This window comes from Helianthus annuus, chromosome 13 (assembly GCF_002127325.2).
Source record: "Helianthus annuus cultivar XRQ/B chromosome 13, HanXRQr2.0-SUNRISE, whole genome shotgun sequence".
Lineage (NCBI taxonomy): Eukaryota > Viridiplantae > Streptophyta > Magnoliopsida > Asterales > Asteraceae > Helianthus > Helianthus annuus.
Genome location: NC_035445.2, coordinates 142,347,319 through 142,417,399, shown reverse-complemented (window position 1 = coordinate 142,417,399; position 70,081 = coordinate 142,347,319). Strand labels below are relative to the sequence as shown.

At 36.4% G+C, this 70,081-nt stretch overlaps 3 protein-coding genes across 3 annotated transcripts; all 3 read right to left on the bottom strand.

Moving 5' to 3' along the window:
• Positions 1-9,372: 9,372 nt before the first annotated feature.
• Positions 9,373-15,398, bottom strand: LOC110899561 (zinc finger protein CONSTANS-like). Its single transcript, XM_035981604.1, is given in 8 exon segments — positions 9,373-9,850; positions 10,066-10,194; positions 10,300-10,356; positions 10,358-10,474; positions 13,883-14,170; positions 14,500-14,597; positions 15,032-15,128; positions 15,206-15,398. Coding segments are annotated over 5 exon segments (453 nt in total). The 5' UTR covers positions 13,934-14,170; positions 14,500-14,597; positions 15,032-15,128; positions 15,206-15,398; the 3' UTR covers positions 9,373-9,751.
• A 6,758-nt stretch (positions 15,399-22,156) lies between these two features.
• LOC110903313 (E3 ubiquitin-protein ligase RHA1B) lies at positions 22,157-22,894 on the bottom strand. Its single transcript, XM_022149346.2, has one exon. It carries the CDS (start codon positions 22,742-22,744, stop codon positions 22,247-22,249), a length of 498 nt encoding a protein of 165 aa, XP_022005038.1. The 5' UTR covers positions 22,745-22,894; the 3' UTR covers positions 22,157-22,246.
• A 26,253-nt stretch (positions 22,895-49,147) lies between these two features.
• On the bottom strand, positions 49,148-51,589 carry LOC110901856. Its single transcript, XM_022148627.2, has 3 exons — positions 51,462-51,589; positions 49,699-49,805; positions 49,148-49,613 (listed from the first exon to the last, which is right to left on the bottom strand). The coding sequence occupies exons 2-3, from the start codon at positions 49,769-49,771 to the stop codon at positions 49,435-49,437; spliced, it is 252 nt and encodes an 83-aa protein (XP_022004319.2). The 5' UTR covers positions 49,772-49,805; positions 51,462-51,589; the 3' UTR covers positions 49,148-49,434.
• Between the last annotated feature and the right edge of the window lie 18,492 nt (positions 51,590-70,081).

The following is a 70,081-nucleotide window of genomic DNA, read 5'->3' as shown; positions in this document are numbered from 1 at the left end:
AGAGAGGATTGTGGAATTATAAGTCAAGAACCGAGATCGAGACTAGTTGTTGTTTTTTTATGTTTTTTATTCCATTCTGAACGTCCGATTCTCTACCGCTCCGACTGCGGGGGAGTATTGGACTATATTGTGTGACCCTACGGGCTCACTTTAGGTAGCTAGGATTTCGTGCATCTCTATATATTGTAATTGTTAATGAATGAATGAGTCAATCAAGTCTTTTACCATATCTTACAATATAGACACCAGGCTCATACTGTTCAATCCATTCAGCCTCGACTTGATCAGGGGCATTATATATATTATTACCACTATTTGATGTCGGATTTCTAGTTTGGAACCCATTATTCTCCCCTAAAGCTGCTCCGTTAAGAGATCTAGCATCTGCATAGCTATGATTCTCATTTGAAATGTGTATAACTACATGTTTTTTCAACATAAACACCTTAAAAAACTGTAGCGTTCAGCAGCAAAAAAAAACAACAAAAAACTGTAGGCCTTTTCAGCAAAAAAAAAAAAAACGCTAAATAGGTGCCGGCGTTTTCAGCAATAAAATGCCAAAAAACTGCATCTTTTTTCAACATAAAAACCTTAAAAAGCTGCAGCGTTCTGCAACGTTTTCAGCACTGCAGACTGCAACGTTTCTGCAGGTTTTGGCTATTTTTTACCGGTTCAAAATAACCGGCTATTAATAACCAGTTATTAAACCGACCTGAACCGGTTTGCATCAGTTTGGGTTTCTAGTTTTAAAAACCGGTTTAAAATAATAACCGGATAGAAAAAAACGATTTAGAACTTTGATGAGAAAACCCGGTTCGAATAAAAATCAGACACTTTTAAAAAAAAAAAAAAAACTTGAATTTGTACACCTCTACTTGCATGCCCTTTCATTAAAACTCATGAACACATAAAAAAACAATTAGGGGTCGTTTGGTTCACAGAAAAACACACTTAGGGGTCGTTTGGTTCACATAACATGGTCAGGACCTCAGCGAGAACCTCCACAGCTTCTTACATATGTGGTTGTTGACCTAGAATAGTTCTTATATCAAAAGTTTGTTTATTTGACCCGTATGACCCGTTTGAAACAAAACTTAACCCAAATCGACCCATTCAAAAGCAAAAGTTTCGAAAATGCCACCTCACCCATATCGTCCCATATGACCGATATACCCACTTGCAGCAAAAAAGATATTAAGGAAAAATTATTTGGATTTTGAACGAAAAAATGTTCCAGTTAACTCATTATTCAGTTTGTTTCACCCTGTACAAAATAATTACCCATTTTGGTAAAAAAATCTGTTTTGACCCAATTCGAGTTCGACCTGACTCTCATTCATTAAAAATTCTAAATCTATGAAATAAAGAGCAAAAAACTAAAAAAGAGGAATATGTAATCCATGATGAAGTTAATAAAAAAGATCAAAATTAAACGCACAGACACACACAAAATAAATTTGTTTTAATTCAAATAGTCCATTCTTCCTCATTTCTTTTCACAGTTATACAATAGGTAACTTTTTCCCTGACATTCTTCCAATGATTCAACACCTTAGTTTCCCTTACATCCTCCGCTGGCCTTTGGTGTACGACAATGGCGTATAGCACTGATGGAATCAGGTCGTATGTTACATATTGAACTTATAATTAATTTTTTATGAGTGGTCTTTTCTATAATATGGTGTTGTAACAAGCAAATGTTTTTTTTTTTATTCTGAACTCAACCGAAGCTTCACGTGAGGATAATGTGTACATGGCCAAGCTGGTAGAGCAGGCCGAACGATACGAAGAAATGATCGAGTTTATGGAAAAGGTCGTGAAGATCGTGGACTCCGAGGAGTTGACCGTGGAGGAAAGGAATCTTCTTTCTGCAGCTTACAAGAACGTGATCGGAGCCAGGAGGGCATCATGGAGGATCATATCTTCTATTGAGCAGAAGAAAGAGAGCCGTGGGAATGAGGATCATGTCAAGCTAATTAAGGACTATAGGGCGACAAACGAGACCGAACTAAGCAAAATTTATGACGGATCATATCTTTAACATTGTTTTATAAAGATATGTAACTAAACACAAAGAATTTAAATAATATATTATAATATGTTTTTTAGTATTTGATTTCGATCGTTATTAAACAAACCCGTGTATTCACACGGGTGTACAACTAGTAGTAGTAAAAAGGGCATGTAGTCAAATACCTGAAGTTCCAGCCTTTAAAGAAGTGTGTTTTCTCTTAAATCACCTGAATAATAGAAAAAATTACCAAGGGTTAGTACAGAACATAGAGACATCAAAATTAGTTTAAGGACTTTCTTCTAACCATTTAAAAAAAAGGAAATCGACGCATAAAAGAACCTGATAACCCTTGTAAATTGTCATCAAATGTGTGATTTTTTACCTCTATTGTTGTCATATTGTGCGTCATCAAATGTAAAATGTCCTACTTGGATGTCACCAGCAGCTACCAGCAAGACGTTAACCCAAAACATGTCCAAAACTATTTTATGGCAAATAAACAACAATATTACACCAAGAGATAAGATTTCCTAGTCTTCATGATCAATAAACAATTATAATAACATGTTATAATGTGATGCCAAATACACAAAAAATATGGTCCTAGCATTGAGATCATTTAATCTATATCAGTAGTTGGTATCTAGTGAAAAATAAAAAAGAACATGCTTCTACATTCTCCTAGCTAAAATCATGAAATAGTTTTGTTTAACATACTTTTGTAAATGAATGAACTATTTATGAGAAAAAAAAAACGTGAAAGGTGAGTAGAGTCTCAAAAATCAAAATTTAGAATATAACATAAAATTTGATTTATCACACTACCATAGAACAACTTTCTATCAACCAATTTAGTAGTGTAGTTTTTAAAAACTTTAATACACTAACTTATTTATAAAATTACAAAAGAAAAAAAAATCATTGATGGTTAAACCTAACCTGGACTAAAAAATGTTTGACCGTGACTGATGCGAAGTCTTCGAATCTATCCCAAACATCAAGTGCAACTACTTTGGTGAGGAGCCTTTTGTTCTTTGCTTATCTAAATGTTTAAAAAAAATGTAAAAAGGATTAGAATAAAAACAATATGTACAAATTAGGTATCAACATAAAAGCCACAAAACTATCTAAGCTAATATATAAATCCCAAACCTCATAAATCGTCACCACCCAATCCCTACTACTAAAATTCTTAACGCAATAATGTAAGGACCTGCACAAAAATGTCTTAAAAAACTCCGTAAGTGAAAACTCGAACCCCTAAAACCCTAATTTTTATGAAAAATCAAGAAAATCAAGTTTTAGTGCTCGCTCGCGGGTCGCGAAGGATTAGGACAAGGTCTTCGTGGGCTGCGACAGACCTATGAGTCTCCAGATAAGCATCAGGGCCACGTATCACACACGTGGCAAGCCTAGGGTATGACACTGCAGCCCTAGCCGTAGCTAGGGTGGCCCTCGCGGGGCGCGTAGGATGGCCTTAAGGCCTTCGTGGGCCGCGAAAAACCGAAAAATCTGCTATATATTGGTCGTGCATGGGCATTCACTTCTGCTCAAAAATTTTCATCAAAATCACTTTCGTACTGCTCAAAATAGTGTGTTTAAGCATCGAGACGTTGCTACGATAACGGGGTAATAACTCGATCACTGCTACGATACAGTGTCTGATCGATTAAAACTGATCTGATGGATGTTTAAGTGCTGCCCGAATATTGGGCTATACTTTGTCATTCGTCGTGAGAGTTTCGTTGCATTATTTAACTAGGTTTACCACCTTAATCAGTAGGCACGCTCTGACTATTTAAACTTGCAATGTGAGTCATTTTATTTTTATTAAAGTTGTTTTACAATACCTCAAATTATTTCCAGTTATGATTTTACAGGGATTAAGTCTTTGCAAATCTTAAACTACTGGCAGTAGGTGGGGTATTGTGCACATTATTGCTATATTATCACTTTTAGGTGGGCGAGCCTAAATAGTGATACACGTCACTTTTGGGTAACAGGACCCAATAGTGATATGACCACAGTCATAGATCCGGTTGAGTGACAACTGGACCAAATAATTATAAGATAGGGACAATTGTAATCGCTCTTAATACTGTGAATTATAACAATGTGTCTTTTGTACAAATTGAATGTGCCAGTATTTCCCGTTGATCAAATCTTTTTAAAACATGTTTCAGGTGATTTACTGTGAACAAGGAAAAAGTGTCGTTTAGCACTCCAGCTTGAATGAAGTGGCTCAGTAAATAAATAAACATGCTTTCTGTAATCCGAGGATTTCCCAGTGAAATTCCTTTATTGTAAAATACGGGTTTGTCCCAAAAATTATAATAAAATAGTTCGGTTTTTTCTGTTAAACGATCCTGTTAAAATTCCGCTGCCAAATTAAAATACCAATACCACGGGTTTCTGTCCCGTGGCCTCTGAACCGGGCAAAACGGGTCGGGGGCCGTGACAAGTAACATAGTCCGATTTTGACCCCTTCATCTTCACATCACTTGGGTTAGAATCTGTGGTGTCGTAGCTGGCGCCGGAGAAACTATTAGATGGGGAGCAAACAACTTGTCAATCTCTCTTGTCTTAAGCTTCTCACCACATATTCTCTCTTGTTCGTTGGGTTCTGCAAGCAAATGCAGTGTGATTGTAGTTAAAACAAAGGAATATGATGATGAATAGTTTTTGTTACTCATATAACTAATTTGCCCTATATTTCATTATAAAGAGCGGAAAGGATATAAGAAACAAAACTTTTTTTTGTGGTTTAGAAGTCGAATTCATCCGGTTCCCAAACAATCATAACCTCCATTCAGAAATCTAATCACAAATATTAGGGCTAATAATACCTACCGTCAATTCGGTTAATTCCTTCAAAGATCTAGGCTATCAATATCATCTTCCAACTGATATAAACTACTGACATATTTTAAATAAATTCCACTGCAATAAACTTAAACATGGTTACTGAACTATGAGACATTTTTATGTTACAAAAGGGAAATTACCATAGCTGATGCTGTCTGGAAGACTGTTTGACTGGAACATATCATTCTTAATTCTACAAAACACCTGTTCGAAAACGACTACCAAACTGCAATTAAACCAAATCAGATGAGAAAAATAGATGAAAATTTGTTATTCCTGATCGATACATCTAATCGCGATTTTTGAAAAAACCATAATCGATGAAGAAAGGAATCTTAGAATCTGAAACGTAAATCACTAAAGATCTTACGTTGATTAGATTTAAGATGGAAGAAGTTGTACCGGAGAATCTTGCGCGGGCGTGATTGGCGAATCAGCGAGGAACTTGATTGGAGAAACCAGATTCATCGCAATAAGATTTAGGGTAGGAGAGAGTTGGAAATTTAGGGCAGTACATATCAGAGAAAAGTAGGCGGAATGAGATAGGGATTATGAAGTTTATATATGATCCGAAATCACGGGTCGGTTATATCATCAATCAAGATCCGCGTCCCATATCTTGACCCGAGAAGTTTCTCGGCAAAACCAATTCTGAGAAGCTCTAAAAACACGCAACATCAGCCCAAATCCTTTCATTTATTATATATAATAGATTAACTAAATAAATAATAAATTAATATTAAATCTTATCATACTTTAATAAAATATTATTCTCAAATCTAAATTGTTAATTTAATATATTTTTAAAACAAAACAAATACCTCTCTTTCCTACTTATCTTATATTAAATATATAAATAATAAATTAATATTAAATGTTATCCTGATTTATTAAAAATATAATTTTTTTATTATTTGGTATACAAAAGTATATTTATTCAACTCATGTAAAACGAGCGGTTTTTAAAATATATATATTTTTTTATTTTACTATACAAAGTTACATTTATATAACCCGTGTAATACACGGAGTTTTTAAAGATATAACTTTTTATCATTTGCTATGTAAAATTAGATTTACTCAACACGGGGTTTTTTAAGGATATAATTTTTTATTATTTGGAAGATTTTTCAACCCGACTATACACATGTTTTTTAAAGATACGACGTTTTTAGTATTTAATATACAAAATTACATTTATTTAATCTGTGTAATACACATAGTTTTTAAAGATATACCTCTTGTTAGATCTATTCAACACGTGTAATATACGATGTTTAAAAAGATGTAATTTTTTATTATTTGGTAGATTTATTCAACCCGATTATATACGTGTTTTTTAAAGATACGACGTTTTAGTATTTAGTATACAAAATTACATTTATTTAATCTGTGTAATACACATGGTTTTTAAAGATATAACTTTTTTATTATTTGATGTATAAAATTACATTTATTTAACCCGTACAATATACGGGGTTCATAAAGATATAACTTTTTATTATTTAATATATAAAGTTACATTTATTCAACTCGTATAATACACGAGGTTCTAACCTAGTATGCATGTATAAAGAAATCAGGGTTTTTTGTGTAGATCAGTAATATTATTTTTCTTGACATAATTTGTGGTTTTATTATCTATAAATTAGAGAATTTTGGGGAAGATAAAAATCAGGAAAAAAAAAAAAAAGAAAGAAAGAAACGGATGAGATTCGGTTTTGTTGATCGTTATATTCTTTTTGGATTTTAAGTGGTATTCTAGGTGTCAGTTTTTGGATTTTAAGTGGTATTCTAGGTGTCAGTTAAATGTTAATTAGTCCTGATCGTGTTATAGAAGGTTCAAAAGACATTTATTAGGTAAGTGTTTAGTGATAACTAAAATTATGTAAAGTCATATTTATTCCTTTAGAAAGGAAATAATTAATTGGTAAGGAATCGAGATAACGAATGAGAAAGTACATAATGATTGTCAAATGCCAATTATCTGTAGGTTAGGAATATAAGCTGTGTATGGTTGATGAGTATTGGGTTGTCGGTTTAGTTAAGTCAGGAATTCCGAACACGACTTATATTTTTATTTGTGTAAAAGCATTAACCCTAACTCGAACACACATAAAATCATGTAATTGTAAACACAACACAACCATACAATATTTTCCCTCCCATATCTTTCAAACATTTGTGATTATTCTTTCATCTTTTACTAGTGTGAGAAATTTTCTTACATTATTTGTAACACCTTAGGTAAATCTTATATCGTCTTGTTATGTCTACATAAGAATTTTTTTGCCATAAAGAATTCTTTGCGTCAAATATCATCGACGTATTTTGGGCGCATTGGTTGTGGAGAAAATGAAAACTCCACAGTTAAACCTACTTAGGTGAAAGTAATACCAGGATGGGTAACATCACGGAAAATTTCAACTTATCCTCGTAAGTAAAGCGGACAATATTAGTGATACGAGCAAGTCTTGGCTCCACCACAATTTTTTATTTTATTTTAATTCATTTCCACTTAACCATAATTTTGGGCCCTATTTTTTTTTTGTTGCCTGAGGCCTAAACTCTGGATACGAAAAGTTGTATGTTACATTATTACTACTATGACTACAACAAGGTCGACAATGATGAGATGAGGATCACCAGCATAACCACTATTGGTAGTTGTGAGTTGGGACTTCTAAAGTGATATATGAACTTGGACCAAAGTTAATGTTTGGTTTTAAAATGAAATCACGAAACATGACAAAATATATATAAATGATTAACAACATTAACTTAAGTCGAAATATCTTACACCAAGTATCAAGTTATGGTATTTTATGGATTCATAGTCTCACCCCTTTAAGGATATATTCAATAACAAGAAACATTACGAATAAAAAACCTCCAAATGTCGAGTTTAATTGGATACACATGTGAATGGAGTCAAAACTTATTTTAATAGGATTGTGTTGGTTTTATTGGTTGTATTTCTTTATTCAAAAGTGTAAGGACCCTCACGATACCAATCTAATCTTTCTCAGATAAAAACCCGTTGACTAACGAGCCTATACACATACATTGGTGGGTTAACCATTATAAGAGAATAAAAGCTTAATTATATGCACTAAAGCATCATAATCATGTGATTTACCATAATCAAGCACTGCCTAGGATGTAGGCTTGGAATTTCTTTGACTCGTGCATTTTGTGTCATTTACAGGAAAAAAATGTGTGCTACTTTTGTTTAATTGGAATACTTTACCTTATTTGGTTTAATTGGAATACTTTACCTTATTTGGATTGGGGGTTCAAAGTGGCCATTCATATGAGAGGGATATGTTCCTTCATGTTTACATGATTGTATTTATGAGAGGTATATGTTCCCTCATGTTGCCAATGATATGATTGGGGAAAGATTTGATATTCCTTGTAACCAAGGTTTGACTCCCACTCTCTTCTCTATTTTCTGCGGCCTTCAAGTGAAGGCCGAATACGGGTGGCGTCGGTTCGTCTTGGATGGGACGCGAGGTTTTACCGATTATTCCACTGTCATGCCTTCGGGCAGGTGGAGGTCGGGTTTCTACGCATCTGGGAGAGCCAATGAGCTGGCGGCGGTCGAGTAGTCGATCTTGACCACAGCGTCTAGTGTCACGGTAGTTGACACATCTTTCATTACTATTAAAAAAAATATGTTCCTTCATGTTTACATGATTGTATTTGATATATCATAAAAGTAAGGTCGAATATTTTAATTTCATATAAATTTTCTATTATAATCCCAAGAATGAATGAAACTATGTGTCATTTTTACAAGACAAGTTACATAAATTCATAATTAATTTTATATAAATATAAAACTATGTGTCAATTTAAACGACAACTAAATCAACGTTGTTTATGTTATTGATTTGTGATACAAGTATATTTAATTGAAGTTTATTTTAAAACTATTGAATATTTACTATATTTTTTCTTAAATAACTTGGTTCTAAACTTCTAATTATCTACTTATTACAAGTTATCTCTTTTATTACTTTGTATTTTTTATGTTACCCACTTGGACTATTCTTCTTAAAGTCTTATGTGTTGCTGATCTTTTATAGCATAGATGTCTTGGTGCATAGACTTGGTTCAAATCTTAGAGGATGTGTTAGAATTTTCAGCGGATAATTAAGACAGACAATAATCTTTTTGAAAGTTCACTCTATTCGTGTGTAGCTCGTTACCCTTTTGGTTTTACAGAGTGCATGTATTCATTTGTTGACATCAAAGTCTATTTGTACATGACGCGAGAACGTATATCTTGAATTTCAATTACGTTAAGTCTTTGACACGTATAGAGTATAAATCCATCTCCAATCTTATTCTCTCCATTGTAACTTCAAGTTCTGACTTTCAAATTTATGAGTCGTGATTTAATTTACAACTAATTGTCATCGGTTTCAAGACTTATTGCTCTTTAGTATTTGAAATTTCGGAAGACAAGGATATATGTAAAATAATTATACAATAAAAAAGCCAAGCATAAAGGAATATTGATGACACAAAAGCAAACATTCCCAAGCTCTTATACTAATAACGTTACCTTTTACATTCATAAATTGTCAAAACAAACTAAAAATGTTTTTATGCCTCTATATTTTTAAACATCAATTCCTAAACTTTCTAAGATAAATACATCACACCTGCAATCTGCGAGATTTAAACTCCCGATCATATCTTTTATGCTTCTATAGACGTCTAAGCTCTTAACCTAACCCCCTCTTAAACACAACTATTCAAAATTTAATAATCTATAAAGCATATTTGTTTTATTTTTATGGCCATGTAGTAACCATCTAATAAACTATCCCCATAGATATTTGAAGGGATGCATTATTATTTTCATTGACGAAAATAGTTAAATTGATTTAATTGGGTGGTGGGCATGTAGGTGTTGGAAAAGCGCCCTCCTTGTAGGAATTCTTCTTGCAACCCATCCATCTACACACAACACAAAAAATAAAAGGTAAAATTGGAATTTTGGAATTTCGTATAAACCTATTTCACTTTAACACACGTACTCATGAGACTAAAGGGTCCCAATATTCAATAACCTCCGGAAAAAAAGTAGTTGTGATTTTATAGGATAAGAAAATTATATACTATAATAAAAATCAAAATATGAATATTAAATTTTGTAACAAAATAATACATACCCATAATTCATCTTCATTCGCGTACCGTCGAAAAGTAAAAGTTTTAGGAGTCTCTCCAGGCTCATCGTTACGCGCAAATCTCCCACGGATTCTTGGCCGGTTATCCGCAAGAGTTTTCCGACAAGCGTACTTTTAATTGAATATATACATGTTAGCCTATGCATCATGCGAGAACCACAAATACACTTGTATATATTGCTTTAAACGCGACAAATAATAGAGATGCTTAATTACCTTAATTGTTTTATTAAAATTTCTTTGTGTCCTCTTTGCTTTGTAGTTTGTACCTCAAGATTTTCTGTTTCCTTTCTTCTGGACTATAACGACCCACCTTGAAGTTTGCTTCCTCCATGAATGATCCTTCTGTTGCTAAAGGACTTGATGACAATGTTTGCTTTGTTTCCAAACTCTAAAATCAAGAAATAACCAATATTTACACATAATTATTTAATATTAAAAGGTCATTTTTTTACTTTGAAAATGGGGGGGGGGGGGGTAACTTTATAAATTCAATTAAACATAAAATTTTCATACCACACCCTAAATTGTTATATCTAATGTTTGTATCATTTAATTTGTGTAGATAAAACACAACTTGTACAAATTTTGAAGTTGAAAATGAACTGGGTTGACCAAGGAAAAGTCAAAATTAGACATGCATAAAGTGAACTAACATGTAAATCACCAGTGCTGCTGACCCTTCTCATATGGCTATGATCAGGTGAGGTGAGTGTCATGGATTGAAGATTTGAGGACTCAATCAAGCTTCTTTGCATCATCTTCATCAAATTGTCACACCCATCATAGCTATGAGGCAAGAAAGAGTTAATGTTGATGTAATAATCATAAAAGGGTAGTTGACTTTCCTCTGATTTGATCTCAGGGGGAGATAAATATGGAGAATTTACTGAATTGCCCATTTGGTAAAATGATAGATTTTGAAGTTGGTGGCATGGTGGGGAGGAAGAGAGGGTGGTGGTGGTGGTAGGGGTAATTTGGTCAATTTCATCAAGTGGGGTGTCAAGAATATCATGGGTCAAAGGGTTCAAGTTGTGATTGTTTTCTTGAAAAGTTTTGAGGATGTCAATGGAGGAAGAGTCACTCAATGGAGATAATGGATGAGTGAAGAAACACTCTTCAAATTCACACATATCATAAGACATTGAATATGATTGAATCGTGAACTTGCATACAATTGTCTCTTGTTTCCCGAAACCGAAACAATTTGTTACTATTGGTCGAAGAGTGGAATTCGAGACTGGTAATCTTCAAAAGAGTATGGAAAAAAGTGAAACTATAATTTCCGACAATCTTCAAAAGTCACTTTTTAATAGAGGAAAAAGGTAAAAACTGAATCTTTGACGATTACAGGACTAGCTTTTCTTCCCTTCTGCCTACTCGTAAGGATGGAACTTAAATGGTTATGATCTTGAAAGGGTGTATATTTAGAAACAAAACTTTTTAAAGCGAAATGCTAACGATCTTGAAAAATGTAGAAATTTAGAATCACAACCATATTAAAGTGGAATGCTAACAATCATGAAAGAGGTGAAAGTTTAGAATCACAACTATTTATAGAACGGAATGCTAACGATCTTGAAAGAGGTGGCAACTTAGAAGTTAGAACCACGACCTTTTGGAACAAAATTACACAACTTGAAGTTACAAACTACAAGAACTCACTTTCTCTTTGTTTTCAATGAAAATGAGTGAAACTTGGAACTATGACTATCTCCTCAATATTTTTGAGGATAGCACCTAAAGCACTTGAAAGCAAAGTAGAGAGAGAGAGATGACACTCTATTTAAAAGAAGAAGACACCATTCTTTTGCCAAGAGAATTTGTCACAATACCAAAAGACAACTAGAAGCTAGTCCACTTATGCTATATTTATATTCTAATATAAAAGGTTTTCTATTGGACCCCTTGAACCTTGCCTTCTTTCAAAAGCTTACCCCTCACAAAAAAGACAAGGATGCGACATTAGAAATTTAGAATCATTGTTTTTTCTTTCTAAAAGTTTACATATAACTGTAGTTTAAAGCTCATAAATTAAATGATTCTTCCTAACCATTTTATGTCACTTATTTGAAGATTGTCAAATAGTTCAATTTTGTAAAAATAATATTACGTTTGTAGGGGATGGTTCAAATGAAAACCACTTTTATTGTGAAAACTCGAAAACTAACTAAAAAAAGCCTAAAAAACACACAATTTTTTTTTTCAATTTTTTTTATAAAAATCGCTAGTTTTTATATATAAAAAAAAACTTTTTTTCAAAAAAAAAAAAAACATTTGTGTAGTGCACATGTGTAATAATACACATGTGTAGTACACATACATATGTGCAGTATTACACATGTGCACTACACAAATTTTTTTTTTTTTTTTGAAAATTTTTTTTTATATTAAAAAACCTGCGAAATTTTGATTGCAAAAAAAAAAAAATTAAAAAAAAAATTTTTTTGTATGTTTTTTTGGCTTTTTTTAATTAGTTTTCGAGTTTTCACAATAACTAGTGGTTTTCATTTGAACCTTCCCCTATAGATGGTTCAAATGAAAACCACTTTTATTGTGAAAACTCGAAAACTAACTAAAAAAAGCCTAAAAAACACATAAAATTTTTTTTTCAATTTTTTTTATAAAAATCGCTAGTTTTTATATATAAAAAAAACTTTTTTTCAAAAAAAAAAAAAAAAAAATTTGTGTAGTGCACATGTGTAATAATACACATGTGTAGTACACATACATATGTGCAGTATTACATATGTGCACTACACAAAATTTTTTTTTTTTTTTTGAAATTTTTTTTATATTAAAAAACCTGCGAAATTTTGATTGCAAAAAAAAAAAAAAAATTAAAAAAAAAATTTTTTGTATGGTTTTTTGGCTTTTTTTAATTAGTTTTCGAGTTTTCACAATAACTAGTGGTTTTCATTTGAACCTTCCCCTATTTAGAACCCCATATGTTATACGGGTTGAATAAACGAAACGTAAAAAAATACACATTTTCATTAGCATCACATTTTTAATTAACTTCTTTTACTAACAAATAGAGTACAAAAAGACGAAATAAGAGAAACGAAATAAAATCATCTTGAGCTTACATAATTGTGACACGTAACGCATCGAATTATCTTTTTATTAGGCAGACATGATCGTAAAAATTAAGTAATTAAATTTAGTGTTACTATCCCAATATTTGTGGAAGCCATCATTTGTTTTGTTGATTAGCATCCACAAATATAGAGTATTAATTTATATGATGGGTTAAGTTCTATTATTTAATAAATACTTATTGACAATGTACTCAACATAGCTAAAAAAATTCCATAAAGAGGTTACATATCATAAATAAGCCAATATGTGAACAATAAAATTGACAATGTACTCTACATATCTAAAAAAATCCATAGAGGTTACAGACCATAAATTAGCCAACATGTGAACAATAAAAATGTTACTTGGAGCAGATACGTAACATAATTATATTAGGAGGGAGCTCCTCACACACAATGGCCAGAACCTATCATAAAAATCACAAAACAAATTCACATGCCGTGCAATTTCATAACCTAGATCTTTCTTTTGATTGTAATGTAAAACAAAAGTGTGAGAAAGCATAAACATATAGTAAATGGGAACCAATGTTCAATCCTTTTACTTCTAAGTCACTCATTATAAAAAATGGCCTACTAACTAATAAACAGAATCTTGTTAATCCTATTTGACACAATTTATAAAAACTGCAACTTTTCAACACGGTGCTTCCGGTGAACCTATCATTTGTACACAAAGATAAAAAAAGAAACATCACCTTCAGTTGAGCATCAATAGAACTTATAGTGGCCAATATTTTTTTAGCCATGGAGTCACCACACTATGTTTGGCCAGTAGATCCAGTTAGTGTCAACATTCTTGCAGCAGCAAGAGTCTTATTGCTTTAAAATAGAGAATAGAAAATTTCAGTGGTGTCAACCTATTGATTTGGTTGTTTTTTAGAAGTAGTATTACTGTTGCACAAAAAAATTGTATGGTAAAAAGAACACCTTCATTACAATATCACATCTTGGAGAATCCTTTTAGTTTTGAGCTTGTGCAGGACCTGAACAAAAATCAACAGTAATTATAAGTTCTTAAGGTCAGTCATCTTCCTTCAATTGAAAACATAATTAATTTGACAAATAAGGTGATCTAAACTAAATTCTTATCATTAATAACAAACCCTACCCATAAAGTTTGTAATTTTGACCCATTTATGTAAAAATAGTTATTTCAAACGGGTCAACGGGTAAAGTTAAGACATTGGCTAAAAATGTAATAGGTTAAATGGTGCAAAACTCGCCCAAGATGTGTTGGGATTTTACTTTCAAATGCTAGCAACTTTTGTGAAATTCCGTTAACCATGTCAAGGCTATTGACTCCTAGCATTACCTCCAAGGTACACCAATCCTATTAGATCCAATTGACAAAGCCACAAACAGTGTGTCGTCGTTTTGTTGAACTTTGCAGTCACCACACGAATTAAAGTACTTTTCATCTCACAATCAATAGACAAACTATCAATTAATCATTTTTTTGTTGAATTCATGATGAAAAACAAAATAAATGAGACATAAGAACATGAAATAGGGTTTCTAAATATGGGTTTTTAGAACAAACACATAAGCCTATAGACCTCAAGTTAAAGAACACAAGATTAGGATTTTCGATCTAGCGTTTGATATCACACAAAGTAGAAATTTTGATATATCTTATCACATTTAAGGTTTTTATGTTGAACAAAACCAAAAACGAAACTAAAAGCAACAATTATTTTTGTTACAACTTGAGGTCATTGCCACTATAACACGAAACTCAAAATCGAACAATCAAACCCAAAACCTAAAGTAAAAACCACATAAAACTCCTATCAGATGACAAAAATAAGGGTTTTTAAACTACAGATCATGAATTGTCCTCGTACCAATATGAAGAAACTGGCTAAGAGAAATTGATTAAAAACACTTTGAGGAGCAGACTACCTTCTTCATCAGTCGCTTGAGTACAAAGAGCTTGCATACCTTTTTCAATAAAAAACGATGAACATGAATATTGCAAAATTGAGTACTGAAAAAGAGAAATCGGATACAAAACTCACCTTTGTTATTCTTCACAGATGATTTTTTTGTCAAGGCAAGAAAAGGCAAGAAGAGAAACCATTAGGGTTTCTTTTGTGATGGCGTTGTTTGGAAAAGAAGATATAACCGGATCTAAAGGTGGTTATCGGATCGGGTTTAGGTCCGCGTGTACAACAAAACGGGGTAAAGGGTTTTGCGGGAAAAAGAACCTAGGGATGGATATTATTATGACACGTGTACCACCAACGATTTACTTTATTATATGTATAGATTTGAAGATTGTCAAATAGTTCAATTTTGTAAAAATAATATTACGTTTGTCGTTTGTTTCATCAAATTCGCCATCGATATCCCTTTTCCATCATGTCAAGAACTCATAAATTTCAATATTATACAAAGAATTAAGGATCTAGAACTCGATTAAGCTCAGAACTAGAACTTTACAACAAAGTCATTCACTAGTGATATAAATCCCAATACTAAATATACATAAAACATGAACCCTAGATTTATAGTGTAAACGAACAAGACCGGTCATTAGAAAACTCAGACGAACAAATGAAAATATACAAACGAGAAGGTAAAACTAAGAGAGCAAGTAAGCATGTGAATGACAAAATGTACATATTAGCATTCCAAATCTTTTCTTCGTTTATATAGTTGAAGCAACTTTTCATGTACTCTACAATTAGTCCTTAAGCTTCCACAACATCCACAACTTTGATCCAGAGCTTCCACAGCTACACAACTTTAATCCCTCAACTTCGTGACAAACACTATATTATACAAAGTTTGCAACATTAAACTGCTACTTTCAACGCATCCTTGTAGTGGTGTGAGTGATGGAACCGATGATAGGTGAAGAGGGTACGCTGATCCCGGTCACCTTGAATCTTTATCTCTAAAATATGAGGTTTTTTTTTCCAGATAAAAACATAGATAAAAACATGAGACAGACCTTATATTTGTAACCGCTAGAGAAGATGCCTATTTATTTACCCCGACTAAAAAAATACTAGTTCCGATATTTAGGGATGAGAACTTCTTTTTCCAAATATCTATACCCGTATTGCTACCCATACATGTTCCAATTTTGACAATATGGTACATGTATCGGTACAAGGTTTCATTAATTTTGGTTCCTGTGCTTTCGGTATCGGTACGAATAAAAAATGGTATCGGTACCGATTTTATATAGAATTTCAAGAGTTTTTTTTGGAATGCATATCTTTTTTCATATTATGTTATTACGGTACTCATATCGATTTTGCCTATTTGGTACCGATATTGTATTACTACTCGTACTTTTTATACCTTATTTGGCACCTTGTATTGGTATTAGTACCGATTTTACCTATTTGGTACCGATACAAGTGCTTAAAAGAAAAAAAAAACGTAGCGATACCTATACCGTATCATCATATTCAGTACCCTGTTTTGTGGAAATTAGATACTGATATTTTTTATACTGATAGGAGTATGACTACTATAGTGATTCCATCCCTATCGTAAGAAATTAGCCTAGAGCTTGTGTGAATTATGATCATCATATCAGAAATGGCATCTCAAGAGCATTTGGAGAAGATGCAGCTCCGTCAAAACTACCAGAATCTATTGTAATCAACTCTCCATTTTATTTTCGATTTTTACGTATACTTGATTATGTTTATTGATTCTGATTATGTGTATGTTTGTAGATTGCTGCTTTGCTTTGCGTTGTTCTTGTAAGAGACTCGTTTTGAGTTTTTTGTTGACACCGTCGATTCGTTATGTAGATTTAATGACTTGTTTTGTATAATTGGTGAATGCGTTCATACAAACAACATATTATGTGTTTAAATTTCATGTTTGATCATTTGTATTGAGTTATGTAATGTTAGGTATTTTCAGTTTTAATCTGTTGCAAGTATGCAGTATGCTCATGGTTTGGATTAGTAATTTGTAACGATTATGTTAGGAAATCTCTCAATTCCTTGTTAAATTGAGGCACCTCACTAGAACATGGCATTGTCAGTGTTGTCAAGTCATTTTGGTTAATAGGGGTTTACTTTAAGACCAAATGGAAATAAGAATAAACATTGATACGAGTTTAGAGGTGTGAAGTACTTGATCGATCATGATGATTCTAATTTCATGCACCAAACTTCCAAGGGGGTTGCGCCCCTTGTTTGGGGTCCAATGGGCAGAGCCCATGGTGGGGGTCTCGTTGAAATGCTACTGGAAGTTGCTTCGGATTTACTTGATGGAAATTGCACGAAAACTAGTCGTCGGTCGTAACTAATTATAGTGATAATCATCAGGATTAAGTTAATGTATATTGATGGCATTTTGGTCCATTAGTGGTATGGTTTTCCAACTTATATAACCATATGCTATCTGACACGTTGTGATGGTTCAACCCTTATTTAAAATATTTCAATCTGAAACAACATGTACACAATTTACACGAGATAGTCATGCCTATACGAACTTCTATAAAACCTACAAGCATTTCGTTCTTTAGACATGAAATCAATTAACTGTTGAGGCTTCAACACGCCCTTATGTAAAATTCTTATCCTAGTGTGTATTAAAAGTTCTATCTAGATATTATAAATTGTAGTTTTTTTCTTACGAAATTATTCTCTTCATATAGCACAACAGAGGCCAGGCGATGGATGTTATGAACCTTTCTTTTATTTATACACATTTTCTTTGGATGTTTGAACATTGTTATAACATTTGGTGTTTGTGTTTCATGGAAGCTCGGATATGGTTATGGTTAAACCTCCACAACCAAACCGAACCAACTTTGCACCCCTAGAAATACTACGTACCAAAGGTATGAGTTTATGTTTTTCTGACTATGACAATCATACAAAAGTAATCAAATATACAATAGATACATGTCATGTACATCATTCTCTCATCACAGAAAAAAGATATATAAGTAGGCATGTAAAGGAACCAAACGAACACGAACGAACACGAACATATAATCAAACACATTTTCTTGTTCGTGTTTGTTTATTAAGAAATCGGGCATGTTTGTGTTCGTTTATGTCCGTTCGTTTAAAGCCTAAACGAACAATTCACGAACATAAACAAACACAAATTAACATGATTGAACAAACATAAAGGAATACAAATGAACATAATTGAACAAATATAAACAAACAAGTCTAATATATTACAACTTATCCGCAAATACATCTAAATTCGGGTTCATAGATGCGAAAATAAGTAGGTTTTTATATAAATAGTAAGTAAGTGATCAGTTATGATCTAAGAAAAAAATTAAATTTCATTTTTTACTAGAAAACTCAATTACTAATTAGTTATATTTATATAAGTAGTTAGAAAACCTAATATATAAATATAACTATTTATGTATTTACTAAAATTTAAATGAACATAAACGAACGTTCACAAACATAAATGAACGAACATAAACGAACGTTCACGAACCTAAATGAATGAACATAAACGAACGTTCACAAACATTAATGAACGAACACAAGGTGTGTTCTTGTTCGTTCATTTAATTAAACGAACAATTTTTTTGTTCGTGTTCGTTCGTTTATTAAATAAAAGAACATAAACGAACTTCCTGCCGAACAAGTTCACAAACAATTCATGAACGTTCGGTTCGTTTACAAATATAAGTCTCCTAAAAAAGTTCAGTATAAAAAATAGAAATAATTTCATTTACAAAAACACTCCAATAGTTTCAAAGATTTACCTTTAGTAACCTGGGGCTGCAACCCTATAAGGATACGGGTCAAAAATCATTTGAAACTATTGGAGTGTTTTTGTGAATGAATTTATTTCTATTTTTGATATTGAACTTCTTGAGGAGACTTATATATCTTTTTTTCTGTGATGAGAGAATGATGTACATGATGGCATGTATCTATTGTATATTTGATTACTTTGGTATGTTTGTCATGGTCAGAAAAACTACCTTCAGTATGCAGTAGTTTCTAGGGGTGTGTAAAGTCGGTTCGGTTTGGTTATGGAGGCTTAACCATAAACCATATCCGAGCTTCGATGATGGAAGATTGCTTAGCCATAACCGATGGTTGGTTAACCATAGGTCGGTATCAGTTAAGTTCAGTTAACTGTCCAGACTTATTTTTTTTAATTTTTTTTAAACTTTGTACACACCATCCCCTAACCCGCTTCAAGGTTCAAACTTTAACCCGGATGGGCTCGTTCTAATGCTTCCCAAGTAGCTTAGATTGATGCTAAGACCACATGGAATGTGCAGGTTCACTTCTTTGCTAAGGGGAGATACTTGTGTGGACCCATGTTTCCCAATTATACTATATAATATGAAATCAAAGTCACAACAGTTAATTATCCACAATCTAAAATAATTTATAATTTTGATTTCATACTTGCAGATCAACATAAGTTTAATGATTTACATTATCAATTGCGCGGTTTGTAACATAAAACCATTTGCCAAAACATAAAAATCAGCATTGGTCTTATTGTTTTTACAGATAACACGTTTCCATTCAGTAATACACTGAAAACTGTGGCATTCACACCTTCCGGTTCCAAGTGTTTCAATCGCTTTGCTGCTACTTAAGAAACAGAGAATGGTCTTATAGTTATTCGTTGTAAAAGTTCGGATCTTTTGAAGACACATGTGTCATATATATATTTATGATTCATCATGGCGTAAGCATGTCTTTATTTTGTAATATGATTAGTTTTCAGTTATGAGACACCTTTAACCATAACCATAATCATAACTGTTGGCGGTTCAGTATTGATCAAGTTTTTTTTGTAAATATCATTTGAATATTGAAATTGGTTGTTTTCCGTATGAAATCATCTATTCATCACCATCCCAGTTAAGTAGTTAGTAGATATAAATTTTCAATGTAACAATAATTTAATAATTAAGATTAGTAAATACTAAATACATAATAGTTTATAATAATTTATTTACTCTTTTGTTTTTTGTTCAACAACTTGTTACACCTAAATATTACTTAATTTGTATTTGTAATAATTTGAATCTAATCATTTGTGTGGACGGCAAACACCATACCATTAGACCACTATGTTATATGTGTTGTAAATAAGTAATTACGTATACAAAAAATATATGTACGGATAGATACATGTGTGTAAAAAAATATTTAATAATACTTGTTTCAATTTATCCCTTTAATATATCATATTATATATGTATGTTTTAATATGAAGCATGGCCGGTCCTGAAGGTGGATTGGGAGGACCACCGGCCAGGGTCCGATATTTCGAAGGGCGTATAATTTTTTAAAAAACTCTGATATGTATATGTAAAAATAAATAAATTAATAGGGTATATCTATACAAACATCAACATACACTTACAAAACTATTTTTATGTTTTAGATTAGTATTAGCCCATTGGCATTAGATTTAGACCTTTAGTGAGCCTAATACCCAATTTCGTTAAACACGTTTTTTGAAACTCGAACATGATACATGAATTCTTAGGACTAGCCCTGATATGAAACTAGCTTGCTTAGATTTTTTTTCGCTTGGTGAAAGGTCTCAGGTCTCAGATTTAATACCTGGACATGAAGTAATTTTAGAATAGTAAAGTAAGAGTGGTACAGATTTAAAGTTCTCTCATCTAAAGTTACTTGTTAAAATATATATATATGTTTGTGTTTAGACTTTAGACTAGTTTAAGATTCCTTGGAAAAAAATATAGAACAGCCCGCACGCCCACCTAGAATTGATCAATTCATATAGAGTTAAATGCCATTTTAGTCCTTGTGGTTTGGGCTATTTTGCCAGTTTAGTCCAAAGGTTTCATTTTTAACTCGTGGGTCCAAAAAGGTTTCACAGTTGCCATTTTAGTCCATTGGGTTAACTTCATCCATTTTTTCTGTTAACGAGAAGGCCAATTCGGTCATTTTATATGGCGGAATTGCCCTTTTAGTTAACAGAATTACATACAAAATGACCAAATTGGCCTTCTCGTTAACAGAAAAAATGGATGAAGTTAACCAAGTGGATTGAAATGGCAACTATGAAACTTTTTTGGACCCACAGGTTAAAAATGAAACTTTTGGACTAAACTGGCAAAATGGCCCAAACCACATGGACTAAAATGGCATTTAACTCATTCATATATTTAAAGGCATAAATAAATTTCAGATATTTGTGTGTAAGCCATTTGTCACTGTATCTTGTACTTTGAGGGTGTAAACAGATGTACACTTCACTCCCACGTTTCTTTCTTACATTCTTTTTTCCTAAAAAAATGGTTTCTTAAAAAACAGTTTTTTATATATTTCAAATAAAAAGTTATGCACAGTTATATATTTAAAAAAGTTTTAACTATTTAACTTTGTCTATCGGAATTTTTGTCTCAGCGAAAACAGTTTTAAAAAAAAAAAGAATTTTAGCTTACTTTTTTTAGTCATGAGTTAATTACTGTTTTCGTCCCTGTGGTTTGTCAAAAATCGCTATTTCAGTCCATTAGTTTAAAAATTGCGATTTCAGTCCCTGTGGTTTCACTTTCGTAACCATTTCAGTCCCTATACTAAGAGAATAAATGGATTGAAATGGTTACGAAAGTGAAACCACAGGGACTAAAATGGTTACGAAAGTGAAACCACGGGGACTGAAATCACAAATTTTAAACTAATAGACTGAAACAGTGATTTTTGACAAACCATAGGGACGAAAACAGTAATTAACTCTTTAGTCATTTTTACCAATATTTCTCAATGATTTATCATTTGGAAAAATATAGGTTTAGTAAGAAAAAAACTTTAAAATATATATTATTCGAAATTTGAATAGTATTTTTCTAAGAAAAATATTTAAAACCGGCCTAACTAGTGAACCAGTTCACCAGTTTAACCATCACTCATAAAAGATTAACCCGTGCAATCTATCTCAACTTAATCGGTTAGGGATGCGGTCGCTATTCTGACTACCCGGTTGTAATGTAACACTAACAACATTAACATGAATATACATATAATATATATGTTAGTCGGAACACATTCTTTTCAGAACCAATACAAACAGATGATGGGTTACAAATACAATAATTGATTGAACTACAAAGAACCAACTAGTGACGAATCGCCATAGTAATCCGCGATACCAGAAGCCGCCCACAACCGTTCATTAAACGAATCCTGCAAATCATCAGGCACAAACAGCATCCGACAAACCGGGCAAGTTTTCTTGTCATAATCCATCCACCGGTCAATACAACCCCGGTGGAACACATGTATGCAGTTCGTCAATCTACGTATCTCATCACCCCCATCAAACTCACACAAACACACCACACAACTCTCCGGAGGGTCCACAATCTCCGAGAATTTAACAGCAGGGAAGAGTTCTCGAAGTAGGACCGCAGAGAACGACTGCGGCTGGATTAACGGCTCTGGTTGGGCCCGGTTAGACGTTAAATTGGACCGGTGGATATGTTGGAGGCCGGTGAAGGTAAAACATGTGGAAATGTGATTACAGATTGAAACTAGATGGGTTAAGATGTGGAGAATGAGTTTTGGGAGGAAGAAATCTGTGTAACCAACTGGGAAACCCATTGTTATTTTGTGAATTTTGTGAAGATTGAGAGGAGTTGTTATTCATGAAATGAGGATTTGGTGAGAATGGTGATGGGTTGGTGATGATGATGATGGATTGATGATGAAGTTGGAGAAAGAATAGTGTGAAACTATGGTTGTATAATATTCTTATCTTTTCAAAATACATTATTGTTTTATTTCTTTTTACAACTTTTCCGGGGATGTGTTTTGAAAATAGCTATAGCTATGTTATCAAACAAGTATTTAAAAAAAAGTGTAACAAACATCTTTAGCTTATACCTTATGGTTTTATCTAGAGAACAAAAGATGGACCAAACCTTTATAGTCTGCTGGTGGTGGACGTTAATGGTGGTGGGTTGTGGACGATGGTGGTATTTAACCTCTGCAGGCTTTAGAAGATCTTAAAAGTGGCTGGGACAAGTCTGAACCAATAAGACCATGTGTAGTGGTTTGAGCAATAATGCCCCCACCCTTGGGCGTTTTGCGACACATGGCAGTCCAGTCAGCATGGGGCATTATTATGGGTTATTGCAAAAGTGGTGTAGTGGGAATAATGCCCAATAACGCCCCTTCCAATCATTAAACAATTATTTTTTTAATTAAAAACTTAAAATACTTCATTAAATTAAAAAAAATACAATACTAGAAATAAAAAAAAATCCGACTAAATAAAAAAAATACACTAGTTTTCGTCTTCGCTTTCTTCACCCACGCCAACTTCGTCTTCCTCGTCCTATGTTTCTTCTTCACCCTCAGGTGGTACATACCGAACCGACCATGCGTGTTGTACCAAATCAACCGTTAACGCGGAATGGTACGGTCCGTAACGCAACTCTCGCGCATTATTCACTCTTTCTTCCATTGACGCCTGTGGATGCTCCTCTTGAACGGCTTCTGGCACATAATTCTGGCATATCGCATTTCCTTCGTCTTCTAAAATCATGTTGTGCATGATTATACAAGCGTACATAGCATCTCTCATTTTTGCTTGCTCCATGCACGGCAAGGATTTTTCAAATATTGCCAGCGTTGTTTAAGAGTTTACCACTCCCTATGCGTCGGTTTCGTTCAATATAACCTCTTTTATTTTTTTCTGGTTGGAGGCGACGACAATGCTTCACATATCTCACCGCTAGTTGACAAGCACTCGTAACCGCCTCTTGCTCGACATCCTCATCGGTGGAATCATCGTCATCCGCAAAAAACTCTTTGTAGTAAAAATTTACCATGGATGAAGAACTAGGGGAATCCATCAACTTTTTTTATAAAATGGTAGTGTTTTTGAGAGAGTTTTGGTTAATTTTGAATGAGTTTATATATATATATATATATATATATATATATAGAGTAAGGTTAACATACAAAAAGCATTATCATACATCACATAGGAGACAATGGTAACCGTTGGATCAGGGGTATAATCACACATGGGACCACATAATCACGCATGGGACTATAATCACGCACGTTCTATGATAATAACGCACGTTATATTTTTTGTCATGTATGTTAATGTAGGTTAAGCCTTGAAGTACATTATACTTTCTCTCTCTCTCTCTATATATATATATATATATAGGTAAAAGGTTTAAAAAAAAGAAAGAAATAACCGTTAAAGAACTAGCCGTTGCTAGTTTATGATTGGTGGTTCAAATGTCTCGCAGCGTTTTTCAAACAACGCGAATCAATTTTTTTCAAAAAAAGAAAAACGCCTAGGTGTAATGGATATGGGGCGTGTTTCGGCGTTTTTTTTTTTTTTTGAAATTAAAAAAAAAAACGCCCCACTACGGGGGGTCTAAGAGCTCGCGCAGACGCTTTTTAATAAAACATTTTTGGAAAAGCAAGCAGTCTGCAGACGACAATGTCTGTACGTGGTCTGCATGGCATAGACGTAAGAGCCTGCCGCAGATTTTTTTAGAAAAACAAACACAACCTTACACATAACTTGTATTTTTGTGCTTAATGATTTCACAAACAAATTTAACTAATAAATAAACAAATAAAACAAAAGAACAATGATGAACCATGATTGATCCAAATATCACACTCTACCTCGTTACGATGTGACTCCCGTCTCTTGAAACGGTGTTTCACGCCCAAAGCCCATGTCACTTTACATGGGCATTATTGCAAAATACATAAGATATCTCTAGCCCTACATGGTATGATCGAGTCAAGCCGTCGAGCTATCCAAGATCGGCTCGTTAAAAGTTTGAATCGAGCCAAACTTCACTTATCAAACTCAAGTTGGCTTACGAACCTAAACATACATAGTATCATATAATCTTTATTTAATATATACTTTTGTGATAATTATTATTTTATTTATATAAGGATATGATAAAAAATAACTAGATAAGTGGTATATAAAATTTTAAATTAGGAATATACATAAAAATAATTAAAAATATATAAATTAATAAATAAATAATATAATAGTGTGGGCTCTGGCTTGGAAAAACTACTCACTAGCCGAACTCGAGTTTTAGAAGTATACCTCGAAAAGAGCTCCGGCTCTCGTAAGTTAGACGAGTTGAACTTGAACTTAGACGAACTCGTGCGTGGCTCAGCTTGACACATTTACAACTAGTTAAAAGTCATACAAAGGTTTGATCTTTGTTATATGTAAATATTGGAAGATTGGTTACTTCTTTTTCAATAAATGCATGTTTTGGTAGTTTCTTTTTGGAAAATTGCATGTTTCGTTCCTCCTTTAACACTGGCTAACATGTTTAGTCTATTTCACTATTTAAAAATTAATTTGTTATCGAATGTATAATGACCATACATACAAACTTTATTAAAAAAACACAAACAATGAGTGACTATTATGTTTTTTAGTGAGCTTCAATGATTTACTTGGCCATGCTAGTGGATGTGGCCAACTAATGTGAGAGGAGGGGTGGGGTGTGTTGTGAAGCCGTGAAGGTACAATCCTGACCACAAATGTTATGTAGCTTTGTAGAGAGGGAGAAAGAGGTGTGGTTTTGATGACAGTGATGATGAAAATAAATCAGTGAAAGAAAATAATGGTTATTTGTGAAATATTATTTATCGGATAATTCATCATCTTCATCATCATCATACTTAGTAAATTCCACCAATAGTAAAGCCAATGTAGGGTCTGAGAAGGGTAAGATGTAGACATTCTTACCTCTACCCAGTAGGAATAGAGATGCTGCTTCCAGTGAGACCTCCAGCTCGAATATTTCGGATAATTATACATCTTAAATATGGTTTGGTGTAAATGACGAACTTCTCAATATTGTATGTATCTTCTTGTTTGTTTTCTCTTTAGGTCTCCCTAGCAAACCATTTGAACGACTATATTTAGCAACTATAAATAAAAAAAAAAGTTGGAGAACTAACAATCGACACATAGGCTTAGTTACTCAAGCCATTGATTCTTTGGCTTTGTCCCGACATTGACACATGTGTCCCTTTCGCCAGTTATTTTCGCTTAACTTTTATAGCCGAAACATCTCATACTTTATCGTTGTGTACAATGTCTTGTGCATGCTAGGAACAAAGACAAATATGTATTTATAGGCTTAACTCTTTTGTAATTTTGTTTGCTAAATTAATGAGTTTTGTACTTTTTTATTGGTTATTTGGTTTATTAATAAAACCTAGCGTACAATGTTTTTGGCTTTTAACTCGATTAGTTTTCCTTATAACTAACGATTGGTTGGAAACTCCCATTTGTATTATATATTATATTATTTACTTTTGAAAATGATGGTGTTACATTGTAGAAAATGATGGAAACTCCCATTGGATTGGCTACTGATGTTTCTTGCAATCATTCATTTCGATGTCTATGAACTCGTAGAATTGTTTTTAGTTGCACGAGTGGCAAACGACTTCCTAAGAGATCACTCATCATAGATTGCTTTCAAAAAATGACTTAAATGTGAAAAAGTTACCCATTATAGATTGCTCCTATTAAAAATAACTTAAATGTGAAGTTCTCATCTTATCCACAAGCAATATGTTATTGATGATATTTCAAGCGAGTCATTTCTTATGACCTAGTATCTTTCTTTTGCATTAAATAAAACGATTTAGGATTTGCATATGCACAATTTCATAAGGCAACTAAAAACAAGGGGCAAGTAACGAGTTAACATCGCAATGCCACAACAAGATGATCATTCATACCCTAAAATCTTGAACAAATTGAAAATCATTGTATTTTGAGTAGGATTTGCCTACGCACAATTTGAGTAGGGTTAGGAGGTTAAGATCGTGTGAGAAGTGCTAGGCTAATTGAGAAACTTAAGAAGCATTCTGGACCACACATTTTCCTTAAGCAAAAATGCAAAAAAAAAAAATAATAATAATAATAAAGCAATTTTTTTTTTTTTTTTGGAAAAATCGGATTTTTTTTCTATCAATTTTTTTTTAATTTTTTTAAAGGATTTATACACATGTGTATATTGTTAATCTTTTAACTATACATATATGTATATACGTGTTTAAAATTGAAAATAAGTAATGTACAACTACGATTGAGGTGAATAATTTAGTTTTAGCTTTTTGGTTTCGGGTTTAACATTAGTATTTAGGGTTTAGCTTTAGTGTTTAGGGTTTAGTTTTTAGGTTTTAACATAGGGTTTAGCCTTATGGTTTAGAAATTTTGGTTATTGTTCAATGAGCTGGTACCAATGCCGCTGGAATGAGCTCAATCGGCATTCGTTTGACCCGATTTCCTACACTTCTTTGCTCAATCATCATTACAAGCCTATGATTGAGTGTAACCACACATGTTAGTCTGAGCAGTGTGGGGCTTGTTCCCGGGCCGACGAGCTCCGTCTCCCCCAGCACAACCACCCCCTGGCCCTTCAGCGTCGCCTCCAGCTTCCCCTTGCCGCCTGCGACGGGGCTGTCACACACGCACACACACACATATATATACATACATACGTACACACACACATATATATATAGGATGGGTTCGGCTACAAAGTCCATTTTTCCTACAAAGTGTACAAAGTCATAAAACACCGCAATTTCAGCCATAAAACACAACTCAAAACCCACAAATAACAGAGTGAATATCACTAAAACACAATATCCAAACCCTAACAATCCATAAAAACTTCAAACACACCATCGTAGAAGTATGAATATAATACACAACATGATAGTCAACATAAAACACGCTAATGTTAGTCATTCAACAATCAAAGCCTTTACAAAATACAACACAAAACCCACAAATATGGAGTTTTAGTAATTTTTACTTTGTTATTTGTGGGTTTTAAGTGTGTTTTATGGTTGGCATTATGGTGTTTTATGACTTTTTACACTTTGTAGGAAAAATGGACTTTGTAGCCAACTCCCACCCTATATACATATATATAAACGGGATCAGGAGAAACGCCCTAAAGTGTGAGAACGGTGAGAACGCATCCGGAAGGAACACGTGGCACGGGATATAATCAGGGTGTGAGGGGCTTTTTTGTCTTTTTAATCTTCTTTTTTCCCAATTTCGTGTCACATGCTGCTTCATTTTTGGCGTCTAAGATTATTTTGGCGTGAATTAGATTCATTAAGTACTTGGCGTTTTACTGTTTTTGGATCTGGCTCGTTGAATTAATTGTTTTGGTGTCACATAGATAATTTTTTTGGCGTTATGGCGTTTTCCGGGTCAGTTTTTTGGCGTTCGTGGCGTTGTTAATAATTCGTTACGATTCATTAATATTTCATAACATTACAATAAGAGGAAATCAAAACAAGCTAATAGCCTTCTGTGTATGGGATTACATCAGAGATGTACCCATCGCTTTGTTCCTCACTTTCTTCAGATTCATCATCATCATATTTTAGATTGGCGTATAACGCCATCATCTCGTCTCTTCTTTGCTGCAGCATATACTTGAATATCATTGCAACTCTGGATCTTGCATCGTTCGAAGGTGCTAAATCACAGAGTTGTTCAAGGAGATATAACCTCTCTGTCCTCAACATTTCCTCCATCTTCAATGAATATTTCACCCCATGTCGATAAGTCACTTCAACCGTTCCTGCTTCTTCATGCACCACCCAACTGCTAACTGTTGATAGAGGAGTATCGTCAATATCATCATCATCTTCTGCTGGAAATTTTCTCTCCAATATTCTTATTACCGTTCGAGTTCTTTCACAGTCGTTGGCCATTGAAACCCCAATGGCCAGAATATCCCTCTGAACCCCTTCATCCATACTAAGTATGGCTTTGATTGTCCTAACCCTCACCCTTCTCCTATCAGAGAACTTTAGGATGAAACGTCTCTCCGACCTTTCAAACCTCCATGCAATAACATTAGTCATTTTTTAGGTTTTTGGCTTTTTGGACAATATGTGGCGTTTTAGACAATGTTTGGCATGTTATGTCACACCCCAACCGATGGCGGAATCATCGGGGAATGGCACTGAGCGAAACAGATTGTCCAGAAGTTTCCACAACAACTGTTAATACAAATTCAGTTTAAAATGATACGTCCCATACCGTATCCCGAATAAATAACAAGTTATTACAGATAACATCCAAACAATTAATCCTGTTCCGACAACTCAGATTCAAATTAAACATAAATATTGTTCAATGCCCCTAAAGACCCAGACTGACAAGATCTACAGACAACTATGCACTAGCAGCTTGTTCTTGACAGACAACTATTTGTTGGGGGCCTCTAGAGACTTATTCTAGCTTCACTTCCCTAGCAAGCAATTATCTTAAACACCTGTCACATACGTTAAAATAGAGTCAATACATAAAATGTAAAGGTGAGCATACAAGTTTGATAATAGCATATAGAGTTCGAATAGTTTACGCATAACCAGCACGTACACAGAGGGAAATGATGCATGTTAATTATCGACATGGACCTATCGATACCAACGACTGCGGGTTGACTATCCGAGACAGTTCGCAATACATGATTACCACCGTAATCCATGCAAGTAATTGTCCTTAACAACCCCCGTGTGAACGGGTGCTGAGTCCAAACTATAGTACTACGTTGCTAAGGCAGGTAGACAACATTCCACGTGTAAACATAACAACAAGCATACATTTAGTCACGTAATACATGCAATCGGTTAGCGTTCAAATAGTTTGCATAGTGTGTTCGATTGTGATTTTGATAGGTAACGTATGTAACACCCAAAAGTGTTAAAAGCAAAAAGGGGTCGAGTATACTCACAGTGATTGATTATGGATTGAAGGGAGCGCTGAGAGTAGGGTTAGCCTGAATATTTCGATAGCACAACAATGAGTAACGCGGAAATGCAAACAAGTGTAAATGGATCGAATAGCCTGAACAGCAGGTTCGATCGAACGGGCTGTTCGTTCGGTTAACAGTCCTGTTCGATCGGCCGGTAGGCTCGATCGGCTGGACCATTCGAGTGGATTGTTTCTTCCTCTGATGTGTTTGTGTATGATGGTTTGAACTTTTGAAGTTTTCGTTGTAGTATTTGCGAATACTGAAGTGTTCTTACCTTTCAGGTCGATCGATCGAACGTGCTGTTCGATCGGCCGGCTTAACCGATCGGTTAGGAACTTCAGGAGTAGCTTTCAGCTGGATGTCACTCGATCGAACAGCCTGTTCGATCGGCTGGCATTCCATACTACGAACGAGTTGCAAAATCGATTAAGTGTTGAAGCATAGTATCTCATGATCCGAAGAGTAATGTTTACTAATCGAGTAGCGTATTTGATCGAACATCACTTCGTCAATAGCATACTTCATGAAATTTGAAAAGTGTGGAACCATGTGCTAGCCGATCGGCTGGCCCGGCCGATCAGCTGGTATGTTCGATCGGCTGGGTTGTTCGTTCGAACAGCCTAGCCGTTCGACCAGCAGTTCTGACCTGGTCGGCCTTTCGTCTAACACTTGGCTGTTTGATTATTTGTCATGATTTTAAGGTATTTCAACAGCGAGTTGAACCCTAGAACGTGGGTTCTTACTTATTGCATCGTTTCGGACAGGAATCACCCTAGTCCGGCCGGTGAACTGTTCGGAACGGTTAGTTTGATGTTTAACCCGAAATCGGTGAACCTCGTAGATAAAATCCGAGTCTTGAACCTCTTGACTGTTAGAATGATTAGTCAGTTGGTTCGAGCTCCGTCTCTACCGGTTTTAAAGTTTCGAGTGTAAAATGTTGAAAGAAAGTTGGAAATCCTTCCATGAAATGTTAAGATTCTTGCAAATCCTAGTTTGTTTATGTGGAAATCGGTCAGATCTAAGCTATTCATGGTTGAATGAGGCCAAAGTATGATGTTCTTCAAGAACACCATGATGACATCACCCAAGAACACTTAGATCTTGGTGATTTCACGGTTAGAAATCAAGTTTTGAAAGATAGAAAGGTGTAGAATCATGTAATGATAAAAAACGTACAAGAATTAGAGTGAAAACTTATCGAGTTGAGAGAAATCTGAGAAAAGGTGAAGAACAAGGCTGGTTCGGTCAGAGCTTTCCAAAAATAGAAAGGGTGATAATGACAGGGCTATTTATAGGCCTCCCAAAGAGGAAAGTGTCAACCGATCGGCCAGGATCTCCGATCGAATGGCCTGCTCGATCGGCCAGGAAGTGCTAGCCGATCGGCTGGCCTGTTCGATCAGGATTCTTCCTGTTCGATCAGCAACCCCTTTTCGAATGTTTCGCGACGGTTTCCGATATTTCGATTTCGATAGACGATGATACGAATACGATAGAGTTCCCTGTCAAATTACTTTCAGTCCCAACTACTATATCTAACATACAATCATCTATAAGTCACGCTTCGATGTCGGTTTCGATTGAGTTTGATTGCTTTTCGAGTTTCGATCGAGTTTCGATTGATTCGATTGAATACCACACAAAACATAAAGTAAACATGCACAAGTAACACATAAGGCACACACACACGTAAGTATTACCACACCAGTTTCGCATAGTTCGAGTCTCGAGTTCGATTGATTGATTTGATTAACTTGCTTATTGATTGATTAACTTTATCGCATTGTTACTTCCTATTATTCACAGTCGTAAATCGGTCGCATTGATTAAACATTCGATCATTTTATTTAGACAACACTTACTCCACATAGTACAAAAAGCAAAAAGAAACATTAACAGTCAAAGAAGTCAAAGTTGACTTGGACTTTGACTTTGACTTTGACATTCGAAAACACGGGGTGTTACATGTTAAGTTATGTTCTCATGTTCTACTTTTATAATGATTTTTTTCCCGCCATGTAGGATGCAGTCCTATAAGTGACAGGCAATTATGGCACTTTGAAAAGATAAATAAATTCAATTTCCCATGTAGTGGCTTTTAATATAATAAATGTTAGTAATAATGTTTCCGTCGCTTCATTTTACTGTTTATAGTTACTGTTTTTTGTTTCAGCTTCATCTGTTTATGGCTGTAACACGTCCCATCCTTATGGCTGTAATTATGGCGTTTGTATTTCCAATGGCGTTTAGATAAAGATGGCATTTTGTTCTATTCTCTTGCACATTGTTGTATATTTTTTTAGATTTATTATAATGGTACTTGTCCAAAGTAATTTTATTATAGTTTGGTAGTTTGTGCGTTTTATGGCATGATGGTGTTTCACAAGCATTTCCCCTTTTGGCGTTTTATTATATTTTTTTAGAGAATTAATGTATTTTTGTTTCTTAGCTGAAAATTACATAACAAACAACAGAAAAAGAAAATTAAAGAAAATAGAAACAATTTATCTTCTAAATCTTCACTGTCATCAGTCTCTTTCTTCTTTTGAAACTACAAGAACTGTCACAAATAAATGGCGTTTTGGTTTTGGTGTGGTTTTTTGTTGTTCGTGTGTTGAAGTGGGTTTGTAAATGTTGGAGACAGTTTTGGTTTTGGTGTGGTTTTTTGTTGTTCGTGTGTTGAAGTGGGTTTGTGAATGTTGGAGACATAGATCGACGATGTGTGGGTGGATGTTATTTGCCCGTCATCTTCATTATCATCATCGAGGCCAAAGTAGCATTTACACTGGGATCGGTCTCTTCTCCTCATCCAAACCTTCTTCAAGAACAAAGAAGACAAAATGACATATCGGTGTCATCAGTTTCTTTTTCTTGGAATTTGTCCATCTCATGCAGCAAAATCTTACTCCCCGCACCTAACAAACCATTCAGTGAAACTTCATGCAGAACATTACTGAGTACCAAAGAAACGATGTTTGCCATCGTTGATTTTTCTAACTTTTTGGCGTTTTACAGTGAGTGGTATTTAGGAACCATTGTGTTTGTGTTTTTTTGGTGTGATCAACGGAAGGTGCTGAAACGTATCTCTTATAGGATGTTTCTGTCGCGTAATTTAGGCGGGATTTTATTATCACAATAAATGCAATTAACAAAGTATCCGATTTTGCTCAGTTTATGGCGTTTTACGTTTTATGGCGTTTTTCTAGGCTAAGACCTTAACTAAAACACATAAAAAACTACGCAGTAACAAAATTCGAGTTTTGTATTTACTTGGCGTTTTATATATTCAATCGCGTTTTATGTATTAAAGGATGTTTACCCTTTTTACCCTTAATGAAGTGCGTCCACGTAATAAAATTGATGTTATTTACGAAAATGCCACCGCGCCAATCTAGTCCATAGGTTGTTTTGATTAGACGATCCATAAGCGTTTTCACTGTTCTCACGCTTTTCACCGTTTTCCCTAAATCCTAACCCTATATATATAGGGAGGGGTTCATGCGAGAACCACCCTTATTGTGAGAACCAATGTGAACACAACCTAAAATAGCTAAAAAACCTAAAAAAAACCTAAAAAAACCTAACCCCCACCCCCCCCCCCCCAAAAAAAACCTAAACCCCCCCACCCCACCCCCCCCCAAAAAAAAAACCTAACCCCCCCCCCCCCAAAAAAAAAACCTAAACCCCCCTCCCCCACCCCCCAAAAACCTAAACCCCCCCACCCCCAAGCTAAAATGCTAAAAACTAAACCCCCAAAAAACCTAAAAAATCTAAAAAAAATCTAAAAAAATCAAAAAAAAAATCTAAATTTTTTTTTGAATTTTTTAATATTTTTTATGTCAAAATCGCTACTTTTAGAAGCCAAATTTTTTTTTTTAAATTTAATTTTTTTTGGCTTCGAAAAGTAGCGATTTTTTTATAAAAAATATTAAAAAATTCAAAAAAATTTTTTTGTGTGATTTGTTAGCTATTTTAGGTTGTGTTACCATTGTTCTCGCATGAACCTTACCCTATATATAGGGTGGGGTTCTAAAGCGAACACTAGTGTATTTGCGAACTGAGTAAACAAATCCTGACCATTGATCTACACACGTGTATCCCCCACACCCTAGGTTCATCCCCTTGAGCCTTATCCTCACACCTGCTTACCTGAACGCCTACATACGAAGCATCCTTTAGGACTACTCTCCTCCACACCACATAGCCTTAGTAACAAGGCAAGGCAAGACTCTATTCAAGACATATGAAAGAAACAAATAATGCATGAAATAAAAGTGCTTGATCATCATACTTCATAGGTTAGGGGGACCCCATGATGAAAATCCAAATTTATCAAAGAACTTGTAGGTTGTACCGCATTTTATGTTGGCAATAGAGTTTATAAAAAAATCTAAAGAAAACTAAAAATATAAAAAGTTAGGAATCTCCATATTTATATATATTTATAGGGGTATTGAATTTTAATAATCCCAAGTTTCACTAATTGGCTGGTAATAATCCCAACTTCAAAAATTGCCTACAACAGTCTCAACTTCTAAGATTTTGGTCACCAATGATCCTTGTCTAACTAGGTTATAACCTTGTTGGGCTGGTGACCTGCAACTTATTCCGGCGACCGTTTTACCCCTGAAACCACCAAACGAGACCACCACCAATCATCTCCGACCTCCTGTAATCTTCTCCGCTTCTCAAAAGTTTAAAATTTCCACCATTTACGCAACTCCGATGACCTGCAACTTATTCTGAAGACCTTCTTTACCCCTGAAACCACCAAAGGAGACCACCACTTGTCATCTCCAACCTATAGTGACCTTCTCCGCTGCTCAAAACTTCAAAAAACTAACTGGGTTATAACCTAGTTAGACATGGATCATTGGTGGCCAAGATCTTACAAGTTGGGACTGTTGTAGGCAATTTTTGTAGTTGGGATTATTACCGGCCAATTAGTGAAACCTGGGATTATTAAAATCTAATACCCCTATATTTATACAAACTACATTTTCTATGGAGAAGAATACTGCAAGGCAGGCACTTTTCCATTGGTCCAATTAAATTACGATTTTGTCCTGTTTAAATTTACAGTTTTGTCATTGGTTTTGTTTTTTCTTCTCCTAGCAAAATTACGATTTTGTCCTCGGTTCAAATTTATAGTTTTGCCATTTTTTTTGTTTTTTTCCCTGTCAAGTTACGATTTTGCCCCAAGTGTAAAATTCATTTGTGTTTTTTTTTGAAAAAAACTATGGTAGTGTATTGTTTTAATTAGTTGGCTCGATGTAATTTTTATTTGTGCCAAGCGATAGTTTTTCCATTGTTTTAGTTTTTTTAGCAAACGTATGGTAGTGTTTTGTTTTAATTGGTTCACTCAATTTAATTTTTTTTTGAGATCCTGTTATGAGTAGTATGTAAAAGTAACCGAAACAGAAATGTATATGTTATGGGAGAGAAATATTGTGCGAGGCAAAATCTAGTTAACCTACAAAAGAGTTGTGGTTATTTTGTTTTTTATAAAGTATTGGGGTATTGGATTTTAATAATCCCAAGTTTCACTAATTGGCCGGTAATAATCTCAACTTAAAAAATTGCCTACAACAGTCCCAACTTGTAAGATTTTGGCCACCAATGATCCTTGTCTAACTGGGTTATAACTGTTAGGGCTGGATTTTTATTATAGGTGATCCTTATACGTGATCCTAACCAGTGATCCTTGTTTCTTTGGCAGACAGTGATCCTCAGCAGGACTTCAGGATCAGGATCATGGGACATTATAGTGATCCTCATACTAACGGCCACTTCCGCTTAATACAACATTGTTTTGCAGGAACATCTAGCAGGATACGCTCTAGGCATCATGATCAAGGGACGCGTCTTCACAATTATGGCAAGAGCTTAATTGAAGATAGACGTTGCACAGGATATGGAAACTTGGCTTGATTTATGGGCGGCTATTTAGGCTAGATTGTATCTCATTTCTAAAGGGGTAATGAGCTGAATATTAGTTTAGCTACCTAAAATAGGTCACCTACACACGTATAAATACCACTCTTCCTCATTCGGAAGAACACACACGACATACACCGCAACTCTCACACACTTAGACACTCGAAACAGTAGTGATCCTTGTACTCAGCTCATTATCATCCAAAGTTGTAATCATATTTTTCTTATATTGAAGTTGGTGATCGGTAGTTGCCATCACCCGAGGTTTTTTATGCCGGAGATCATACATTGATCAAGGGCTTTTTCCTCGTATAAATCATTGTGTCTTTGTATCTTTTATCACAGAAGTGATCCTTTACTTTCATAATTAACCAAGCATCATACCCCTTTACATAAAGTTTGGTTACATTATCCTTGTGTGATTTTTGACCAAAACAGTTTGGCGCCCACCGTGGGGCAATTGGTGCTTCATTCATAAGAAAATCTTTTGTTCGAAATCATTTCAAAGAGTTACATGGCTTCATCATTGAAGAACACGTCCACGGCGATGTCTGCAGTCACCTCATCACAGACCACTTTGCCTCCTCCACCGGCAGGATCTCAGAAAAATACTGAGAAGAGATCAACTCCCACTTTCTCTAAACCTCCATCTTCTTCTGCTATGAATTCTTCTATTCCCAGTACTAGTGATATATTTGCTTTAATTTTGCAGATGAAGGATCGTATGCAGTGGCAGGATGAGACTAATGACAGGATCCTTAGGGAAATTGGAGACCTCAAAAGACAAAAGAAATCGGCAGAGGATCACTCCCCACTGATGCCCAAATCCTTGAGCTTCGATACTCCAATAATCACTTCCCAGCCATCAGGGATCCCGGACGTGCAAATCATAGGGGAGTCAAGAGGATCACATCTCAACTCGGCAGCAATGACTCAGACATCAGGCTCACATTTTCGGCCAGTAGGATCCTATCCTCAGTACATGGGATCCTTCATGAATGCAGGAGCCTATCCGGGGGCACAGCAGGTTCAAGGATCCTCCTTTGTTCTAGGATCATTCCAGGGCCAAGGATCCTCCTTTGTTCCAGGATCATTCCAGGGCCAAGGATCCTCCTTTGTTCCAGGATCATCCCAGGTTCAAGGATCCTCCTCCGTTCCCGGATCATCCCAGACACCAGGATCCTTTCAGATACCAGGATCCCTAAAAAGTTTGCAAACAGGAAGTCTAGATGTCCATCAAGGGGACTTCATTCCAATGCAGACCATTGCTTCCACTGGTCCCTCCGATGTTCCAGAATCCCAGCAATATGGGTTCCCTAACTTGAACCCGATGGGAGGTAACACTTTAAATAATTATCCTACCACTAACCATGGATTCATGCAGGATACAGGTACCAATCATGCTATGGCCAGGGAGTTGCAGAAACTAAAAGATATGATCTCAAGTGTTCCAGGGGTAGTCAAGCCTATCCCAGAGATTGCAGATGGAAGCCACAAGGTATCTCGCTTTGCACCACCAATTTGTGATGCAGAGGTACCCAAAAGGTTCCATATCCCTACCATGAAGTTGTATGATGGCACAACGGATCCAGAGGAGCATATAGCACAATACAGAGAGAGGATGGAGATCAATCCTATCCCAGAAAAGTTAAAGGAAGCATGCCTATGTAAAGGATTTGGATCCACTCTTACTGGATCAGCTCTTAAGTGGCTGCTGAGTCTTCCCCCCTACTCTATTACTTCATTTGCTAATTTAGTTAATTTATTCAATAACCAATTCTCTTGTAGCAGAAAATTTGAAAAATTAACTAGTGATTTGTACAGGATAACTCAAAATCATAATGAATCATTAAGGGATTATATAACTAAATTTAGTAAAGAATCCTTGGACATTCCCAACTTGGATATGGCTACGGCTGTTGAAGCCTTCAAGATGGGACTGCTTAAGGATTCATTATTCTATGATGATCTTGTTATGACACCATGCAGGAATCTAGATGAAGTAAGAACTCGAGCACTCAGGTTCATCCGGCTAGAGGATGACAAGAGGATCCAGGAGAGACAAGTAGGATCCTCAAAACAGGAGAAGCAAGGATCCTCCTTCAAGAACAACAAATTCAAATCCTACCATAGAAATGAGAACAAGAATGTGCATGCTGTTGACCAAGAAGAGGATGATGAAGAATATCCTCCAATCTCAGAATATTGTTTTTCCGTTGATAATCATGAACTAATCCTTGCAATGCAGAATCTAGGTGAAAAAGCTAGGTGGCCCAGGAAGAATGATAAACCATCCGGGACTAAAGACAAGTCAAAATGGTGTGCATACCATGAGGATTTCGGGCATCTAACTGAAGATTGCATAGCCTTAAGAAAAAAAATTGGATACCTGCTAAGCAAGGGGCATCTAAAAGAATTATTGGGGAGAAAAAAGCAAAGGACCCAGGATCCTGAAAGGATCCCCGAAAAAGCTCCAGCACCTCCGGCAAATGCACAAGTGATCAACTTTATATCCGGAGGATCAGACATCTGTGGTACATCCTTCTCGGCGGCCAAAAGACATGCAAAAGAATCAAAAATGGATAATGGTGAAAGGCCTATTAGAACATCAAGTGTCTCAGAAGGGAAGATGATAACATTTGATGAGGATGATCGCATTAACATTCAGGATCCTCACCATGATAGTTTAGTTATCACTCTCTTTATCTCTAACCATTTTGTCCGCAGGATCCTTATCGATGGAGGAAGCTCAGTGAACATTATCCAGCTTGATGTTCTGAAGAAAATGGGTATCCCAGAATCAGACATCACACCGAGATCCTCCGTGCTTGTAGGATTCAGTGGAGAAACGAAGAAAACTCTGGGGGACATCAAACTCCCAATCTACGTGGAAGGATTACATAATTACCAAAAATTTTGTGTTATTGACTGTTTATCTTGTTGCAACGTTATCCTTGGCAGGCCTTGGATACATGATATGAAAGCAGTCCCATCCACCTACCATCAATGTGTGAAGCTCCCTAGCCCATGGGGAATAATCAAGATCGACAGTGATCAGCAGGAGGCTAAGGATTGTTATACCTCATCTATGAAGCCAACCTCGAAGCCAAGGGAGCAATAGCAATTACAGTATCCTCCAAGGGATACCTTGGAGGCAAGGGAACAGGATGTAGACGAAATCCTTTTGGATCCTAGTGATCCTGAGTCAAAAATCTGTATCGGGTCAGGGATCCCTGGCAAGATGAAAGAAGACTTATTATCCTTCCTCAGAAGACGAAAATCCACCTTTGCTTGGAAACATGAAGACATGACAGGTATATCTAAGGATATTATTACTCACAAACTTGGCATTGACAGGTCTATCAATCCAATCCATCAAAAAAGAAGGAAGTTTGCACCAGAAAGAAATGCCATTATCCAAGAAGAAGTAGAGAGACTACTTCGAGCAGGTATGATCAGAGAGGTAAAATATCCAAAATGGTTAGCCAATGTGGTTGTTGTCCAAAAGAAAAATGGAAAGTGGAGGGTATGTGTCGATTTCACTGATTTGAATAAGGCATGTCCCAAGGATCCTTTCCCATTACCCCACATTGACTCCATGGTGGATGCAACGGCGGGGCATGAACTGTTGACCTTTATGGATGCATCATCTGGATTCCAACAAATTCAGATGGAACCATCTGACCAAGAGGATACAGCCTTTATGACCCCAACCGGTTTATATTGTTATATTGCCATGCCTTTTGGACTAAGAAATGCAGGTGCAACATATCAAAGGCTGGTGAATATGATGTTCAAAGATCAAATTGGACAAACTATGGAAGTATACATAGATGATATGGTAGTCAAATCAAAGAAAGCTGAGGATCACCTAAGGGATTTAGAAGAAGCATTTGATATCCTTGATAAATATAACATGAAGCTTAATCCGTCAAAGTGCCACTTTGGTGTTAAGGCAGGTAAATTCCTAGGATATATGGTAACTCAGAGAGGCATTGAAGCAAGCCCGGAACAAATCAAAGCATTAGTAAATATCAAATCTCCTGCCAATGCCAAGGATGTTCAAAGATTGACAGGCAGGATAGCAGCTTTGAACAGGTTCATATCGAAATCCTCAGAAAAATGCAAAGAATTCTACGATATCCTAAGGAAGAATAAGAAGTTTGAATGGACTGAGAAGCATGAGAACGCTTTACAAGCTCTTAAAAAATATATGTCCTCAGCACCAGCATTAGCAAAACCGGAAAAAGGAGATGTGTTATCCTTATACCTGGCGGTATCCTCAACCGCTGTAAGTGCTGTCCTTGTCAAGGATCATGAAGGTACACAATATCCAATCTACTATGTAAGTAAAAGTTTACTTGATGCCGAATCCAGGTACTCACACCTCGAAAAACTTATTCTTGCATTAATCATGGCATCCACTAAGTTAAGGCATTATTTTGAAACCCATACTATTGTTGTTAAAACTAATTTTCCAATCAAGAATGTCCTCAGGAAACCGGAGATGTCAGGGAGAATGGCTAAGTGGGCAGTAAAGCTTAGTGCCCATGATATAAGATATGAACCAAGAACAGCCATTAAATCACAAGCCTTAGCCGACTTTGTGGCTGATTTCAGTAGTGATCTACAAAAAGAAGCAGAATTGGAGGTCCAGCAGCTGGATGAAACCAAGGATCCTTGGATACTACACACTGACGGATCCTCAAATGTCAAGGGCACAGGGCTCGGGATCCTACTAAAATCGCCACAGGGGGACATAATACCCCACTCCATAGCCTGTGAGTTCCAAGCAACTAACAATGAGGCTGAGTATGAAGCCTTGATTGCTGGCTTGCAAATTGCTAAGGATATGGGGGTAAAATATCTTAAAGTATATGTAGACTCATTATTAATCACCAATCACTTTAACGGATCCTATGCTGTTAAAGGTGAAAAACTAACCAAATATTTAGAGATAGTCAAAAAATTGGCACTCTCTTTTGTTTCTTTCAGCTTAACACAGGTACCAAGGGAGGATAACACGGAAGCTGATGCATTGGCCAACTTAGGATCATCCTTAAAAATTCCAGAAGACATAAGTATCCCTATCATCCATATCCTGGCTCCTGCTATTGAAAATCAAGTGGCCATGGAAATAGAAGAGGATACTGCAGTAATCCCTAGTGAAGATGCTCAATCTTATTCAGGATCATGGATCCCACCAATCATGAAATACTTGCAAAACGGAGAGATTCCAATAGGAGAAAATCCTAGAGCTTTCAGGATCAAGGTATCTCAATTTACAATCTTAAATAATGTGCTATATAAACGATCCCTTGCAGGACCATATTTAAGATGTATTGAGGATCCTGAAATTGAAGAAGTGTTGAGAGACTTCCATGAAGGAGATTGTGGAAACCACACTGGGGGCAGGGCATTATTCTCAAGGATCCTTAGAACAGGATACTACTGGCCAACCATGAAAAGGGATGTTGTAGAATATGCTAGGAAATGTGATCCTTGTCAAAGACACAGCAATATCCTTCATCAACCAGCTGAACTGCTACACCCAATACCGTCCTCTTGGCCATTCATGAGATGGGGGATGGATATAGTTGGCAAGCTCCCTAAAGCACCTGGTGGAAAAGTATTTATGCTTGCTATGACTGACTACTTCTCTAAATGGATAGAAGCTGAAGCTTTTGCTCAAGTCAGAGAAAAAGAAGTTATATCCTTTATCAAAAGAAACATTATAACTAGATTTGCCATTCCCTCTGAAATTGTATGTGATAATGGTTCCCAATTCATTGGAAGCAGAACTACTAACTTTTGTGACAGTTGGGGAATCAAGATGATCACATCAACACCAGTTCACCCACAAGCCAATGGTCAAGCAGAATCATCCAACAAGATCATCATCAACAATCTGAAGAAGAAGCTAGGATCCAAGAAGGGGAAATGGGCAGAAGAGTTACCTTATGTGCTATGGGCTGATAGAACAACTCCCAAGAATGCCACTGGTCAAACACCTTTCTCTTTAGTATTTGGGGCAGAAGCAGTGATCCCAACAGAAATGGTGATCCCAACTGCTAGAACAAGTACTCGTGATCCTGAAGAAAATGCTACAATTCTAGCCCAGGATTTGGATACTATTGAGGAAACCAGGGATCTAGCTAGGATAAGGATGGCAAGCTACCAACAAAGAATGGCTGGTGCCTACAACAAAAATGTCAGAATAAGGAAGTTCCAAGTCGGAGACATGGTGTTGAGAAAAACATTCCAAAACACTATTAATCCTGCTGACGGAAAGTTAGCACCAAAATGGGAAGGCCCTTACTTAATTGAAGCTGAAGCAGGAAAGGGGGCATACAGGTTGCTAACCATGGAAGGAAACTTGTTGCCAAGAGCCTGGAATGCTGTCCACTTAAAGAAATATTTCATGTGAACATGATCCTCCATACACGTGATCCTTACATTGAAGTATCCTTGAAGGATCCCGATGATGTCAGTGATCCTAACTCTGGTAATGTCCTTATCTTAAAACATTTACATTTCCTTACTTTTTACCAAAGGATAAGGATCCTGTATCCTTCATCCTCTTCTCACGAACCATTTGAGTTATGATAGTTCAGGTATCTTCAGCATATCGTCAAAAGATCTTCAAGAGCAACGCAGATCCTTGGGCTTGTCCCCAGTTATCCTTGGGATTATCCCCAGTTTCCGCCAGCAGCGCACGATGATCCTGATATAGTTCACGTCTTTGGGACCAGTACCCACTTCCGGGGCTGACAACCTCATCGTACTGGCTATACCCAGGATCCTCCGTATAATGGTAGACGTACCATACATCCGTTCCTAAGGTTTCTAACGTTTTCACGTTAGCTAAGGTTTTGACATTTTCATGTCACTAAGTTTGGATAGTCGCCAGTAAGGGCCATACTCCAGTTTACATACGATCCTTTGGGCTTGTCCCCAGTGATCCTCCGGGATCATCCCCAGTTATCCTTTGGGCTTGTCCCCAGTGATTCTCCGGGATCATTCTCGGTTATCCTTTGGGCATATCCCCAGTTGCTAATTTATCTCTTACATTGGCTTAGTCCCAAGTTATGTTCCGTTTTTTCAGGTTTTCGAAGTTAAACAATTAAGGATCCTTAATCCTTAATATCCATTAAAAGTTTTACTTATGGTTATCCCGATTGAAGGTTAGGATCCTAACTTGGGTCCTCAGGTATGATCCTTGACTATTTTGATTATACTCATTATCCTAACCGACCCTTATACTTTGACAACCAAACCTATGATCCTTGAACTAAAGTACTTCGAAAATTTTCAATATCAGGATATTTGATCTGGGATCATATCCTAAATTTGGATAACATATTTTCAACTCTTGCCATTTTAAAACAAATATACTACAAAAACAACTAAGAAACAAGAAGATAAGGATAACAACACGAGATAAGCCAGAAAAGTTAAAGTTATATTATTAAACAAAAGGATCATTAACCCTTTCAAAAAGTTGTCAAAATTGCCAACCCACATTTCTACCAGCAAAACGTGGCCCGTCCACATGGGTTGGCAAAGGGTGTCCATTGTCTATGCGGTCTTAGCATTGTGCAGGAAAGTAAAAGCGGCAGGATCACAAAGGCTTCATCCCCCAAACAGAGGATCCCTCCACCTTTTGTAATCCTACCTATTGTTCAAAGGATCCAGGATCCTTAACCCTAAGAAACTATTGTTCAGAGATTACAGACCATAATCGTTTCAAACCATCAACAACCACAAAAAACTATTACCAATCCTAAAAAATTGGGCTCCGGCCTAGTCAAAAATATCCATCATCGCCCAATCTTGCAGCTCAAACCTTCGCTGCACCATCACCACCAGCTCCACTAGCTTCACCCTGATCCTTACCAGCATCTCCACCTTCAAGCATAGGGATATCCTCAGCATCATCATCATCCTCCAACTCTGCCAGCCTTGCCTTCCAACCTTCCACGTCCCATGTACCTTTGTCAAAGGAAGGATCTTGAGCCTCTGCAGCCATCTGCAGCTGGATCTTGTACATAGTTATCGCAGCAGAAACCTTAGCATCCTGGGTGATATCATGCTTCTCGTAGTCAAACTTGATCAATGCTTTGACAGCTTCATCCCTGGTAGCCCGGAGCTCCTTCTCAAGATCGGCTATCTTGAGATCCTTCAGTGCACCCATCTGGTGGAGGTCGGCAATTTGGCGATCCTGATCTTCAACATGGTTAACATAAGTCTCTATTTCAGTAAGTTTCTGCAAAAACAACAAGATATGACATCAGACACAGGTGATCCTCAAAAACCATCAGGATAACCCACAGGGGCAGTGATCCTAACCTCGTTGACAGAATCAAGGAATTGCTGACGAAGGAGGGGAAATCCTTGTAGATCTTCAGTAGTCTTCCTCTTCTTCCCCTTGCCTCGAATAGGTGCTTTAGGAGCTGATACTGAAGGACTGGCAGCAGGAGCCTTCTTCTTTGAAGATGTGACATTGGCAAGGTCACTTATCCCAAATTTGGAGGCAGATTTGACAGACTTGGCAGATTTTCCAGCACCTACACAATTCAAAAACAAGATAAGTTCCCTTATTAAATTAAATACTCTTACATAAAACTTACTTTCTATGAGGATACTTACTTGACATTGTGGCAGATGCAGAGGATATCTCTTGAGAATCTTGGATAGTGACTTGGAAGCTCCTAACTTCAGGATCAAGCTTTTTAAAAGCTAACACTCTTTCTCTTGCAGCAGGGGTCAACTTTAAGTGAGCAACGGAAATAGCTGCATAAAAGATAAAAAAAAAGACATTAGTGATCCTCATCATATGAGACAGAACTGATAGTGATCCTTCGAGGATCCTCTACCCTACCATGAGTGGCCCATTCCTTGGGCAGATCCTTCCCATCCGGGATGGAATCCCTTCTAACAAAGAAAAAATGACGCTTCCAGTTTGTATCATTCTTGGTGACCTTGAAGACAGGGTGATCCTCCCCGGCTTTCCGTTTCAGCAGATACCGGTAAGAACCAAAAGTGGTAAAATCGTAAAGCTCGGCCAACTCCGTCATCCCCAGATCAATCCCTTTCTGCTCAATGATCCTCTCGAAGGTATACAGAACCCTCCAGATCATCGGCATAGCTTGGATATAAGAGATGCCGGTTAAAGAAAAGAAGGATTGGGTAAAGGATGGAAAAGGATATGAATACCCTATGGTGAATGGAGTAGCAGGAAAAGCCACCCAGGTATCCGAAACAGAGTCACTCAGAGCGGTAGGTATGAAGGACTTGAAAACAGCATTCGCCGGAAAGCAATGACGAATTCTGTCTATGTGAACATCAGTGAAGCAACACCTCTCCGTAGGAGAATCCTTGATAATCCCCTGGCTTTTTAAGGGACTATCCTTCTTGGAATCCTTGTGTGGAGAATTCCGGAGCAACATGTTTGTGACGAGACGGAAACAGAGTAGAAGCAGAAAACAGAGCAAAGAGATAAGAAAGAGAGAAAGAGAAGAATACCTGATCAATCTTCGGTGCAGAATATAAAGGGAGTGTATCTTGAATTTAAATGCAAAATGATCCTAACCCTATCTCCTATTTATAATCATGATTTGCAGGGATTGTCACATCTATGACGTAATGATCGCAACGGCTAGTCCATATGTAACGGCTAGTTATTCGGAGTGGCCCGTTGGAGATAAGATCGAAACAAAATATAACTCGTCTATTTACAATAAACTCCTTATATTTTGGGGGCAATTGTTAGGGCTGGATTTTTATTATAGGTGATCCTTATACGTGATCCTAACCAGTGATCCTTGTTTCTTTGGCAGACAGTGATCCTCAGCAGGACTTCAGGATCAGGATCATGGGACATTATAGTGATCCTCATACTAACGGCCACTTTCGCTTAATACAACATTGTTTTGCAGGAACATCTAGCAGGATACGCTCTAGGCATCATGATCAAGGGACGCGTCTTCACAATTATGGCAAGAGCTTAATTGAAGATAGACGTTGCACAGGATATGGAAACTTGGCTTGATTTATGGGCGGCTATTTAGGCTAGATTGTATCTCATTTCTAAAGGGGTAATGAGCTGAATATTAGTTTAGCTACCTAAAATAGGTCACCTACACACGTATAAATACCACTCTTCCTCATTCGGAAGAACACACACGACATACACCGCAACTCTCACACACTTAGACACTCGAAACAGTAGTGATCCTTGTACTCAGCTCATTATCATCCAAAGTTGTAATCATATTTTTCTTATATTGAAGTTGGTGATCGGTAGTTGCCATCACCAGAGGTTTTTTATGCCGGAGATCATACATTGATCAAGGGCTTTTTCCTCGTATAAATCATTGTGTCTTTGTATCTTTTATCACAGAAGTGATCCTTTACTTTCATAATTAACCAAGCATCATACCCCTTTACATAAAGTTTGGTTACATTATCCTTGTGTGATTTTTGACCAAAACAATAACCCAGTTAGTTTTTTGAAGTTTTGAGCGGCGGAGAAGGTCACCAGAGGTTGGAGATGACAAGTGGTGGTCTCCTTTGGTTGTTTCAGGGGTAAAGAAGGTCGTCGGAATAAGTTGCAGGTCACCGGAGTTGCGTAGATGGTGGAAATTTTAAACTTTTAAGAAGCGGAGAAGATTACAGGAGGTCGGAGATGATTGGTGGTGGTCTCGTTTGGTGGTTTCAGGGGTAAAACGGGTCGCCGGAATAAGTTGCAGGTCACCAGCCCAACAAGTTTATAACCCAGTTAGACAAGGATCATTGGTGGCCAAAATCTTACAAGTTGGGACTGTTGTAGGCAATTTTTGAAGTTGGGATTATTACCGGCTAATTAGTGAAACTTGGGATTATTAAAATCCAATAACCCTAAAGTATTAAAGTTGCACAAGCTAGGACCTAAAACTATCAAAAGTGCATTTGTGAATATTATTTGCAGAAGTGTTATATGAGTAGCATTTGTAGGTTGGTTGGTAGAAAGTAGAAACCAATATGGATTTTCATATCATACGAACGAATCTGAACACGATACGAGTTTTCATGGGTTGACACCAGCACAACTCACATGACTTGTTTTTTAGTCATATAATAATACTCTATAACCAAAAGTGCATCTATATAAAATAGTTACTTTTAAACTATGAGTGTGCACGAGATGGCTCGTTTCAGTTTCGAGCCTCACCAGACCGAAACCAAAATTTTTGGTTATTAGTTTGTATTAACCAATTGGTGTTGATCACTTAATTCCATAAATTCATTTCGCTTATGGTTTAGTTAAACAACTTAAAATAATTTAATCTTTTTTCATAGTATCATGTTGATGCTTATTTTACTAATCCAACAACCTATTGCTTCTCCTATTTTTGTTGACCACTCATGTTCCCTTTGCATATAACGTTAAACCTTCTATGTGGGACAAATGGGTAAACCAATTGTGCATAAACTGTTTGGATACTAACTGAGCCAGTGAAAGGTAGAATGATGTGTTGTATTTTGCTTTTTATTACCACTCTAGTTCACTTCAGGCCGGAAAAAAGTGTCGGATCGGAAAAAGTAGGTGATGGGTTGTGGTAGTTTTGGGTGTTTGAGCAGACCTGAAGTGAACTGGAGTGGTGTGTATGTTTTAGCAAACTTGGAACAGGTTTTAGGAGTAGAAAAGTAGGAATGTTATACCGAACTGATGGTGACCAGAAATTTAGTCGCAATGGTCACTCGAAAGGTGCCCGTGAGCTAAGTAACGTTTAGCTCTGATACCATGTAAATGAGAATGGTATGAAACTTGATATGTATTGATAAGTGATATTTGTACAGGGGGCCTCTCTGTGTATAGGATTAGGAGGAGAGAGTGACTAATAAATAAACAAAAATAACATATTAGGGTCTAAACTAATTAATGCAATTACCAACTAACTAATTAATACAACTATCATCAACCAACTAACATATGACATATGAGGAGACATGTCTCGGACACATAGCTTTTAAAGGCTCAGTGCTCACTCAAGGTGCAAAGGGTGAGTCTTGGGCCTAGGGGTAAGGCGCTTAAGAAGTGAGGCCCAATATAAGCAAGACACAACATAAACATACCATTTTAGGGTTTTAGCAATGTTTTAAGTTTGTTTATGGCTAGTTTAAGATGGTTTCGGACCATTTTTGGATGTTTCAGACCAGCTTGCCCATAATTTACATAAGTTTCATCGAATTTTCAGGATCTCGCAGGAATCTAACACCGGAATCTCGCCTGAAGGTCGGCGGAGTACCTGGATGTTTTCCTTGTGCCTCGCCTTCGAAGGACTTTTGTTAACATAGCTTCGAATATCAAGGTGTTGGTGAGAAGAGCCCTGTAACCAAACTTTTGATCCTATCAATACTTGATCTTGCTGCCACACTTACTCGGTTTATGCTGAAGCATTGAGCTACATCACTGATTACAAAAAGTTATATGTGAAGTTGGTTAGTTCGGTTACTGGTTATGCCACACGCCATAACCAAAATCGAATCATATTTTCAAATAATTGATTATGGCTTAAGCAAACTATCTTAATTGCCCGGTTCGGTTAAGATAGTAAATTCGGTTATGGTTCGGAAAATTAGTTTATTTGTGCAGCCCTAGGTTAAACCATAAGATTTGATGCTAATTTCTCTATCTTTTAAACTTTTAAGTAAAACTCACAGTAGTTTAATTTATGACATAAAACATCTAAATGGTTTAAGTTATCGCATAAAACATATTTTATAAATAATACAATAATAAAAGTGAACAATGCCAACCCATGAACCCGTCTAAACAACCCTGAACCCTTTAGCTAAACATTTTTGTGCTTTGATCCGAAATTAACCCCAACCCACATAGACAAAACCAGAATCCGCAAATCTCATGTTAAATTTGTGTCGTGTCAAAAATTCCCAATCCTACGTTTAGAATTTTAAAACTTTTGAATTTGGATTCCAATGTTTGTTTTTGTTGAATCAAGAGGTGGTGCTTTTTGAAAATAAACCAATGTTGTAGAAGGCGCTAGTCGGGCGGTGAGGTACCGCGTAGGGATTAATAGAGATTTTGACCTGGACTGGTTTATTGGCCGATTTGCTCAAATTTAGGCGATGAACAGCCGATTAGCGCCTAGGCGTCGATTAATCGGCTGCCTAGACCGACTTCTGCAACACTGAAATGAACTCTTGACATGATTCATTTATGTAAGCTACATTGTTCCGCAAGCACCACAAACGGATCCAAAATGTTTTGTTTTTTCTATGTATCATACAACTCTAACCTTAATCCTCTAAAACTGTTTGGGTTCACAACATTGTACCATTATTACTACACTTTACATAATTACAGTACATTTGCTGTTCGAAAAAAAAAAAAAAACATAATTACAGTACATCTATATCAATAAAGATTCTAGTACACTCATAAGTCCGATAAAGATTCTAGTACACTCTTAAGTCCAGATCATACAACAAAACCAAAACATATTTCGTAGTATATGAACATTTAGAAAACATCACCTCTCAGTTATCATCTCGGGTTGACCATGTTTCCCATAGCGACAGAAGAACAAGCGGCCCAAGCACCGGTGGAACCGGTGGCGGCTTACTGAAAGTAACAATCGGGTCAACCTCCTCCTTCTTCATCTCTTGTGTCTTCTCAAACCCATCATCCTTTACCTTCTTTGGTGTCAACGTGGCGACTGTACATCACGTTTAAAGTTAAGATCATTATAAAAATAAGGGTTTGACAGACGAGACAATGTTATAAACTTAAACTCGTATTACCCCATGATGGTTTTACAGGATTAATGTTGTTGAATGTATTCTTTGCCCGGGATAATGCAGCTGTTCCGCGCATATATGTTGTTGTTTCCTTGTTTCTTTGAAGAAATCTGCATCAAGATAGCAATTTGCAAATGTTAGAAAAAAAAGCAAAGTAAAAACCAAGAAATCATAATGTTTTGCAACAACCTATATGAACATGAAACAGTTATTAATGGTCTAACTAGGGGTGCAAACGAGCCGAGCGGCTCGCGAGCTACTCGACATCGACTCGATAAAAAGCTCGAAACGAGTCGAGCCTTATCGAGCCCGAGCCGAGCTTGAGCCTAAAATAAAGCTCGTTTTTTTATCGAGCCCGAGCTCAAGCCTCGCATGTGAAGCTCGTTAGGCTCGTTGAGCCTTATCGAGCCTTAGTGTAAACAAGCCGAGTCGAGCTGAGCTTATTTAAACTTGTTTACAAGCCGGCCTCGAACCTAAAAGTAAGCTTATTTAGTAAACGAGCCCGAGCCCGAGCTTCACTTATCGAGCTCGTGAGCCTAAAAAGTCTATTATTTATATTACTTTTCTTTAATATATTAATTAATAGATAATAAACGAGCTGATCCCAACCCGAGCTCGAGCTTGAGAAAATACCAACGAGCCGAGCTCGAGCCCTCATAAGTTAATCGAGCTCAAGCCTGGTCGAGCTCGGGCGCGGCTCGTTTGCACCCCTAGGTCTAACTGATCAAAAAAAGGCTTATATGTGAAAAAGATGATAGAGATGCAATTTCTGGTTATACGTAATGCTTCTTTGATTTCGTTGTACATAAAGCTCTTGCCTCGCGTCTCGGCTTTCAGAAACTAAACACCTCATATTGCCTTGCACTTTTTATAACCGAGCACGTACTAATAATGCTATTAACTAGTTCATCTCAATATTCGTAAACCAGTTTGTTTCAGTGCAACTGCCAGTTTTCTGAATAAAACTGAATCTGGTAAATAGCTACAAATAGGGCTGCAAATGAACCAAACGTTTGCCGAACAGTTCATGAACCGTTCAGCGGGAAGTTCTTTCGTGTTCATTTGTTTATATTATACAAACGAACACGAACAAGAAATTTCGTTCGTTTAGTTAAATGAACGAACATGAACAGAGGCCACTTTCGTATATTTATGGTCGTGAACGTTCGGTAATGTGTTCGTTTGTGTTCGATAGTTCATTAGTACTTTTAGTGTTTATGTTTTATTTAAATACTTCAAAATTCCGACAAATAAAATATTTAATAAGTGTCAATGTACTATATATAATATTCATAAACGTTTGTTTGTGTTCATTTGCGTTCGTGAACATTAGTTTGTACACATTTGTGTTTATCAACGTTCATTTTTGTTCGTGGCCTAAAATTAACAAACCCGAACAAGTTCATTTCCTTAACAAACAAACATAAGCATAAAATCTCGTTCGGTAGGTGCAGGGGCGCAGGATTTAAGGGGCGGGAGGGGGCGCCCGAGTCCCGACCCCCCGAACTTTTTTTAAGCTTTGCCACTGGGTGGGTAGGTGTTCATGAATAGTTCGTGAACACATATATTTCTTAACAAACAAACATAAACAAGGTCTTGTTCGTGTTCGTTCGATTCGTTTGCAGCGCTAATTACAAATTAAAATCCACAATATGACACAATTAACCATCAAACACTCCTTCCACAATCTCTACTCAAATTCAAAGAAAACTTTTAAATTCGGCCTAAATTTAAATAAATATTAATACAAGTTAAAAAATGTTGACCTGTGATCGTACGCCGGTGATTCTAACGGTGACGGTGGGACTGCCGGAGTTAATAAGAGTGAGTGAGATGATTGACGGTTGCCGTTAGCACGAGAGTAATCGATGAAGTTCCTGAAGTTTCTGAAATTTGCAACTTATAAAAGTGGACTTGATTGGGCTGGGCCATATGTGTGGATTTTTTTATGTAGATTTATTGGGCTGATATGGCTCTCGTCTATTCGACTATTGGGTTGGGCCATATATGTGGGTTTTTTGTAAGACTTGATTTTGACAACTTTGTACATTAGTGATTCCATGAAAAATTTTACGTTGAAACGATGATAAAATTAAATGCATTACAACAATAAATCCGGAATTTTATAAAATATCATATTCAAAATGTTGTAAGAGGAGAAAAACTGTAAAAGAAATATCTTTGAACAACTCGGACGACTTATTGCTTCTAAGACTTGTACATTATTACGTACAACTCGGTTTACTATTTTTGTTTGGTCGTTGGATTTGCGGGTGATAAGCACTTGAAGAATGGACTAGTTTTATACCCAACTAACTATATGATCAACAACAGAAAGAGACTTTACTTTGTTTTATTTATATGTAATTCGTAACAAAAACAAACGACATGAGTTATATTGACTGGGATTGCATTTTGGACATACTTTTTGTTGAACTTTTTTTGGCCGGTCTCGTTGTGACAGAACGACACCAACGGCAACACATGAGGCGTCTGTTGTCACATCAAATGGAATCGTGAAATCCTACAAAAGCAAGAGTTACGAGGGATCCACAACAAGACGGTAACGACGTAAAAGTAATTATTACAACATTTAGGTAGCATTCTTTTCATGGAATGGAATGGGATGGAATTGGAAAGCTTTTCTTTGTAAAATTGATCTTGGTTTGGGGAGGGAGGAATTTGAAATCCAATAAATTTCTTTAATCAATGAAATTTGTGACTATTTCAACATTCCATTCCATTCCTTCATTAGAGTGAAGGATTTCTAAGGAATGTTGAAATAGTCACAAATTTCATTAGAGTGAAGGATTTCAAATTCCTCCCTCCCCCAACCAAGATCAATTTTACAAAGAAAAACTTCCTGATTCCATTCCATAAAACGAACGCTACCTGAAGGGTGACAAAGTTGTGAAGGAAAACTTAACATCGACTACCATCTTAAAGGCTTAAACGCTACCTTGAACCACACATACAAACACTGTGAAAACCAACCACTTAACACCAAATGCAATAAACATCAAAGAAAGATGGGAACAAAATTCAAATTAAGAAGTTTGTGGGGTAGAATGGAAAATCAGAAAATATTTGTAACTGATGAAGGTACAACTATATAATCAGAAAATGAATGTCTTTTAAATAATCATACGATTTAAAAATTAAAATAATAGCGATCATTACATTACAGTTTTACTCATCGTTTAGACAATGTAACATTGGATCACTCAAAAAGAAAGTTACCGTTCAAAAAAAAAGTGTAATGAACTATTAACAATTTTTTAAACATATAGTTAGTTTTTTTCTTTTTTGAAAAGTGAAACATATAGTTGGTAGCAACTATTGTAACCTAGGATATCTACTTATTAGTGGGTCCAACTATCTTTTCTTAAATATCCTACTTACATCCGTGAGTTCAAAACTATTACTAATGAATAATGAATAATACACATGAATTTATGAGAATAGAAGAATATGTGTCCTTTCTTTAATTCAACGGTTTCAAATTAATTTACTTTAAAAGGGCATTAGATTAAAATGTACAAAAATATAATTTTATTCACGAATTATTAGTAATTGAAAGCTTACCTATTCTTGATTGAACACCAATATTAATCTTTTCCTCCACAAAGGAAATGTCCCATGATGTAACCCACACGAGTGTTTTTCTGCTTAATTTCCCAAATGCCATCAATTATTTCTTTCAAATATATGCAAATTCAAACATTAAGAAATCAAGTTCTTTTTACCTATACAAGTACATCGAGATATGGAAATTTTATAATTGTTATTAAATTTACGAGTTTAAACTACATGCACCTTTCATGTAAACTTTAGAATAAATTTACTAGTGATTCATTAAATAATATCAAAATATTTATAGTGGAGAATTCTAAATGCGTAGAAGAATTATCAACCAATGGCCTTTGAAAGCCTAAGAACGTGGGTATGGTGGAGTTTGGGTTGGGCATTTGGTGACACATGTAAAGGGAGCCTCCACCGTCTGGTTACGTGTCCGCGGGGTATGGCGGGGCGTGGATTGGGCTTGGGTTGGGTGCACCGGTGGCATAAATTAAAAAAAAAATTACAAAAAATTAAAAAAAAAATCACACAACATTTATAAAAAAAACCTACAACTTCATTAAAATTTAAAATTACATAATCCTAAAAATTACATAATTTATAAAAATTACAAAATAAACCTAGAGCGTTAAATAAATTTCAAAAAGGTCGATCTTGTCGGACGCCTTTCGCTCATTGCCTCGAAACTCTATGTTCGCCACCGCCACCCGGTCCTCGTGGCTCAACTCGCCGCTCGGAACCGCTTCGTAGTAAGCCTTGAAACGGTCGAGCTTGGGCCGTAGCTCGCGCCATTTATGTTGGCACGCGTTGAGGTTGTGGCGGTCGTTACCGACGTTATGTCGGTAGGCCGCGAATGCTTCCACCTAGTATTTTGTTTGGCCCGGTGGCCGTCCCTTCATAGCGTCGACGACGCTAGTGACGAGTGCCATTTCTTCTTCATGGGTCCACGATGCCATAGCGATGTTGGGTTCGTGAAATGGTGGGGACCAGTGGGGTAGCGGGTTCAAGAGAAGGGGTAGCCGGTGGGGTTTCGGTTCGTGGGATGGGGGGACCAGTGGGTGGGGGTTACAAACATATAGAGGGTTGTTGGGAGACCGGGGTGGCGGTTTGGTGGTATTGGGGGGATCGTTTGAATTTTAAATTCAAAATTTGAAATTTTGACCGCCTGACGTGGCGGGGTGAGCAAATGATAGTCCGCCAGCTAGCTTGGCCAAACCGCCCCACGCCCGGCTTGAAAGCCAAGCCCCAAGGGGCCACGCCACAACCCAAGCCCACCCGGGGTGGTGCCTTGGGCGTTTTACCCCAACCCACGCCCAAACCCCCGCCCCATACCCCACGGCCTAAGAGCATATCTCGACATCGGTAATTGTTTATTTAGGCTTATCCGCTTATCCCTCAATTGACACGGCCAATTTTTACGTGTTCTCTATTTGTGGGTTGGCGGGTTCAACCCGACCTGAACCCGAAAAGTTTAGACGAATTCGAACCCCAAAATCGTGTCATACATATGAACCTGAACACGACCCGAATATTCGTGGGTTGATCCGAACACGACCTGTTCAACGCGAATTTTTTATTATTTTTTTTGTAAAAAACATATTAAAATAAAATTATTACTAAAAACACATAAATGTATATAATACAATTATATTTTAATTATTAGATCTTATGTTAATTCTTTTTTTAAGTTATAACTGTGGCATAAAACACTCATCCAATTTCATATATGACATAAAACATAGAGTAAATTGCCATTTTAGTCCCTGAGTTTTGTCCAAATTTGTCATTTTAGTCCAAATAGTTTTTTTTTTGCCTCTCGGTCCCTGACTTTTCCCTTTTGTTGCCATTTTGATCACATACACTAACTCCATCTTTAACCAGGGGTATTTTGGAGATTTTCATTTTAAATGTTTTCAATTGCCATTTTGATCCAATTCCAAAAAATCAAAAAAATTCCCAAAAATAAAAAAAATTCCAAAAAATTCTAATAAACAATAAAAATAATAAAAATTCTAAAAAATTCTAAAAAATCCGTTTCGGCGCGAACCGTTTCGAACCCAAACCGTTTCGAGTTGAACCGTTTCGACGCGAACCGTTTCGACCCGTACCGTTTCGAGCTGAACCGTTTCGACGAGAACCGTTTCGACGAGAACCGTTTCGACCCGTACCGTTTCGAAGCCGAACCGTTTCAAGCCGAACCGTTTCAACCCGTACTGTTTCGAAGCCGAACCGTTTCAACCCGTACCGTTTCGAACCGAACCGTTTCGAGCTGAACCGTTTCGACGCGAACCGTTTCGACCCGTACCGTTTCGAGCTGAACCGTTTCGACGCGAACCGTTTCGACCCGTACCGTTTCGAAGCCGAACCGTTTCAAGCCGAACCGTTTCAAGCCGTACCGTTTCGAAGCCGAACCGTTTCAAGCCGTACCGTTTCGAACCGAACCGTGCCTTATCGAACCGAACCGTTTCGAGCTGAACTGTTTCGAGCCGTACCGTTTCGGCGCGAACCGTTTCGACCCGTACCGTTTCGACCCGAACCGTTTCGAGCTGAACCGTTTCGAACCCGAACCGTTTCGACGCGAACCGTTTCGACCCGTACCGTTTCGAAGCAGAACCGTTTCAAGCCGAACCGTTTCAACCCGTACCGTTTCGAAGCCGAACCGTTTCAAGCCGTACCGTTTCGAACCGAACCGTACCTTATCGAACCGAACCGTTTCGAGCTGAAACGGTTCGCGTCGAAACGGTTCGGTTCGAAACGGTTCAGCTCGAAATGGTTCGCGTCAAAACGGTTCAGCTCAAAACGGTTCGGGACTAAACGGTTCGCTTTGAAACGGTTCAGCTCGAAACCGTTCGGGTCGAAACGGTTCGCGACGAAACGGTTCAGCTCGAAACGGTTCGGGTTCGAAACAGTTCGCGCCGAAACGGATTTTTTGGATTTTTTAGAATTTTTATGATTTTTTTAGAATTTTTATTATTTTTTGGAATTTTTTTGATTTTTTGGAATTTTTTTGATTTTTTGGAATTGGATCAAAATGGCAATTGAAAACATTTAAAATGAAAATCCCCAAAATACCCCTGGTTAAAGATGGAGTTTTTGGATGGAGTTAGTGTATGTGATCAAAATGGCAACAAAAGGGAAAAGTGAGGGACCCAGAGGCAAAAAAAAAAAAAAAAAACCATTTGGACTAAAATGACAAATTTAGACAAAACTCAGGGACTAAAATGGCAATTTACTCTAAAACATAATAAAAAAAAATCAAAACATAATATAATTAGGCTGAAACAGGTTAACCCGCTAACCCAATCGGGTTGACATGAACCCGGCCCCTTTAGCTAAACAGGTTTGCGGGTTTAACCTAAAATTGACCCGAACCCATTAAGGCTAAACCCAAACCCACAAATTTCATGTAAGGTTCGTGACAGAAATTCACACCCCTAATTGACATCATAAGGGTATCAGAAGATAGATATTTGAATTCAATTGTAATTTTGTAATATCATTAGCTATAATGGTTAATAAGGTCATAGATATTTGAATTCAATTGTAATTTTGTAATATCATAAGCTATAATGGTTAATGAGGTTATTGGATTATTAATATTTAACTAGTTATGATTTCAGAATTGTTTGGGATATAGAAATACCACGAATGATCTTAGAGACGTGTCATTTTTAGATTAAATTATTTTGGTGGTTCTCCTGAATAATTCAATCGGATACAACTCAAAATCGAGAACAAAACTTAGTATGTGTGTGTTGTAAGAATTCGTATGAACCGAAACTGTGTGTCAAGAACAATTTTCGAATTAGAGAAAAAAGTATCTGGTAATCAATTTGTGTTATAGTGTGTTATTATTTTAAATCTAGAATTGCCTCCAAATGCCTTCATTGTTTAAAACCAATTTGTGTTGCGTTTTAAGTAGAGTAATCAAGTTAGTATAATTTCAATCAATTATAGTTTTTAGTTAATATCAAATACATTGGTTCATTCCGACACACTTTTCAAAACAAACAAATCATTAATTTATTTAGCAAGCTTCATAATTCTGATAACACCTTCATAATCAATCACGTCCATACACAATCCATAAGCTCTTCGTGGATCGACCCCGTAGTACCACTAACTCAAAGTTAAAGGTAAATCGGGTTTATAAATATTATATTTGATCGGGACGCGACATCCTGATCAAACACATGGCTGGGGTTGAGCTGGAAAAAAATAAGGCATTTGGAGGCAATTTTAAATATAAAATAATAACTGGCAAAAGGCAGTTACGAGAGGTTTTTTCCCTTAATTCGAAAATTGTACTTGACATATAATTTTCGGTTCATACGAATTCTTACAACACACACATACTAAGTTTTGTTATCGATCTTGAGTCGTGTCAAATTGAATAATTTGGTAGAACCACCGACATAATTTGATCTGAAAGTGATCACTGAAGATGATGAGCGCGAAATCAGTGAAGGATATGACAAGCAAGTTTGACAAATTGGAGAAATTCAAAGGGCAGGATTTTCATCGATGGCAAAAGATGATGCACTTTCTTCTTACGACCATGAAAGTGGTGTACGTGTTGACCACTCTTATACCGGAGATATTGGAGCAAGGCAATCTAGAAAAAAATTAGGAAACGGTCAAAGTAGGAGAATGGCAATTACATCTCCCTTGGCCACATCTTAAATGGTATGTGTGACTCTTTGTTTGATATTTATCAAAATGTAGAAACAACAAAATTATTGTGGGATTATTTGGAAGACAAGTATATGGCAGAAGATTTTACTAGTAAGAAGTTTCTTGTGATTAATTTCAACAATTAGTAGATGTTTGATTTGAGGCTTGTCATGGAACAGTATAATGAACTGTTGCGAATTATGGGGCAATTTGCCTAGCATGACATGAAGACGGATGAATCAATCCCGATTTCAAGTATCATTAACAAGTTGTCTCTTTCCTGAAAAGATTTCAAACACAATTTGAAACATCATAAAGGAGAGTTAAGTTTGGTTGAACTTGGAAGTCACTTCAGAATTGAGGAGGCTTTGAGAGCACAAGAAAAGTTGTGGTCAATGATGACAAGAGAAAGGCTGAAACGTCTTATGTGAACATGGTTGAGGCGGGTGAATCATCTATAGGAAACAAGTTCAAAGGGAAATGAAAGTTTCAAAAGAACAACAATGTCTTTGTTCCAACATGTGACATGTCGCTTTGTTCCAATTTCTTTTTATTTTTAACGGCAAAAGTTACTCCTATTCTACTTTACACAAATTATTTTAAATACTCTCATCGCTCAAGTTTAAACATGTGACTCCCTCTATAAGAGACATGTGCCTTTATTAAATGGGCTAGCCCCACATTGACCTTTGTTCCAATTTCTGGTTTAGGAGTGTTATATTTCAACATTTATGGTAGTAATAACTAATATTTATTGGTATTGGCCATATTTCTTGAAGTGGTAACTATGTGAAGTTAACATCGATATTTTCTTGTGTTATTTATAGAAGCTACTAATGATCTATAGGATTTTAAGAGTGCTACTTGCTTGTTGTATCCAGGTTATGATTTTATGTAATATATGTGTAATATTATATTTAAAAAATTACCTACAATGAATGTGTACTATTGTGAAATGTAACGCAATTTGCTATTGGTATGGTCTATTACGTAGTGGCTTTCTTAATTTAACTCTGTGCCATCGGATAAGGAGGTATGTTTGATTTTAGAAATGATGCAAAATATTCACACAAAAGTTCAAAACGTATTTGAGCCATAACTTGTAAATTCTATAAATGTTTACAAACACTAGCTTGTAAGTACTGATGATCACTGCCAAGTTAGTAAGAATAACAAAATGTATTTAACACCTAGATTAGTAAGAGGTTGTTTGTTTACCTCTTAATAAGACCCTTAATGGTTCAGACCTCTTACTGGTTCAGCACTTAATGGTTCAGACTGTTTGTTTCACGAGCAGATGTCTGAATGGTTCAGACATTTGCCTCTGAATGGTTAAGCATTATACAGAGTCTGAATGGTTAAGACCTCTAATCTGAATTGGTCAGACAGTTGCCTCTGAACGGTTAAACATTATACAAGCTCTTAATGGTTCGGATCTCTTACCGGTTCAACACTTAATGGTTCAGACCTTTTATTGGTTCAGTACTTAACCATTCAGATGTTGTCAAACAGCCCCTAAGAAATGTAAAAGTGATCACAACCTTAATTAGTGAAAAGATAAAAAGATGATTAAAGTGAGAATATTGTGGTGATTCCTTCCACATCGTTACAAATAGAAAGTTGGGGTCATCTCTACATGTGTCACAAACTTAGATCCAAAACCACAGCACCAATTTATTCAAAATAATCAAACGGTTACAATGGAGTAATCAGCCAGTCATCACAGATTGACTGGTGATACAAGAGATTCAACAAGAACAAACAGCAACAATAGAACCCTAAGACTTCTCACGTATTTTACTTGTGAGAAAATGAGGAAGACAAAGAACATCAAATGCAGGACGAGAGCTTGTGATTCTCTATGATAGGAGCAGCAACAATCAACCCCTTAAAAGGGGAAAAACCCTAGCAAATACGCGACAGCTGGAGCCCAAGAGAAACAGTTGGAGCCCAAGAGAAGCAGGTCGGCGACACATAGGAGGGGAGCGGCCCAAAGTAGCAAGACCAAGCCAAACCTCACAACAAATAAAACCGGATTTATTAGAACACAACAAAGGAACAAACTATAACAAATAATAATAATGGCACATTTATACTGATATTTCAACACCCCCCCCCCAGTTTAAATGTGCAAATAGGTTAAGAAGGCCAATGGGCTTACACATGTGAGCATGAGCTGTAGGTAAAAGGCATTTGGTAAACAGGTCAGCGAGCTGATGTTCAGTCTTCATATACACAAGTCTTGATTTGTCCCGAAGCTATCTTTTCTCGCAGAAAGAACAGGTCAACTTCAAAGTGCTTGGTCTTGTCATGAAACACAGGGTTAGCAGCAATGGATAAGGCAACGGAGCTGTCACGCTTTAGAGTAACAGGAATGGTAACCTCAACATTTAGCTCTCTAAGAATGTTGATCAACCACAATACTTCACATGTAGCGCTGCACATTGACCTGTACTCTACTTCGGCAGAAGATCTGGACACAACGCTCTGTTTTTTGCTTTTCCAAGAGACCAAAGAACCCCCAAGAAAGATACAGAAACCTGTCCACTAACGGCCATTCCTGGCTCGGCTCCGATAACGCAATTCCGGGAGGAGTCGGTTTAACCGACTTTCTACTTTCAGTACATTTTGCCCAGTCCGATTCGGAATAGGCAGTTAAATGGAAGTAGTCGGTTCTTTTAAACATAATCCCGGTTCCAGGTGCCCCTTTGAGGTATCGTAATACCTTAAAGGCAATCTGCATGTGGGCTTCAATGGGTTGATGCATAAATTGAGACAAATAACAGAATATGCTATATCTGGTCAAGTATGTGATAAATAAATCAACTTACCAACTAGTTTTTGATATTGGGTAACATCAACCGAATTGGTTTCCTTTTTAATTAAGTTTGTTAGAACATGATTCTGGTCCATAGGACAACCAATGGGTTTTGTTAGTGCATTTATGTTTATCGCCTCCGTCAATTCCGTCCGTAGCTGAAATGAAGAAATCAAAGCTTTATAGTGTTATATTTAGAGAAAAGGCAAGGTGGCATTTCTGTAATTAGTGAGATTCCTCCTTAAGCCCCTTGGCCTATAAATAGAACTCTAGGGCTTAGAGTTTAGAACTTTTAGAAACTTTTTGCAACTTTTGTCATTTTGGAGATTTAGAGCTTGGATCCTAGAGAGAGAAACTAGAGAGAGAAAGTGACATCATGATTCAGGTGCTTTGTACGTTTTCATATTCTTCAATAGAATCACAGATTATATTACATCTCGTGTGTTCGGTCACGTTCGTGTACGGATTCCGCACATCACACGTTCGGTTACGCAATCGTTTCGGAGTCAAAACCGGTCCTAACAAGTGGTATCAGAGCAGGAGCTCGGTTACGAAGATCAAACGCACAGATTCGTATTGATTTTCATCAGAATCAGATCCAAATTTCATCCAGATTTGTCTAATTTCTTCACTCTTCATCTTCTTCACGTTTTTAACAGAAAATCACAAAATTAAACGACTTTTTACGGTTAAAAATTGCTAATTTTTGGATATGTTGTGCGAAAGTATCTGATCTACATTTCTACAAATTTTCAGGTTAAAATTCCATGCCATTTGAGAGAAATCTGAGTTTTTGTAATCGATTTTGCTGAACTGTTCGTCACCAACCGATCGGTTAGCATATCCTAACCGATCGAACAGCAACAACCTAATCATTCGGCTAGCCATGTTCGATCGAACAGCCTAACCGTTCCTTTGCATTTATTGAGTTGTTTGACCCTGTTGACTACTGACCGATCAAATACACTGTTCGATCGAACAGTCTATTCGTTACACTGCAACACTTTAAGAGAAGCATTTAATAGGTTGACCTTATTGACTTACTGATCGATCGAACACGCTGTTCGATCGAACAGCCTGTTCGTTCCACTGCATCACTGACATTCATTTAAAGAGTTGACTTGTCAACCACAACCGATCAAACAGCTTTCCCGACCGATCGAACAACTCACTCTATTCTAGACAAAACGCCAACCAATCGAACAACACCCCGTCCGATCGACCAGCTTACTGTCCGATCGATCAATCTTCCGTTCAATTTAAGTTGTTGAATAAATTTTTGAACTGATCATTTGTTTGTGATTCAGGTGATTCAAGAAGAAAGCATCATGGCTGAAGAATTTTTCAATACGTTCTACAACGCGTTTACTTCGGATACAGTGGAAGGTTCTGAGGCTACACCCAAAGCGATAACAAAAACCATCAAAGACAACATTTACCATGACAACTTATATGGAACCTATTCAAAACCTCCGAAGCTGAATAACATTGAGGATTATGTTTGGTGGAAGGAGAGGTTTGTTAATTGGATGAAGGCTTATGCACATGAGAGTTGGTTTTGTCTGAAGTTTGGCTATGATAACCCAACAAATGACAAAGGAGAAGAAATTCTGATCAAAGATTATTCAGAGGAAGACAAAAGAAAATTTTCATATGAACAGAAGATGATTGCTTTGATCCAGCAAGCAGTTCGAGATGACATATTTTCTTTATCAATACATGATGGGTCATCGAAGTCTGTGTGGAAAGCTTTGAAAACCAAAGCTAAGGGGGGTAAACAAATTCAGAAAAACAAAATCGCGTTATTAAAAAAAGAATTTGATTTATTTGATAGTTTAAAAGGAGAGACAGTGAGGCAAATGATTGAAAGGTTTTGCCGTTTAAAAATTGAACTTGAGAGATTTAAAATTGTAAAAACAAGAGAAGAAGTCGTTGATAAAGTGATTGAAGCGTTACCACGAGCTGATCAGTGGCAAATGTTTGTTTTTATATTAAAAAATGATGCTTTATATGATACGATTTCTCTTGATATGTTGTTAGAAAAGATTGAGAGTCATGATCTAGAGCTACAAAAGCAAAACAAGATGAGTGGTTCATCGCATCATCAGAATGTTGGTCTATACTACAAAGGCAATGTACCTTCGGAGAAAGTTGTCAGTTCACCAAAGATCGGATTCAGCGTTGAAAAGATGAAGGAACCACAAACAAGTTCATCAAGTTATCATTTTGGATATCATTCATCTTCAAAATCAAATCCTGATGAAGCAGAGGAGATTTTGTGCAACATTGCTCTCAAACTGAAGAATTCTCCGTCAATGAGCATCAATGTAGCAAAGCAACAAATGAGTTTCCTTGCATCTGTTCTGGAATCATATGAAGGTCTGGTAGCTGGCAAAATTGGAAACTCTGAATTGACCAAAGAAGACTACGACCAGATTGATCCGGAAGAAATGGAGCTCATAGACATCCATTGGTGTTTAGCAAGTTGCATTCGAAGAGCTCAAAGATATATGGAGATTACTGGGAAACAATCATTGGGTGGTCCGTCAACGAAGCTTGGATTCGACAAATCAAAAGTGACCTGCTTCAGATGCAAGCAAAAGGGTCATTTCAAAAGAGAGTGTAAAAATTCTGAAGTTGCTGAATCTAAGAGACCTTTCAACGATGATTATTACCGAAAGGCAATTTATCATCGAAGCAAAGAAGAGCCAAAAATGATTGAGGATAAACACAAATCAAGAGCTCGTGCAGTAATTCACGATGATGAAGGTTTTGACTGGAGTTCAATTTGTCCAGAGGAAGATCGCTTGGAAAATGTTCGAAAAACAGCCCATGGCAGATCTATAACAGAGAAAAGACAGTTTGTTTTGGTTGCCGAAATCAAAGATGAAAACAAAGAAGAAAATGTTGGTGCTGAAATCAAAGAGAAAACTCGAGAAGAGATTTTGAAAGAAAAGACTCAAAGAGAAAGATTCATTGTGGGGTGCAGAATGGAGAAAATGTAGGAAGAATATGAGAATGTTGTTGCGAACAAAAGATGAGATAAGAAACAAGAATGTTTTGTCAACAAACAAGGTGAACCAGTCGTTCCAAGAAGTGACATAGTTCATGATGATGTTCTTCTTGTTATTCCTCGATCCGGCGAATATTATTCCAATGTTGCAAAAGACAAGACATATGTGAAAAGGCTGGATAAAATCATCAGGGATGCTATGACAACAAAACTGAGGAAGAGGAATGAAGAAAGAATGAAGAAGAACATTGAGAATCTGGTTGATGATTTGAAGAAAGCTGCTGAGGAGGTCAAGGTTGAAGAAAAGGTGAAAGAGGAAGATTTGAAAGTTGTTGAGACAGAAAAGGTTGAAGAAAAAGTGAAGGTTGTAGAAAAAGAAGCTGTTACTGAAGAACAACAAGTTGAAAAAGTCAAGAAGGAGAAGGAAAGTTCGATAGAAGTGAAGGTTGAGAGTTCAACAGATGTTGCTGATGAGAAGCAGCAGAAAGAAGCTGATGAGACAGAAACAGAAGCAAACACCAAGGTGCCAATCACTGAGGTAAATTCTGATTCTAACATCGTAACTGAGACTGTTGAACAGTGCAATAAATGCATGGAAACGTGCAGTGCTTGTACTGAAAAAGACGAAAAGATCAGAACAAGAGATCTTGATTTCGCAAAACTTGAAGAATTTTTCAAAAACAAGTGCAAAGAAATGTTTGAAAATGAAAAGATTTTAAAAGAAAACAATGAAACACTTTCAACAAAATGTAAAAAGATAAAAAAGAAAATGAAGTTTTGAAAGAAAATGTTTCTAAAATGACAGAAGAATGTTCACAAAAAGAAAGTATTTGCCAAGAAATGAAAAAGGAATATGATTCAATAAAATTGGCTTATCACATTACGAAAGAGTCATTTGAAAAAGTAAAAAGTGAAATGAAACTTGCTCAATCAAGATTGAAATACTGTTCTGAAACATCAAAGGAACTAAAACGAATGTATGAAATAAAACAACAAGTTGTGAATTCTTATATTGAAGATGTTGCTAAACTTAAGCGTAAGATTGCTGATTTAGAACAGGATAACAACAAACTAAAAAGTTATCACGCGTCGTCATATATGCTTGAACGTATTTTCAACATAAAACCGGATGGGAAAGATTCTGAGCAAAACAAAAAAGGCATTGGCTCAGAGTTTCATCAAGTTCCACCACCGGAAAAGTTTGTGTTTTATGATGATGAAAAGGTCGAGAAAGCTTTCAACATGGTAGATCAATTGCCAGATAACATTGACATAACCTATTCCAAATCTGATGATTCTAGTGATTCAGAGGTGGTAGGTAAGGTCGTTGAAAGTGTGTTGAAAGAAGAGTCAGCTGATACAGGTAAATCTGAATCACAGGATGAAAATGAAGGTAATTTTCATGATGGATATCTGAAAAACACAAAATCCGAGAAAAATTTGAATGAAGATTCAAAAGGATTGGTTTATACCATGATTGGACCGGACAAATTATTCTTGGATGTTGTATTCCCAATTTAGAATGTGATTTCAGAAAAGGTTGATAAAGTTTTCAAGATGGTTGAGATTGAAAAATCTGAGATTCCAAAGTTCGCTGGTAAAGGTCACAAAACTTTTTATAACAAACCTGGTTACAAGAAGAAAAACATGAAAGCTGGGTTGGGTTATAAGAAGAAACAAAGTTGGAATAAAAATGAAATTCCGAATTTTCAGGCAAAAATGAACTTTGTTCACGGGACAAGTTCAGAAGAAGAGAAAGAACTCCAATTTAGACAATGGAGAGTTTCATGCTCAGAAAAGGCAACAACAATAGGTCAAAGATGTCTCAAAGAGAACATGCTTTAAATGTGATCAAACATGACATCTTGCACGCAAGTGTCCAAATCTGAAACCTGTTGGTGTTGAGACGAAAAAGAAGTCTGTTTATGTTCAAAAACATAAATCTGAAGTTGTGAATCAAAAGTCAACCAAGTTTGATTCAAAGCAAACTTGGAAGCCTAAAATGTCAAAGACTGACTCACAACAAACATGAAAACCAGTGACACCCAGACTTAGAACAGCACAAAGTTGGAAAACAACAGTTGATATGACAAAACCACAACAGTTTTGGAAACCAATTGTTGGTCAAAAACAAAGTGTTAAAAAAGATTCACATTTTTACAAAAGAGGTACACCGAAAGGTCAAACATGGTGTGTTAAAAACAAGTGACTTCGGTAAAAGAAGAGAAAGTTGAAGGCAAAGGTGAAAAAGTCATTATGAATGATGACAAAGAATTTCCAGCATTGAATGAAAATTATTGTGTTGAAATGCCTAAGGTCAAACAGACCTGGGCTAAATTGTTCAAGTGACTGAATAGTTGAACATGCCGGTGCTCAAGAAATCTGAATGTCAGCAAAAAGAGTGTTGGAGCAGCCTGGCACGCAAGGAGGAGGCTGCTGGACCCTGTGTTGGTTGAAACAGGGAGTTTGTTTGTTTTCTGTATATAAATAAACAATATTTTCAAAAACCCTAAAAATTTGAAAAATTAAAAACCAAAAATATGTTTGTTTTTAATTTTTGTCAAAAATAGAAAAGTACAAAAAATATGTGTTGATTGAATATGCCGAAACCCTCACGGCGGAACAAACATGATTAATTTCACAAGATTGAAAAACGGTTTTCAAACTATAAAAAATCAATGTGTTGTAAATCATGGGGGTACGTTATATTTTCTATAAATCAGAAAATGGATGGCGAGACAAAGCTATCAGTATCAGGTTGTCAAATTTTCTTTAAATGGTTTTAAATTTTAGGAGAGTAAGAGATATTGTCAGAAAATCCAAAAACATTAGAAAATTTGAAAAAGCCAAAAACATGATAAAAATGAAAAAGAGTTTTTGTGTAAAAAGAGGAAATGATAGTACATCAGTAGACAGTTACAGTATGCTAAAGAAATGTAATGATTATATAGCGTTAAACAGTCTCACTGATAGGTTTTTATACATTTAGTAAACTTTTTCGGGATATAAACCTAAATTCAAACTTACTTATTTCGTGGGGAACAGTACTTGGATATATAGGTAACCCCTGAAATCTCGTTTGAAAGGTCCCTCTTTCTGAAATACTAGGTCTTTATACTCAGTGATATCTGGGGTGTTATTCCGGGACTTCTGCTGAATGGAAGTTCTGACCTAGTCCCCGAATAATACTTTCCGTATTGCTTGAAACATAGCGCAGCCCTCAGCACAAATGATTAAACAATAAAGTTGATAATCATTGTTGTTGTAAAAAAGATCCTCTAAAGGGGACACACCAAAAGTCGAAGTCGTCATCTCTCTGCGTATACGGAAGTATCGACCTGAGCTCTCACGACCCTCGCATCTAACCCCTTACAGATATCATCTGTGGTATACTCACCTGTAAGACTGAATATGGGATCTGGATACGAGAGTATATTCAAGAGGTGGGACACATGAATGAGTTTAAGTTCTTAAAACACCTAATTCGTATCCTGAATCAGTTGAAATTTGTGTGAAAATTTAGGTGGATCAGTATATCGACAATCTAAGTGAATTGTTTAATTCTTAATGTGTAACTAAGCTCAACGGTACTTGTGACTTGTCAAAAACTGATATGATCCTCTGACGCATACTCAAACAAAAATATTGTCTGTAAATATGTTTGTAAATATTTCTTTAATGCTTTATGTTTCAGAAAAATACAAAAAGTTTTGATTTCTTCTTTATTTTCGACAAGCGATGTCTGAATGCTAAGTTTCAAAATGTAAGTATGCTGATCGAGTTTCTGAAAATAAACAAGTTCATTAATTTGAAACTTGAAGTTTAAAATAAAAAGTCAAAAACAGTTTGTGATATCTCCAAGGTCATTAATTTGGACTTGGATGATTAACCGTGAGGATTTGGATGCTCATATTGTTAAAATTTGTAAAAAAGCCAGTTTTCGATCCTGTTCGCTGAAACTGCCAAATCTATGAAGCACTTTGATAGGGGGAGAGAGTCAAGATAATTCTGGATATATTCATATTATTATATCTTAAAGCCAGGATCTTGATTTAGAAAGTTTAAAAGAGCCAGAATACGATTTCTGGACAATTTCAAAATGTTTATATAAATTTGCAGATGTTGTTCCAGACTGCGATCCCGACAGCCGAGTCTAAGGGGGAGTCTGAAGATGAGCTCAACGCAAAAGGAAGCGTGGATTCAAAGAGCCAGGAAACTATCCTGAAGGAGCTTGTATACGGAAAGCCAGGTGTCGATCCCAAAAGCACGAAAGCTTGACGAAAGGGGGAGCCTGAAGAAGAAAAGAGTCTACCAAAAGGGGGAGCTGAAGCTGAAGACAGATTCATGGGGATTCTGTTCGAGCAAGAGGGAGTCTGTGTTGCTGAAAATGTTAAATCTTCAAGAAGACTCAAGAGAGAGAGAAAGACAAGTCGCTACGAGCTTGACTACGGATTGACTGCGGCAATATCCAAGGGGGAGTTTGTTAGTGCATTTATGTCTATCGCCTCCATCAATTCCGTCCGTAGCTGAAATGAAGAAATCAAAGCTTTATAGTGTTATATTTAGAGAAAAGGCAAGGTGGCATTTCTGTAATTAGTGAGATTCCTCATTAAGCCCCTTGGCCTATAAATAGAACTCTAGGGCTTAGAGTTTAGAACTTTTGGAAACATTTTGCAACTTTTGTCATTTTGGAGATTTAGAGCTTGGATCCTAGAGAGAGAAACTAGAGAGAGAAAGTGACATCGTGATTCAGGTGCTTTGTACGTTTTCATATTCTTCAATAGAATCACATATTATATTACATCTCGTGTGTTCGGTCACGTTCGTGTACGGATTCCGCACGTCACACGTTCGGTTACGCAATCATTTCGGAGTCAAAACCGGTCCTAACAGGTTTGCTACCACTCATCCCATATTCATTTAGAAGGTCCATGCAATATTTTCTTTGTGAGAGACACACCCCTTCACTAGTTTTTATGATCTCAATGCCAAGAAAAAATTTTAAGAGCCCAAGGTCCTTAATCATAAATTCAGTTTTTAAAATTTTTTCACCTCAGTCACTTTCCCTTCATTGTTTCTAGTTAGAACAATATCATCAACGTAAACAAGTAAGACAATAAAGATGTCCTTTTTGGACATGATAAACATAGAATGATCACACTTGGACTGAACGAAACCAAATTTGACAAGAGCCTGAACAAGTCTTTCATTCCAGATGCGTGGGGCATGTTTGAGGCCATATAAGGACTTGTTCAATTTGCAAACTTTGTTTTGATGTTTGACACCTAGACTGTAACACCTGGAAAATTCATGTCCAATAATGTATTTGACACGTGTCGTAAGCTTTGAACGTGTGAAAGAATACTTTAAGAGGGACTAAAGTTGACAAACAAGGAAACTATGTGAATATAAGGGTCCAAAGTGTCAACAATGGATAAATATATTTTAATATAGCCCTACAAGATGTTTATACCTTCAAACGAATAAATCATGGATCATATGGAGCTAAATATGAAAGAAAGTGAGAGATTACAAACTACAGGGGCTAAATGTGTCAACATGTTTAAAGTATACCTCTGAGTAACCTTTTAGCAAACCCGAAGCTTTGTAACGATTAATCATGCTCACTAGAATGTGTGATAAAAATTTCATAAAGTTTCGTTATCGTTTGAGAAAGTTATGATAAAATTCGTGTACAAAGGGTTAAAAGCGTCAACGTTGCAATTTAAGGCCTTACGGGTGATCACAAAGTTAATCAAGGACTTAACCAAGTTTGTATATGTCTTGGAGTCCTTAAAAGTCAATTAGAGGGTTAAAATTGCAAGAAATAAAGTTAAAACCTCGTTTAGAAGGACCAGGGACCAAAACAGCAAATTTGGAAAGTTGAAATTCGTTCACAAGGGCGTCGCGCTACGCGTAGGATCCTTAGGGGACCTACGCGTGGCGCGAGGGGTCATCTGATTCGAAAAAAAATGGCAGCTGCCTGTTAAAGTTGTTAAACCGACTCAAAACCTTGTTTTTACATACCAGGGGCTAGACCAACCAGTTTACATGCAATAGGGGCACTTGTCATGATCTGGAAACAAGCATAGACCTCTTTGGCATCATCTTGTGTGATCAAAACCCTTATATAAGAGAATCTAAGTTGCAACATTTGGGCACTTGCATTTGAAGCATTCACAACTTCATTTCTGGAGCTCCCCTGATCAGCAACAAGCTTCTTAGTGATCCCTAGTCGTAAGTAGGACTCTTGTAAGCATTCTTAACCCTTCCTAATTCAGTTTAGCTTAGTTAATTAGCTA

Bases quoted from the DNA above. Each gene is read 5' to 3' on its own strand.
- LOC110903313 (XM_022149346.2), bottom strand. From the start codon at position 22,744: ATGGGTTTCCCAGTTGGTTACACAGATTTCTTCCTCCCAAAACTCATT.
- LOC110901856 (XM_022148627.2), bottom strand. From the start codon at position 49,771: ATGCGCGGAACAGCTGCATTATCCCGGGCAAAGAATACATTCAACAAC. The intron at 49,614-49,698 runs GTAATACGAGTT...CGTGATGTACAG, and splicing joins TCCTGTAAAACCATCATGGG to TCGCCACGTTGACACCAAAG.